General features: G+C 27.9%; 1 protein-coding gene across 1 annotated transcript; it reads left to right on the forward strand.

The window, feature by feature from the left end:
• The first annotated feature begins 759 nt into the window (after positions 1-759).
• Positions 760-60,168, forward strand: LOC107452634 (uncharacterized). The gene is made up of 7 exons (XM_016069176.4): positions 760-1,870; positions 17,445-18,105; positions 42,831-42,953; positions 44,692-44,902; positions 52,405-52,612; positions 57,396-57,569; positions 59,685-60,168. Exons 1-7 carry the CDS (start codon positions 1,316-1,318, stop codon positions 59,967-59,969), a joined length of 2,217 nt encoding a protein of 738 aa, XP_015924662.1. The 5' UTR covers positions 760-1,315; the 3' UTR covers positions 59,970-60,168.
• The last annotated feature ends 11,921 nt before the right edge of the window (positions 60,169-72,089 follow it).

The raw sequence follows: 72,089 nt of genomic DNA on the forward strand, positions 1-72,089 counted from the left end.
CAATACTATAAACCAAAGATTAACACCCAATAAGCAGTTTTCCATTTCATATTTCTAAAAACATCATATAACTTTTTTAAATATTTCTGAAAATGTGTCTTGTCTTTTTAATCAACATGATCATGTCTTTTTAATCAATCATGTCTTTTTAATCAACATGAAAATAAAACCCAAGAAGCAAAAAAAGATATAAAAATCTAACAATGAATATCAAATTTCTTCGAAGCTAAAAATAAGTATCTTTTTTCATATTTCTGAAAATAGCATAAAAAATACGCCTTTTTACTATTTATGACATTAGAAAATCGAAGTCCTTGGCATAATTGCCTTTGCTGTAATTGGGTACTGCATTTTGTACTTACAACAGTGAGAAATAGTATCGTAAATATTAACAGAAACAACAGAGATTGCTATCCCTTATTAGCAGACATGGAAACACCAGAAGTCACCGTGATACAAAAAACAATCTAACAATCAATTTTGAGTCAAAGATAATTAAAAAACAGATTTCAAAGTATAGAACAAAAAGAATATAGTAAATATGTACAAAATCTACAAATATTTACTCTTAAAATATATTCTACAAAGTTTATTATAGTGAGACTGGACCGACCGGTTTAACTGAGGAATTCTGTATCAACCAACCCCTTTACGTTATTGATGAGTTAATACTCTCATCTTGAATCATACTTAAAACAGCATCTTCACTATCTTGTTTTCGAAAAACGCGATTTGGCTGAAACCACTGACATACTGTCCGATAATATTACTCGGGCCACATTCTTTTGAAACCAGAATTTGCCGGGCTGAACATTAAGATGTAATTAGAGTTAAGGAGAAGAGTGGGGACTGGTGATCAGGGAATTTCACGCTCGTCAAGTGCATACGACTTCTTATTGGCCAATTTTTCTAGGTTGGCTTCACATCCTTTTCGACACAGGTGGTGTAAAACGTGTTTTACACTCTCAAGATGATCCCAGAAGATGATGTTTTGAAAGAACTTTGATGCTTTAGAGTTATCATGTGTGCTTAAATAAAGATAATTGTTTCATCTCATGAAATAGTCCGCGTTTCAGCTGTTTTTGTTCAGTTGTTTTCTAATTTTATAAGAAAATGATTTTAGAAGTGTTGCGTGCATTGTGATCGAGCGATTTCAAAAATCACCGAAAATATTGGCCATGATTTTCGTGATGCTGTACATGCTTTTCTCATCAAATTACCGCTCTAGTAATTACGTGATTGCACAAATTTGTTGACACTTAAATGGAATGAAAAACAAATATTCGACAACTACGTGACAAGACATAACCAGGAAATGTTTCAACTTCCTCCTCCTTTAATAAACAGTGGCCCTCCATATTTTTTACCATGGACATCCAGTCAATCTATAGGCTGTGGTTCAGGAGTTGTTGGAGGAGGCTGTATAAGACCAGAACGTTCAACAAGAACAAATGTTCAAAAGTTAACATGGAGAAATTCTCCATGGGTTAAAGGATACAAGATCAACAGTATGACTATATCAGATATAAGTCCAACTGTTGCTGTAAGGCGCGTGGTACTGCTATACGAAAATCAACAATACCGTGAAGCCGCAAACTTCATCAACAGGTTACATACTTCTATATTTAAATCAATTGTTGATGATTTACCAATGGATGAGTTTGTTGAAGGTCTGCCTCAAAGTTTACCAATATTGGAGGCTTTATATGCTAAAGTATTTCTATCTGATGGTTTGAATTTCCCAATGAGACTCTTAAGACCTGAAAGAGTCATCATGCAAATGGCTAAATTACTCTCGCATAGGGATTTGATAGATTTTACTGTTGATGCTCCAAATCCTATAATTCTGTCTTGCAAGAAGTTAATAAAGGTAAGTTAATTTTTTTATTTGAAAACCATGGTAGTAAGGAGCGTGTTAAGTGGCACTTTTAATTAGTAGGTATTATAACATGTTATGACCGACTGTTGACATGGGAAAATTATTAGGTCTTAAAAAAGGGTTTATTTGATAAAAAATAATAGTGAAATTAGGATACATATGAATTTGAAGGTCTAAGAGAATGTTATGATGAGCTGTTAACATAAAACATTTCTTAGGGCTTTTAAAAAAGTGTTTCTTTGATTTAAAAAAAAACACGTCAATTGTCATTTTGAAAACATTTAAATTTGTAGGTATAAAAACATGTTGTAATCGATTGTTAAAACAAGACATTTATTAAGGTTTTGAATAAATTATCTTTGACAGAAATAATATATACTTTGAAAAACTTCCTAATGTTTTAATGCATTCTAAAGCTTATTCATTGTTAAAACTGGTTTTACAAAATGCCAATTAACACGTTACAATTAAGCCGTTACATTATATTTTCAGAGAATCGTAAAATGCTTCAGAGATATTCTTTTTAATTGAATTATTTTTTTACATGTTAATAGTTTTCCAAAAAAAATTTTTTTATGGCTTTAAATGGCATTTTGTTTTAATGCAACGTTGAAAAAAGTAAACTTTCTTTTAAAAAATGTTATCACCTTCCTATTATCATCTTTAATTTCATTATAGTATAAATTCCTTTCTATCAATTCTAATCCAAAAAAATTAAAGATAAATTTATTTCAACCAAAGCAAATATTTATATTCATTTCTTTAAAACAATTTTGTCTGTAACTCAAAATTAAAAATGATTAAATATTACTCAGCATCATCAATTCATGTTTAAAATTATATATTTTTATTTATCTTGATTTATTAAGTAGTCAACGAAACAATCAATCAACGAAAAACCGAAGTACGATGTACAAATAATTTCTAGTTATACTTTATTCCTTTATTTGTGTTTGTATTTTGCCCAAAGGATACGTGCTCTTTGTTCGCCAATGTTTGTACGAATTGTTATTTATAGCTTTTTGAAATAGCTCTGCGTACATCCATTTTCAACAACACTTTTTTCAGATTATATGAAAAAATGTTTTTTTACTTTTTACAACAAACACCTTTGTATAAAAACTATAAAAAAACAAGAAAATTTATCATTGCAATTCAAATTATCATTTTGAAGTACAATATAAAATCAATAAACCCCTAATTATCTTTACGCTTTTTTAACGGTATATTTCAATGTATAAAAATGAACAGTTTTTGGAAAACAAAATAATATTTTTTTTAGCTTATTCTGTTAGAACCAAAGTAATTTAGTTAAGGAACTCTTTATGGATATGTAATTTAAAAATATTTTGAATTTGTTACAAATGCAAATGCATAGTTTAACTTACCACTGTACACTGTAAAAATTCATGTTCAATTACGACAAAAATTAAGGGCAGCCTAAGTGCAGTATCTGTAAAATCCATTTTATCGTAAATTCAACTTTTACTGTAAAATTTTATATTGTAATTTTTACAGTAATATTTATTTAATTAGAGTGATTTAGCAGTAAATATTGTTGTTTACACCTTGAGTGACAGAACTTTTTTAAAGTAATTTGATTCGGAAGTTTTCACAGTGTATCAATTATATATTTTATTTATTGGATAGAAAGCGTCAATAAGAAATTTAATTTAAGTAATTTCAAATTTAATTAAATTAAATTTCGTTAATTTATATTTTATTAATTTGCATATAATTAATCCCAAATTTAATTAATCTTATTTAATGGGGGAAACTCCATGGATAGGAAACAGAGGAAATTGTCTGTAGTTGAGGTAGCCAGGGCCTGTGAAGGGCTGTCGTACTCATAAAGAAGAAGGAGATGCTTAAAGTTTTAAAACCACTGAAATGAAATTTTTTTAAATATTTCGGAAAATTTACATAATAAATATTTCTAATGATGCGCATAATCTAAAAATTGTATACATAAAACTTATGTAGTGCGCAAAAAAAAATTATAAATGGAACATCCAGAATACGTTTTAATCTAATGATCCTCACGTTCTAGGACTAATTCGTAATGGTTCGAGAGGATGACCTCAAATATGCTAATTAATTAGAGCAGACGAAATTTTAAGTTACGAAATTAGACACAAAAGCATACTTTCTCTGAATAAACATTCCTTTTCATTTGGCGGATTCGAATTTCTGATCCCCAAAATATAGGGGTAGCCGCAATGTGGGAAGTATGGTTCCAATAGTTTGGTCAGATGAGCGGTCCAAAGTTTGAAGCCCTTAATGTTAATTTTCATTTTGTGTATTGCACAATATCTCGAGATTTTTTTTCTTTTCTTTTACGAAATGAGAAAGTTTTGCACACAATTTTAAAATTTATTCAACGAAAGATAATTCTAAAAAAAATATAGCTTTTTGTAAAAGTTTATTATTTTTCATTATTTTATTTAATGATAAACAAAAACTTTTGAAATGTAAGTTATAAATTTTTTTTAAGTCATTTAAAAAAATGCGATTTTGAATAGTGAAATACAAAATTTGAGTGAAATCGCTGGTATAGTTTCCGAGAAATCGAATTTTTTTTTTCAATTTTTTATAACCGTCGTTGAACAGCTGACCCAATTTAGGGTTTGAGATTACCAATGTTCGTATCCGTAGTCTTGCAATTTTGAACCCGATCAAAAGACAAGGGATCTCCTGGATCAAGTATTGGGAGAAATTTGTCTTCGTGGAGGACTTTTTGAGGGAACCAACCCGCATTTGCGTTACATGGAGAGGAAAACCACGAGAACCTCCCACGGTTAGCCCGACGACAAGGAGACTCTAGCCTATGATTCGTCTACCACTGAGGATATTTACGGCAGCACTGTGGTCAGTGCGAGCCGGGTGCGGAATTCGAATCGACCAGCCATCGCTGGTATCGAACCTTGTTACCTCATTGGGAGGCTAGCGCTCTATCACCTGAGCCACCACGGCTCGAGAAATCGAATTTTAAAAAAGTCATATTTTTAAAATTCAATTTCTCAGGCACTCTCCGGCCGATTTTGCTCAAATTTTGTATTTTGCCATTTAAAATCGCATTCTTTAAAATGATGTTATAAAATCTTTATCATTAAATAAAATAGCAAAAGATAATAAATATTTACAAAAAGTTTTATTTTGTATATTATTATCATTGGTCAAACAAATTTTATAATTGTGTGCAAAACTTTTTTAATTCACTAAATAAATTCTCGTGGTGAGGTGTAATACACAAAAATTAAGATTAACATTAAGTTGTTCAAACTTTGGACAGCTCTCCTAACCAAGCTATTGGAACCTAATTCAATAAGCTAGATATTTCTTAAAATTTGATTGCGAAAATACTTCTCAAACTTTATTATCAAAATCAATAAAAAAAACTTTTATTTGTAGAGAAATATTTCTTCTATTTACTATAAATGCTTATTTGTGAATAAAATTATTGCCTTGAGTATTTACTCGTAATAAAGCAACCCTTGAGATAATTCACCGAAGAAAAATTCTATTCCTTATAACTCCCATATTTAAGAATTGATCATAAAAAATTATACTCAGTTCCGCCTTTGGGTGTTGTATTACGAGAAAACAAACTGTATGTCAACAACTATGACGATAATGATACATTTTGGTCAGTTCGTACAAAAATAGCCTTAGTTGCGAAATTATATTGAAAAGAATTATTTTACAGATCAGGGGTTTCCAACTGGCGGCCCGCAGGCCGCATCCGACCCTCGCAGCCTCTTTTTGCGGCTCACGAACTAAAATATATTAATTTTCATTTTTTTGCGCAGAATTTTCGTAAAAAATCTTACTTTTCTCGTTAAAAATAAGAAAAAAAAACTATTTTTTTCGTTTCTGTGAAATTTAACATACCAACGGTGTAAAAAAAATTATTTCTCAGACTTTGCATCCAAGAAAATCATGGAATGATTAATATTTATTCGAATACAAAAATAATCGTGCATGTTGCCTTTTTTCTTTTTTTTAAATTTTTTTTTCTTTTTCATTTTTTTGTATTTCGTGAATATAACTTAGCATGTGCGCATCAGAAATTTTCTCGAAGAAATTCTCCGATTTAACTTTTTGAATCCACTAATTTTGGACGAAATTATTTACATTTGTAAATTTTAAAGGGCATGAAAGAGTGAATGAATATCATGTCTTATCTAAATTCCTTGCATTGAATAGCTCATGAGCGGAAAAAAAAAATTTTTCAGATGCTCGAGAATTTTTTTGTTGTTGCTATAATTCCTAATAAGTCGAAAAAATGTTAATTTATCACAGAATTAAATTTTAAAAAAAATATTTTCAGTAAGTTTCTGATTAAGAGAAGATTCAAAATGATAAGCAACAAGCATTATTTGTAATGCTTGTTATTTTGTTTTTTAATATTAAGAAACCTTGATAAAAATCTGACAGCAATATTTAATGTTCCTTCAAACATAAAGGAGTCCTATATAAAATTTTGATAAAGTTGTGGCCTGCCATTTGACTGGTGTTTTTAATTGCGGCTCCCAGCCTCATGTAAGTTGGAAACCCCTGTTATAGATGAACTTTATTAGAAGGATTGCTTCCCATCTAAATACTTAAATAAAAAAGTACGCCTCATACTGATTAAATCCTCATCAAAGAGTTTTTCATAATTATCCTGAAAAGCGGTTAACTCAATCTTTTCGCAAATTTTTTTTTCGCAATTTATACGTTTATAACTAATGATAAAAGCTGCAGGTCTTTGGTTTTAGTAATTTTTTTTTTTTTAAGGAATGCATTGCATGATCAAATTTGGTTTAATAACAACACGCACTTTTAGTTGACGAACCGATGGTTATAAATGGTGGAGCTGGGAGATATCAAGACATATCGGGAAATAACGATATTTTTTAAAATATCGTGATGACAAAATTTTAAAAATAAGATGCATCGTAAACACCATGTCTAACGATAAATATCGGTGTTTTTTCTTGATAATTACTAATAACTATAAAAATATCATTTATAATAAAAAGAGCGAGTATTTTTTATAGCAATTGAGGTTACATACGAATGCAGTGAAATGAGAAAACAACTTTTTTTCGAAACATACAATAAACGCGTATCAAATATTCTCGATTTACTCTTTTATTTTTAATTTTTATGTTTAATAAAATCATAAAACTTGTAAAACAAAAACAATTAAGAGTAAGTAGAACGAAAAAGCGATAGCGAAAAGCGATTTTTAGCGATATCAAAGTAAACATTTCATTATTAGCTTTTATTCATATTATTTACCGAGAATAATCATTATAATTATTCATTAAAAGCCACTGCTAAAGTTAGAACCTATTTTATAATTATGAAAAATTTTGTTAGGAAAATCTTAACCAATGTAAAGATATAAAAATTAGTTGAATTGGAAAAAAGTCCCCTTATTTAAATTCCATTATCGATGGTGAAAACCGTAGAAAAAAAAGGTGTGTGTTTATAAGTCAAAAATATAGATAAAACATAGAAGAAAATATAATAAAGATATATGAAAAAAGAAGAAAAGTTTTTTAAAAAAAATTTTAACTTAATTTTATTTTAATATTTTTCTTCTTATTTTTCAGAAATCTTGAGTTCTATACACTTCAGCTTATGCATAGTAAATAAAACTTATTATTATAAATAAAAATACAGAAATTATCATTTAATTAGTCAGTATGAAATTTTTATTATTTTATGCTGAACTCTTTTATTCACGTTGATTTTACCTTAATTATTAGAACTTAAGAGTATATCAACATTCCTTCAGATTATACTGTTTTAAATAAAGATTGATAAAAAGGAGTGTAACAGCTGCTTTCAATTTTAAACAGTTTTCCAATTTTAACAGAAGTTTAGGTTAATTATTTCTAAAACTTGTCATTTAATGATTAATGAGTCTGTGAAGTATAAAAAATGAAGGTAGTATCACCAATAGATAAGTTTACATACAAGCTTTGGAATCATTTTTAAAAAATACCCTTTAGCATAAAATTATTTACACTTTTGTACAGTTATTAAAAATATATTTGATTTTTTTTTTAATTATTGTTTTCTGCAACCACGATCCTTTCCATAAAAGGCCTGATATCATTTTTTTAAATAAATTTAGAACTTTCTCCACTACACAATATCAAATGATATCGTTTTGAGAATCTCCTCATTACCCTTGATTATATAAATGTTAATGAACAATAAATCATTTCCATTTAGTTTAGTTTTAGCCAACTATTTTCATTAAATTTTTTTAAACATCAATACACGTGATTGTTCACATTCATTGCACACGTTGAAAAAAAATCTGTTAAAATTACCGTTCTGTATGGTCATAACATTTCCGGTAAAAATGTCATAATTCTGGTTACTATAACCAAAATATATGGTATTTAAAACATTCATTAGGTAATTTTTCCGTTCTCATGGTAACGTTTTACTGGAAATTCAGACTTTCGAAATAATAATTCTCAGTTACCGGACACATTTAGTAAAAAAATGAAAAGTTGAAAAGTAAATTTAGCCGAATACATGTTTTTTTATGCTGTACTCAAAGGTATCATTATAAAATTACCTAATTTTACCACTTTTATCAAATTTTATCACACATTATAAAATCATATTTTGTTGTAATTTGTAAGTTTGGCAAAGGTGTAAAATAAAAATAATTTTAATCTACTATACCTTGCAAATTCACGTCAAAATACTTTGCTTTAAAATTAGAAGGAAGAACGCTGAAAAAAAAGTATGGTCAAAACTACCAGAATATGGTGGAATCTGGTTCTGGGGAAACACCAAAAGCTTAGTAGTTTTTACTAAAGCGTTTTGGTCATGATTTTAGTAAGATTAATTATAAAATACGGTTTTATTAAATATGATTTTGGTAGATGGCGTGAAATTTGGTAATTTTATAATGATACCTTAGAGCATGGTATAAAAACCGTTTATTCAGTTTAATTTATTCTTCAGTTTTGTATTTTTTTACTAAATGTTAAGTAATAAAAACTATTTGAAAATCAGAATTTCCGATGAACAGTTACGATATATGCCTTTACCATATAAACGGGAAAATAGAGTTATCAAATGAATAGTTTAACTACAGTATATTTTAGTTTTTATTAGCAGAATTCTGTTTGTTTTTTACCAAAAATATCATTACCTTTACTTACTTGTCCTACTTTAGGTCCGGGGGAACATAAGGCCCTTATCTTCTTACCCCAGCTCAATCATTTTTTTTTTTTTGCTCAAGAGCTCGCCTCAGACTTGCTCGATCATTCAGCCTGTCTTCTTCCTTCTTCAGGTTAGCATGGGGCTGCCTCTCTTTCGTTTACCTTCTGGTGCCCATGTTAAACTGATGGTATTCTTGTAGGAAGCATTCTCAATACTATTTACATCTTTTTCGTTTTATACTGACGGTGATTGGTTGTTGCCTGGTTTCACTGTATCCTTATTATACAGTACGATAATTTTACCAGAATTCTTTTTTCCGTGTAGCCTCGTATAAAAATAATTTATAAGTAACATACTTTACTGTGAAAAGTAATCGGAACATTTTTTATCCCTTTTTTTAAGTAACGAAATAAGACACAAAAGCATGCTTTTTCTGAATAAACATAAGTTTTTTTTTTTTTTTGGTCGGATTCCTGACCCCTAATATATGGTCCCCAATAATTAAGTCAGGGGAACGGTTCAAAGTTTACCCCTAAAATATATGTTAATTTTAATTTTTGCGTATTTCTCCATATCTCGAGCACTTTTAAGGGAATTTTGCACACTTAAAAAATTTGTTTATTAAAAGATAATTCCAAGCAAAAAATAATTTTTAATAGTCATTTATTAGATTTTTTTTGTAATAGTGACGGAAATTTGAACTCTAAGGTAAACAAATTTTTGCATTATTTTAAAAAATGTAATTCATGACAAAATAGAAAATTTGAAATAAATTGGTCGAATAGTTCCTGAGAAATCTAGTTTTAATATAAGACTTCTTTTAAATTCGAGTTTTCAGAACTATATTTTGAGAATGTAATGTTTACTTGAAAATTAATATTTAAATATTTACAACCGAAATAAACATAGATCATCAGCGTAGATAAAACTTACTATATCTTCACTTTTATTCTTCTGATTTTCACTTTTCCATGAATTTACTAAAGCAACAACTATGAAACATAATAACGTACTTCATTACAGCTTATATACAGAAACATCTTATTGCTTACATGGAAATCGTTGTATAATTCTTAAAAAAATGCTTCTAAAAATTTCTAAAGTATCAGTACTTAGGGTGCCTGTACCTTTTACCTCAAAATTCACTTTAACCAGAAAAAAAATTTAATACCGTAATTTTTACAGCAATAATTATTATAAAATCACTAAATCACTCTAATTAAATCGATACTACTGTAAAAAGTACGGTATAATACTTTACGGTTCAGTGAATTTTACGGATGATTCACCAAAAGTGCCGGTACTTTATAAATTTATGTGATCCGTAATTTTTTTACAGTGTACTAGCATTAAAACTTTATTATTTATTAAAATTACTAATCGACAATCAGAGAGTTCATGTATTAGTTGATAAAACATAAATTTATAAAAAACAATAAAAAGTCTAATAAAGTATAACTCAGGAAGCTTATCTGACTTACAACTATTTTGTTTGTTTGTTTTTCAACTGTTCTGACAAACATAGCATTATAAGAAATGTTAATTTTGCACATGATACGCTTTAAAAGATTCATTCTTATTTCATTATGATAATATATATACCAGACTTATAAAGTGCACATATACTATGCTTCCGAAATAAGGAAGAATAATACACCATTTCATTAAAAATCTTGTTAGTAATAAAACGCAGAAAATGGTTGATGCGCTGTTGGAATTCTTTTATTAGTTCTTATGTACAAGAAGGCCAACTTGGAATGAAATAAATATAAGCACAGTAAAAATATTGCTTTATGTAATCAAAGCCTTTGTTAGAGATTAATTATTTTCTCCCATTTTGAGTCAACAATACCTATCGATATCATACTTAAAAGTACCTCCTAATTTCTTTCGGTTTGAATAAATCAAACAAATATCCCAAACAAATATTCTAAAAATACTAATTTCTAAGAAATTGTCCCATTAAAGTTAGTTATATATATACGGATATATATATATATATATATATATATATATATATATATATATATATATATATATATATATATATATATATATATATATATATATATATATATATATATATATATATATATATATATATATATATATATATAGAAGTGCTCCGAAATAAAAATTAGGGAAAATCGTGCAAATAAATTCCTAAAATGTTTCGTTTTAGAGAATAAGGGAAATATGAGTAATTACAATTGGTCTTTAAAAATTTTTAAAAATTTACAGAATAATTCTTTTAACATGTCTTTGCATGTTAAAGCATGTCTTTGCATGTTAAAGCATGTCTTTGCATGTCTTTGCATAACAAAGTTTTTTGCATGTTATACTGCAAATGAACTTTTCAGACGGAGAAAAGAAAATCTGTTGAAATTAGCGAACTGCATGATAATTACAATTCTGGTAAAAATAAATAAACCATAATTCTGGTTAATAGAACCAAAATATATAGTATTTAAACCATACATTTGGTAATTTTTCCATTTATATGGTATAGGTTTACCGGAAATTCTGGTCTTGAAACTTAAATTTTTACCACATATTTAGCAAAAAATACATAACTGAAAAGTAAATGTATTCAAATAAATAGTTTTTATGCCTCTCAGGTATCATGATAATATTGCCAAATATTACCACATTTGTAAATTTTTATCATATGTTAAGCAATCATTTTTTATTGTTAATTTTATCAAAATCATTACCATAGCGCTTCGAGAAAAATTACTGAGCTTTTTGATATTCCCATAGAGCCAGAAAAACTGTAATTTTGTCATATTTTCTGGTAGTTCTGACCATGCTTTTTTTCTCTGTGCAGAAATCACTTCTTAAATTTTTTCTAAAAAGATATGTTGAATAAATTTAAGTCGTAAAGAGACAACGATATTAAAACTGTCACTGAAACCCATTCACTTAAAAAAGGAAGTGGATACAAAATGTAAGTCATCAGGATGACGTTATGAAAAAAAAATATGAGACAATATTACAAACAGTTTTGTCCAAAATCATGACACAGTCAAATGTTACCTCCTCTACTGATACTTTTTTGACCGAACTTAAATTTTCTTCGAGAGTTTCGAATTAATAACTCATAAAGTATGTGGGCAACCACAATTTGAAAAATATGAACCTAAAAGTATAGAAAAATGAGCGTTCGAAATGTTTCGGGCCTTTAATGTTATCATTTATAACTATTTTGCATTTTACGTTAAAAATTTTAGAGAACGCTAAGAATCAAAAATATTTTTTTTTCAGTTACAAAATTTGTTTTTGCAAAGATAATTGCGCAAAAACAAGTTTTAAGAATTACTTATTTTATCTATGATTAAATTTGTGTTTTTAAAAAATATTAGGCCTATAAATGGGTACACCATGTTAACACAAATACTTCCGCACTTGATAATTTTAATTGAGAAAAACCAAAGGTTAAAATAAAATCAGTTAAACAGATTTTTAAAAAAGCCATTTTGAATTGTGATTTCTCTGAAACTTCTCGACTTATTAATTTTACCTTTTGATTATGACACATAAAATCACATTATTTAAGAGAATGTAATACCTTTTCATACTTTATAACAGAACAATTTTTGTCCAGATTCAATGGGTATTATTTTTAAAATTCAATTTTTGTCCTTAATAATCTGTTATGTATGTAATTAAACTTTTTTTTTTACTGTTTAAGGAAAAATGAAGTTTAATAAGATAAGTTAAAATATAAAACTAACAAACAACTAGAACAACCTAGTATATTAGAAGAAACACATAGCAATGATTAATAACGACTTAATATCGAGTGATATTTATTATTCAAAAAAAATATTTTAGTCAAGAATTTTGAAATTTCAATAAACTCGTTTTTGATATCTCTGATATGAAGTTATTGTTACTGTTATTACAATAACAATAATTACCTTGTAATAAATTTGAGCTAATATAAGTACCTTTATTTTTTCATGTTTTTTTTATCTTAAAAATAAAACAATAATTAAAAAATACATTGAACATACTAAATATACTGCTTTAAGTATTTTTTTTTTACTTTTTATTGAAAAATTGACACAAATAAAAAATTAATGGAAATATATTTTACATTTTACTGATAAACTTTTCCTAAGATATAAATAACTCTTACTTAAACTAAACTTTAAACATTAATCATAACTTAGTTATAATTTCAAATTTTGCTTTTTAAAGTTTTCATTTTTGATAATCGGAATTAAACTCTGTCAAGACCCTGATTTTCCCTCACAGTGAGTTAACGAGGTTGTTGACACTGGCCTGAGGGTCAGTGGGGGCAGGCAGTGAGAATTGTCGCCCCCTGATTTTGAGGGTGAGGGCGTAGAGACATCCTCAAGGTAAGAGAGAAACACTTTTTTTTAACAGTTTTAAATTTAACTCTTGACTGGAAAAGATGTTAGCTTCTGGAGCAAGTAGGAAATTATCATATAAAAATACTATTTTTATCTATGTCGTACATAAAATCAAGAAATAATCAATATAATATCATTATAGCCTCAGATCGCCCTTACTTGACGAAGATCCATCAATAAAGTTTTAATACTCTACCGAGAAAACTAACGGTGAAACATGCTGATTTGACCACCTGTCTAAGTTGACCTCAATTAGCAAGAACCTAATTTATTCAATATAATAAAATAATAATAAGCAGTGAAACCCCATGCTATCTGACCACCTATCTAAATTGACCTCTATTAGCAAGAACCTAATTTATTCAATGTAACAAAAGGGAGTATAACCCTTGTAATCTGGTCACCTCTCTATTTTACATATGGGCTGGTAAAACAAACAAATTTGTCAAATAGCATAATTGAATGAAATTCTAAACCCTTTATAGGGTAAACTAGCCAGTGAAGGAACACTTAAGCTTCGCTTGCCTTTTAAAAAATCATATTAATTTCAAAATTCGTAATTTCAGTTAAATGGCAGTGTCAACATATTTGTTACTAATTGCAAACTATGCAAAAAAATTGTAGAGAACTTACATAATATTGTTTTAAAGTTTTGGAGGTTCAAATAACAAGTAGTAAGAAGACCCAGTGAAGGAACAGCTCTACCCAGTGAAGGAACACAAAATTGCCCAGTGAAGGAACACTTAATTTTGGTTATTTTTTAATGCTCTTTATGAATTTTTTAGCCATACAAATATATAAAAACAAGACTATTTGCGAAATTATAACATACAGTACTTGTAAAATGCTAACTTTTTTCTGTAATCATGAACTAGAAATTAAAGTGATGTTAAATAGAAAATACATAAAAAAAATCAATCTTTCTTATAATTTGACAGTCAAATCTAAATCATTGTGTCATCCGATGCTGTTTATTATCATTATTATTTTATCACCTTTTTGTTTACTCTTTTTCCTCTTATTTCTTGAAGCTTTTTTTTTCTTTTTAAGCATTTTTTTTTCTTTTTCTTTTCCATGTTCTTTTGTTTTAACTTTTTTTAGATCTTTCAGCCTCCTGAAATTTTTGCTATTTCTCTGAAATTAGTGCAAAAGGTAATTTATTCGTTTTTCTTCTTATTTGACCTTTCTTTTCATCATCAATATTTGGCCAATGTAAATGGTTCTTCCAAACTTCTTCTGATTTTTCAGCAACATTTCTACAGTGCCTTTCTCGAAAATAGACGGGGGAAAGGTGTCTTAAAGTTTGAGGCAAATCCATCTCTTGTTGACTTATATCTAGAGGATCTTTAGAAGTACTGATTTTACTTCTAGAATCATTTCTTTCTTCAACTAAGAGAGGATCAGCATGAGGACTCATTTCAAATTCGATATCTAAGATGCATTCATTATCAATACTAGCTTCAGTTCCTAAGTTTGACTTAACCAAGTGGTCTTCTTTTAATACGTACTTCTTCCATATTGAAAAAAGTACAAGCTATTGGATATTTTCGATATTAAACTCTTCAGTCAATGCTGCGTTAAAAATTTGCAACATATTTTGAGGGATTTTCCTCTCAAGCTTCTGAAGAAATTGAGTATCGTTTCTGTTTAACTCTGTTTTTTGTTGAGGAGCTTACTTCTAAATTTTAACATTGTAAAGTCGTTTTTATAAATTATATAATCACGTTGCTATCCTATAATGATAGCTTGTTAGGAGTTCTTGGTGGAAAAGCCAGCGAAAAGATTTTCTATTCAAATTTTTATGATTATATTTAATTAGTTTTCGATTTGTAAACATAGTTTATTAAGTTGCCTAACATTTGATGTAACTACACACCCCATTAATAAATATAAATTGTAATTTTTTCATAAATTAAGCTATTAAATTAACATTTTGAACTGAAATTATTTCAGGAATTATTCATGCAATTTTTAACAAAATTTCGGTTGTCCTCTATATAGCAGAATTACTTATCCTAGAGTCATGTAAAATCATATTTCACACATTACTGTTCATTCACTGGAAGTATTCCCAGTGAAGGAACATGCCTGTTTCTTCACTGGTTAGAAGTTGTTTTTTGTCTTTTAAACAGAATTTTGATGTATAATATGACTAAAAGTACAAGAAAATTAAAACATTTCTTTTATTTTCATTAACTGAGAAATGAACCCAATAAAGAAACACTTGTTCCTTCATTGGTTTTTCATCGTTTGGTGATCCAGTGAAGGAACATGCCTGTTCCTTCACTGGTTAGAAGTTGTTTTTTGTCTTTTAAACAGAATTTTGATGTATAATATGACTAAAAGTACAAGAAAATTAAAAAATTTCTTTTATTTTCATTAACTGGGAGAAAAACCCAGTAAAGGAACACTTGTTCCTTCACTGGTTTTTCATCGTTTGGTGATCCAGTGAATAAACACCCCCTTATCTTAGTACTTGATTATGCTATGGTGCTTTAAAAAAAATAAAACGTAACTTCAATAACTATATTTTGAATTCTCTTTTTCACAGTGAGAAAAATAAGACTACTACATACAATTAATTCCACTTCAAACATATAAATACAAACACTCACCTTATAATTTTTTCAATGAAACAAGGTGTTGCAGAGATATTAACAGATTCAAAAAATTTTCCAGAGAAGTCTATTTGACCAGGTAATCCAAAATATTGCTAGATGACTTCCTATTGTTTGGCAGTAAGCTATTGTTACCAATCAATCTAAAAAAAAACTTTCAAATTCTTATTTTTAATCAATATATATGAAGTGTTCCTTTACTGGGAAATGTTCCTTCACTGGTTGGTTTACCCTAATTTGACCAGAAAACAATTATTAATGTTTTATGCAGTTAGCTTATGTATTAGGATTTCATTAAATTGGTGAAATTATATTAAAAAAATATCTGAAACCAAATGCCTACGCCTCTTTGTGAGTTGATAGTACTCGGAAAATTTTTTTTCATTTTGTGATGGGCAAATAATTGTTGTTTGTATGCATAACAAAATTAATTATATTAAAATATCTAAATAAATATAATACTAAATTTTCTAGCCGCATGGGATTGGATTGAATGCAGGATTTAGTGGCACAAATCCAAAAGAGAGCATGCTGTGCCTAACAATACGGTAAAACAGCTCGAAAGGCAAAATGCATACAACACTTTAATTGTCTTGCAATCATAACTGATAAAATGGCACATGGGGGGGGGGGAAATAAAATCAGATAAAAGGTATGAATACAATCCAAAATATACAAAGTAAGTAAAATGGTACGAAGATGATAAGTTGTTTACAAAAGTGAATAAAATTGAAAATGTATTAAAATTGTAAATGTATTAAAACACGCAACTACACAAAAATATTAGGATGATGACTGTTATCCAAAAATTCTTGCTTGCATAAAATAGAACTCCCAAGAAACGTTAAACGATATTGGTTAAAAAATGGATACGTTATTAAAATGTGATGAATTGTGAGCGAAAAAATTACAAGTACTGCATTGAGGAGGGGTTCGCCAAATAACTGCATACGTTATTATGTACTGATACATTAAGAAATTCTTTATATTAAATTACTAGTATGCTAAAATACCAAATATGCATATTTGTTCGTTTTAACAAATCAATTTAATAAAAAGTTCGTCGAACAAATTTTAATTCTATTTTGCAATTAATCTCATTTTAAAACTAAATAAAACTTAAAAAACATTTTAATGATTATTTATCTGCATTGATCTATATTTTGGTGACGAATTTATATAAATACCAGTCAGTTATTTATGCCAGTCTAAGTTAACCACAAAAGCAATGACAAGTTGTTGAACAAGTAGTCAACTTGAGAAACTTTCACTGCAGCTTAATTTATTTTAATTTACACATTGTCTTTATTGGTATTTGTACAATTTGTAACTCCACAATTTTTACAATTCATTTTTCAAACAACATTTTTGTTTGTCCATTTTCAGATGATTGTTTTATCGGAGCCAAGATTGAAAAAGCAAATGATTGGCAGAAAAAGAGCACTGGAAAAGGCTGTCGAGGGGATTGGTCAACATGGACTTGTAGGAACATCAGACAAAATTCTAATGAACCTACATGAAGCATTAAAAGTTGAACTGGAGAGAGCAATTCACCAATATAAAATAGCTGTTCAAAAGTTGGATTGTCTTACGTCAAAGCACACTAAATCTCTTTCTTATGGTCCAGCACCAACAAAAGCAAGTCACCAAAGGCAGTTAAGTCTCCGACAAGATGAAATTCAAGAGCGACTCATTAAAAACAAATCTCTGCTGAATGTCATTGAACCAACTTTAACAGATCATTCTTTGGGTCTTCTATTGAAAATTTTAAGAAAAAGAGTTGAAATTGATAAAGATATCATATTTCAATTCACACAGCTTAAAAAAGAGGTAAAAGATGTCAACCCAAATGCAGTTGTTGCTCCAATTTTAATGAAATTTTCAAAAGGTTGTTCTCGAGTACTGGAATTGATGAAAGAACTTGGAGACGATGGAGACGAGGACACAAGTAGCAGTGATATATCTGGATATCATAGTGACTCAGATTCAGCAATAGCTAGTTTGCAGAGTCCAGGTTGTAGAAGATATAATCTGATGTATCGTTCAGGTAAAATATTTTTAATTTGATTGCAATGAAATAATTACTTTAAATTAGGGATTCAAGTCATTATTTTGAATTAATTACACTGGAAAACAATTTAGTTGCATTTATACTATACAGATACTTGATCTCGCCTAATTCGGGAGTGGAGATTTCAAATATGAAATTAGCTTTGCTCCTCAAGCTAAGGATTTTTTTAAATGGCATCTTTGGTTTTTTGTTGAAACGTACAAGTTTAAAAATATTATATATAACTGGGGTCGTATAAATTTTGCGACAAACTTCTAAGAGAGTTAGGACACATCATCAGTATTAAAATTACGTAGAGACCCGTTCCCGAAAATTTCATCTTACGCCTCTAATAGCGTTTTTTTATTATCAACTGCTTCTGAACAAGTCATAACTGAGAAGCATCCCTAACAGCGTACTTTGAAATCAGCTGAGTTAAAGTGTTCAAGATCCGTTAAAAAATCTCTTACAAAAAGAGATTTTTTACCAGTGAAAACTCTTGCATCTCGCATACATGACCCGGGAGACAGTTCTGTTTAGCTAGTGGTCTCATGTACACGTCCTAGCCAAAATATTGATATCATGAAGTATACCCATCTCCATAAATTTTTAAACGGCAACGGCCATATGAACGGCAAAATTACCGATGAATGGTGTAAATTCCTCATGTTTTGGTTTCATTTAGCTGAATTATGTTTTTTTTATATCAGATTCGTTATTAACATACAGTGCATTAATTTCACCAGGCTTTTCATTTCCTTGTAAGAACGGCTCATCCGTTATGTGGTTCTTCACTGAGAATAACATTATAAAATATTTATGAATAAAAGTATTTTAAGAATACAAGTGTTTTATGAATAAAAAAGTATTATAAGTAAATTCGTTAATAACAGTTTTTATGAATAAAAGAATTTCATAAATTATAATAGTAAGTTTTAAATGCCCAAAATTGAAGAAATGAATATTGTAAGAAAAATGCATTCTTTATGCGCATCGACTGTTAATAACTGAGGATGAGGTTTAAAAAAATATGTAGTTTAAAAAGCATCTATAATTTTATGTCTGTTAAATGTATCAGCACCATCAAAATAAATAAATGAAAAATATACCATAAATACTGAATCAAAGTAGCAAAAGAAAAAATTAAAGTAAATAGTTAATAGTATTTCTAAATAAGCGCATAATTATAATTATACTTTATAAATCTACAAGTTTTTGGAAATAAATATTGCAAGTATTGCTAAGTCCCTAACGCTGACAGGGGATAAAATAAAAATAAAAAAAAGTTTTTCTAAAACATCAGCAGCTTTATGTCTGCTAGTGCATCAGCAGCATTAATAAAAATAAATAAAAAACAAACCATAAAATTATTGAAGAAAAACATAAAATCTAAATGAAATAAAAAAATTAAAAAAAACATGAGCTAATTTCTTTCGTGAGTTGCATTAAACTACCTTTGTTGATTTATAACTCATAACGAAACCTCTTGTTGATCCTAAAATGAAGAAGAAAAACTTCTAAAGAGCATCTAAAATAGTGAGTCATAAGGTCACATTTTTCTTTTCATCCCTCCAGTTCTAAAATGACCAAGTCATGATGTTACTTGATACTTAACCTTTCAAACATACTACCTAAAGTAGGTTGCATTCAATTAATTTTTCAAGGAGGTAGTTTTTTCGTGATTAGGAAGGCGCTTTTCATTTAAAACCTTTGTTAAATTGATTTTTAAGCTATGATGACCAACTAATTTAGCGGAGCTACTGTTTTCTTTACTTTTATTCTAACTTAGATGAATTAAAAAAAGTACAAAGTAAAGAAAACAATGAAAAATTAATTATTGTTGCTATTTTTAGGGTTCACTTATATTATAGCTATAATGAGTTAAATGTTTCTTAGAAACTTTTTATTTCAAATTTAATAACATATGCCCACATTATTCATTATTGTTTAATTAATTATTTTTTTATATTTGCCAAATATGAAGCTTTAAAACCTTATTTAACTTAATTAAGCGCAGCTAGTTTTTATATTAAACGAATTTCACTAAATTCACCAGTTTTATAAAATCGTTCTTTGTGCTTTTTGCTGTAATAATCATCTATTATTATTAAATGAAACTAATTTTATTTAAAGAAATTAGTTAATTGTTTTTTTTTCAAACTTAGATAAATTTAAAAAAATACAAAGAAGAAAAACAATGAAAAATTAATTTCCAGTTGCTATTTTCAGAGTTAACTTAGAGTTGAGTTAATGTTTCATAGATGGAAACGTTCTTTTTTCAAATTTAATTTGTTATTATTTATTCTATTAACATTATTCATAACATATGCCTGCATAATTCTTTATTGTTTTATTTAATATTTTTTACATTTGTCAAACATGAATTTTTAAAAACTTATTTAATTTATTAAACGAAACTAATTTTATTAAATGGAGCTAGTTTTTATACTAAACGAATTTCAATAAATTAACCAATTTTAAGACATTGATCTGCATGTTTGCGGTTATTAAAATCATTTGCTTTTATTTAATGATATTTTACTAAACGGAATTAGTTTCCTTAAACTAATTGGACTTTTTATTAGACTTAACTTCTCTTAATAATAATTTTATAAAGCTAAATAACTTCATAATACTCAACTAATTTTACGAAATTACGTTAATTTTATAGAAAAAAAAACTTGTTTTAGGAAACCTTACAAAAATTAAAATAAGCAAAGAAACGACACAAGAAATAAATTTTATCATCAGTAAATTTTTATATCAGCTTAAATGAATAATTCAGTTATCATTTAGTTAAAGCATTTGGCAAACAAAATGTGTTAGTTCTATTTGGCTCAATTGCTATTTAACAACTTCAGAATAATTTTGATAACTTTTCATTTTTAAAATTGCAATAAAATTATAAAGAGCTAGTCGTTAATTAGATTTGAAACACAATGGTTTTTGTAACTTAATCCGGATAACATTTAATAATTCGTCTACCACAAAGAATCTATCCTTAAATTTTTAATTTATTTATAAAAAATAATTCATTACAAGTAAATAATTGTGTTCTCGAGCACTGGATTCCGTACTGATTCCTTAATTCAATTTAACTCTATTTTACGTAATAGGCTTTTTAACAAAATGTTCCATATATATATGTATATATATATATATATATATATATATATATATATATATATATATATATATATATATATATATATATATATATATATATATATATATATATATATATATATATATATATCTTGGCGAATACCAAGATATATACACATATATATATAACGTGTGAATTTAGGACACGATCATAACATAACTGATCATAATAGAATATATTTTTCCTATTTTTTTTCAATGTGTATTAGTTTGAATATTTTTCATTACCTTAAAAGAATTTTTGCGTGAAGGCACGTTTTTCCTTAATTTCATTTTGCGTCTTAGAATAACCAATAAACAACTTCGAAAGACTTACGACCGCTTCACTTTTATGTACAAGTATATAATTGAAATTTGTATCACTTTACTGATTATGTATGATTGATTGTAGTACCGAAACTACTGTCTGTATTTCAAACTTTTCAACTCAATTCAAACGTTTTTCATAGCATTCAGTTGATTACCATTTTGCATTGAAAATGATATACACAAAGTATACGTGATAATGTTTTGGTGATTATTTTTATCTCTATAATCAGGTTTCAGGAACATAAATTTTCTTTTGACCTAACGATAATAGTTTATCTTGTCACTCTATCTTAATGTCTTTCGAAATTTCTTATTTCAGATTATCCGGAAATGCACTTTACCTACAATTCTGTAGGCTATTCCCATAGACAATATTCAATGAATACTTATAGCAGTCATTTACAACACTTGAAAAAATATTTTCTCGTCATTTATAAATGCGTGACGAGCAAATATTCTGCAACAATTGTGAACAACGTAAACAACAATATTTTAACAAACTATAAAAGTGTTAAAAAATGAAGAATGAAAAAAAACACAAGGAAATGGGTTAAAAATAATATAATGCCTTTTTCGATCAACAAGGTAATTTTGCATACAGTTTTCAGAAATTAAGGTTAAAAATATTTTGTTACATATCAGTTAATTATTTTTAACATCTTTATTATTTTGCCTAAAAGATATATCTTATGAATTCGGGTACATTCTTTAACAAAAAATGAATGAATTAATTAATTAAAATAAACAAATAATAGTCCAACTTTTTTCGCTAAAATATTAACTAATTTTTACTTAACTTATAATAAAACACGTTATTGTGAAACGTTGGATACAGAGCGCTAAATATGAATAATTTTTGATCTAATGATTTGATCTTTTCAATCTAGAATTCCATCTTAATGGTTCAAGAGGTGACTTCAAATATGCTAAATAATTAGTGCTGACGATGTTTTAAGTTACGAAATCAGACACAAAGACGTACTTTCTCTGAATAAACATACCTTTTTCGATGGATTTGGATTTCTGACCCCCAAAATATAAAGGGGAGCCACAATCTGGAAAATATGATCCCCATAGTTGGTCAGTAGAGTGGTCCAAAGTTTGGACCCCTTAATGTTAATTTTACTTTTTGATTATTAGTTCTGGCACGTGAAGATCCAATCATAAGATCAAAATTTATTTAGGGGGTCCATTTATTTACTTATTTTATTTTTATTTATTTATTTATTTATTTGTACGTTGTACCCCATTCTGTAGTGTTACTTTTCCTGCAAATTACATTAAACAGCAATTGAAGGGAACCAATTAATTCAACATCTCTCCGAAAAAATTTAAAAAATTTTAATGATTTTTTATTGCCTACCATGCAGTTGCTTCGATTAATGTAAGAACCGTACGAAAATCTAACATCAGAACACACTAGAAAAATTATTTCAAAATTTCAGAAATCACTAACTATAACTATATTTTCATTCAAAGTGTCTTTCTTTGAAGCACATATTTACAATTTATTATTTAAAATTTTCCATTTGCATGAAACATTACTAAAAATGCTCAAAAATTCTATAAAATCATATAAAATAGTCTGTATTATATACTATAACTATTTAGAATGTAAATTGTGTTTTTCGTATTGTTTAACTTGTGTTTTCTCTGTTTAAAATAGTGATCGCGCATTAAGATGCAAAAAAATCAATTAAACTTTTTGTTTAAAACTCCTACACTATTTCAAAAAGTTTTTAAAAAATATCTTAATTAACATAATGAATCAAAATCTTTGAAAAAAAAATCAAACTTTTATACTTACTTATACACGTATTCTCTTATAGTATATTCTTAAACACATAATTCTGAAAACACTATTAACATCAATAAATGTATTTTGAATCAAAAATAAGAAATTAATGGTAATTTTAAATAGGAGGAGGTCAGTGCAAGAACAATGCTAGACAACCTTTCTTATATTTTTAAAGTATTCTTGACTATGTGCAAAAGAATCGAAGAAGAAAAAAAGAAAAAAGAACACCCTAAAAACACTAAACACTGAATAACTTTTATTCCAATGATCAGATTTTCTTGTAACTACAACTCAATCTTCAGATAATTGATGCAGACGATATTTTAAGTTACAAAATAAATTTGGATGAATTCGATGAATGAATTGGATTTCTAACATTCGAAATATGGTAAAGGATTTCCACAGTCTGGAATTAAATTTAATCTACTTAATTTTAAATTACAAAATCCAAAGTTGTAAAACAATCAGTCAAATAGTTCTTGGGAATTAAAAACTTAAAAATACGACTTTCTTGAGATGGCGAAACACGCAGAATGTGAAATTAACATTAAGTGGCCCCAACTCACAATCGCTTTTCAGATTGCTGCTACATTCATTATTTTAAAGTATTAAAAATCCTAATGCGTAGAAAAAACGCATGCTTATTCAGAGAAAGTACGTTTTTGTGTCTGATTTCGTAACTTGATAATCGTATACACTAATCAATTAGCATATTTTAGAGTATTTAAGGGTAGGCCTTATTAAGGGTCGAATCATTAAGGGTCGTATTAAGGGTCGTATTAAGGGTCGAATCATTAAGCGGAAGCCATACCACGGAAGAAAATTTTCTTCGCAAATTCTCTTTTTCCTTCATTACTAATTTAAAATTTAGGTTATTATAAAAAGTAAGTTCAGACAAACCTAGAGTAAGCCATAAAGTTTCAAACACTGCAAAAAGTTTTTAAATTTGCAAATGAAAATAAATTGTGAAGAGATAACTTAGGATTACGCAACGGTGAAGTTCTCTTCTAATAATTTGTTTGCATTTTAATATTTTGAAGTATATTTTTCAGCTACTGAAACTTTGTGACTTACTCTAGGTTTGCCTGAATTTATTTTTTCTTTCTTTTAAGTTTTAAATTAATAATGAAGGAGTGAGAGAATTTGTGACGAAAATTTTCTTCCGCCGTATGGCGTCCTCTTAAGATTGAGCTCAGTACTTTAAAATTTGACCATTAAATCGAAAGTTTTTTTTTCTTTTTTAAACTGTATAACACAACTATTTCAATTAGTGTAAAAACCAGGCAGAAATGTAACATCATTCCTCATTTGTGTGAAGTAAAAAACCATGTAATCTATCATCTTTTTTAAATTCATTTGGTTTTCATCAACAATTGTAAATCTGGACACACCGAACCTCTCAAACATCTTCAGGTGTTGTTTATTAATTTCAAAAATTGAAAATTTCTAGAGCCCTTTATTTTACTATCCTCAAAGTTTTACGTTTTGCTGATGTGCTATTAAATTACTACTTGCTGATGTATTAATTAGCAAGATAAATCTAAATTAATTTTTAAAATATTTGAATAACATTGCATTTCCATCACTTTGAGTAAAATAATAATTATATTTATTGAAATTTATTTTATCAAACAACAGAATATTAGTTTAATTAACTCTAATTATGTATAGCAATCAAAGCAGTGTATAGCAATGTCTTAATTACCGATAGAATAGCTTTTATAGAATAATCATTGTCCTAATAGCTGTTTTTTACAAAGAAAAATTATAAGAGTGGAAAGAACATTAATAGTTTCCGATTTAGATTTTAAAATTTAGTTAAAATATCAAGCAATCATTTTACCTTTTATCAAACTAATTTTGTAGACATTTCGTAAATCAAGCTTGTGCAATTTCAATAGCTTTTAGACACGCAGTCAAATCATTAACTTTCCTAGATAACCGTAATTATACTCCAGATTAAAGATTTCTGTAAACTTTTAAAATTGTAAAAGATTTTATCACTTTTAAATAAAATGAAACGTTCATAATTTAATAGACTCATTCTTAAATTTATCTTATACAAGTCGGAATTCATTTCTTGAGTAGAATATAGTTACGCGAATTGCTTTTTGTTTTTTTATAAATCATATTTCGTATCTTGATATTATAGTAACTTTATCATTACAAAAATTACTTTAAGACTCTGGCTTGAAAATAAATAAAAAATGCTAGAAACTGCTTTTGATTCTAGCAAAAAATAAAAATAAAAAAATACTTATGACTCTGATTGAAAAATGGAAAAAGATTACGAATTATTTTGACTCTGGCTTAAAAATTAAATAAATAAATAAATACATTTTACTCTTTCTTTGGCTTATTGATACTGACTTGAAAAAAACTCCACTGGGTCTACTATATTATCTACCGATACTCGCTTTCATTTATTCCATTTATTAAAGAAAGGAAAATTTTAAAATAACTTTTGTAAAATTCATGTGGAAAAAAAATAGTTCCTACATTGAGAAAAAAGTATGGTCAAAACCATCAGAATATGGTACAACTTACCATGTTTCTAGCTCTATCGGAACATCAAGAAGCTCGGTTATTTTCACCCCAGCTCTTTCATTATGATTTTAGTAAAATTAAAAATAAAATATGGCTCTATATTATAAGATAAAATTTGGTAAAAGTGGTAAAATTTGGTAATTTTATCATTATAAATTAGAGCACGGCATAAAAACCACTTATTCGGTTAAATATACTTTTCAGATTCATTTTATACTAAATGTCTAGTAATAAGAACTATAATTTTGAAAACCAGAATTTCCGGTAAATAGTTACAATAAAAGCGGAAAAATTACAAATGAGTGGTTTAAATACCATATATTTTGTCTTTATTTAACCGAAATTATGTTGTTGTTTTTTACTAGAAATTTAATTACCATACAGTACAGTTATTATACAAGAATTTTTTTCTCCGTGTATGACATTATGTTGCCTTTTTAAAGCCTTATTTAAAAAACACTAAGTCTGCATAATTTGTACGACAAAAATTAAAAAAAAAGAATTTCATTATATACTGTATACCTCTTCCGAAAAAAAAGAATTTCATTATATACTGCATACCTCTTTAGTACAACTCCCATTACAGTGACAATTCCATTATAGCAACCGATTCATCAAGTCTCATTTAAATTGCATAGATGCTATTTCATTCTAACGCTCACTAGAGCGTCGTACAGAATCGTCTTTATATCGCGACTAAAATTTAGTTCCGTTTTTAAATCCTATGAGTTAGTTATAAAGCTGGTTAGTAACTATTCCATTAGTTTATTCTTATTAAAGTATAGCATTTTGTTCAAATACGCCTAGTACTTTTTATTGTGAGTTAAAATTTATGATATATTTGTGCACCCCGATATATTGACAACACTTTATATCGCTCATTTTCCTTTGAATGACCGTGGTTGCTATATCGAGAGTAATAATTTTCTTTTAAAATACTATTATAACCTTCATACTGCTTAAATATTGAAGATTAACCAACAAATTGCTCTAAAATTAATTTTCCTACACATTTCCGAAACTGAAAACAGCGCTCATTTTTCTAAGTTTAATAGTCAAATACCCTATTATTTGTGTGAGCGCATAAAACTCCATGGGAATTGTAGAAAAATTTCTGCTTTCAAGACAGACATGAAACAGAAGAAGGCGGGAAACATATGAGACATGTGTTTTTTTTTCCTAAACCACTAGGAGGCGAGATTAATGAAATTTACACCACTACACCCAACAACACCTTCTTCGAATTTTGATCCCAAGAGGGGTGAAATACTAATTTTCGCTCAGATAAATGTAGATTCAGACTGCTTACAATTTAACGTGATTAGCTCCCTTGAGACTGGCGTTGAATGAAACTTGGAGTTAGCTGAGATAATTTTCTAAATTGATTCGAAAGAATGCGCTGATATTATATAATTTATCAAATGAAAGTTTCTTGTTGTCGAAATGAAAACGTCCATTTTGTGTAAGACTTAGGTAAATTGCTAATCAGATATTTGTCAGATGGGTTGCCTTCTTTTTGAGTGACCGGAGAGAAATTCAATTTACTGCAATATGATTTCATACTTAAAGAGGACAGGCAGCATTTTAATTTTTAAATTGTCTAAAAACTAACATTGGACTGCGAAGTGTACATTGAATAATATTTAGCAAGTTTCAAATGGTGTATTCTAACGAATAATAACCTAATGGTAATCTAAGAAAATCGATAATCGATTAATTTAAAAATTTAATAGTACATAGTAAAAAATCCAAGATCAAATTACGATAAAAAGTACCGGTACTCAGGGTGGCAGATAATTATACCGTAAAATCTATTTTTACCGGAACATGTTACAGAACAAAAATAATCTGTAATACCGTAGTTTTCACAGTAATAATTATAGTGAAATCACTGAAGTACTCTAATTAAATAGGTGTTACCGTAAAAATTACGATGTAATATTTTACGGAGAAAATGGATTTCACAGATAAGAAAGATTGAGGTAAAATGTTCCTCAGGGTGCCGGTACATTTTACCGCAAAATCCCTTTTTATCGAAACATTTTACGAAACAAGAAAAAAATCTTATATACAGTAATTTTTACAGTAATAATTACCGTAAAATCACTGAATTACTCTAATTAAAAAAATACTGCTGTAAAAATTATGGTATAATATTTTACGGTGAAAATTGATTTTACGGATGATGCACCCAAATTGCTAGTACTTTATACAGTAATTTTTTACAGTGTATGTATGCTACTGATGTAGATGTGTAACATGTTTTTGGTCACGTTAATAGTTTTTGACCATTTGAATGATTCCTATGTAATTCTTCATTTAATATGTTACCTTTTTGTTAAAAGAAATAAACAAAAACTTATATGAAATAAAAACTGTAATAACAGTAGACATCCTGTTGATCATTTAGTTAAATTAGATTTAGGTAAATCAGGTAATTTTTATGTAGTCTTTGTGTAACATAACTCGACTACATGCCGCAAGCTCTTAACGTGACAAAACTATGAATCATTTTTGTCCTAATTCCCATTTACAGCCTATCATGTTTCGCAAAATATATATCCATTAAATATAATTTTAAAATAAAATGTGTTATAACTAAGCTATTTCAAAATAAAAGGTCTATATAAAATCCATTAAAATAGAAGGAATTGGGTAAACATGAGATATTATCATTATTCTGATATTTATCGTAAGACATCGTAATCACAATATACGGTGGGAAATAAATTTAAAAATATATCGTCATTCTGATACTTCGATATTTCAAAATATATTGACATATTGGGAAATATATATTTCTAACACTAGATTGCCCAAGGAAGTCATTTTGACTGCTTTTTAATTTCAATTAGAAAAACAATGATGTATATGTTACCGTTAAAGTATATAATGCAGTTATTTCATAGAATGCCTAGTTATTCCATGAAATAACTGATCATGTCCGTTAAAGTGTGTAATATGTTATTAATTTGACACTTTAACTAGTTATTCTATAAAATAACTAGGTATTCGACAAATTAACTAATGAGAGACAGTTAAAGTGTAAAATAAACAATTTATCTAAAATGAAATAACTAGATAATCTATAAATAAACTAATGATAGACAATTAAAATGAAAAATAAACAATTTATCTAATTTATGCAGCGCATAAATGGTATTTATGGAAACGTACCATAAAATCATTTGTTACAACAAGGATTACTAAAATGACACTTGGAATTACAAAGAACTTTATTTCTAAAACAAAAACATTTTTTGTTGACACACTGGGTTTTACACGAACATTTTTTAAATCCCTGCCCAGTACCTAAACTTTGAGCTGTAGCATATAGATTATTTTACACTTTAACGGGCTGCAGATCGTTATTCTATGAAATAACTAGTTAAACCATGAAATACAAAAGAGTTTTACACTTTAACGGGCATGATCAGTTATTTCATGGAATAACTAGGTATTCTATGAAATAACGGATTTCATACTTTAACGGTAACATATATAATGACACAATTTCTTAGAATTTTGTGACTTTTTGTACAACGAATATTTTTTTTATTTCTAACATTTATTAATAACTTGTTATTGTAAATAATATAAAAAACATTAAAAATTAATTTTAAGCAATTTTCATTACACATTAGTTATTATTTCACAATCCAGTCATTTTTACTGTTTTTGAGCAATATATACTAAGTTTCAGTCTTTCTAGTGTTAATCACCAGTTAATGATGATTATAGAATACAATAGAATCGTGAGTGTGATTAAATTTTATTTCGATAAGAAAAATATTGATCAATGTAAAAATAATACAAATTAAATTAATAATTGATAATATAAATTAAATTATGCAAATTAATTAATGCAAATAAATACAAATTAAAATAAATAATTCAAATTATTTCATAACAATTTGTTGCTACATTAAAATTCTGATATCACCCAGCAATAGTTGAGTGGTTTTTTCTATTGTATACTTTACTTTGCTTTATTTTTTTAAAATACGTCGGTTTCCATCAAAGTAATTCTAATAACACACCATACTTTTAAGACGATAGATACCTCTTTGCAAGTTTCATTCTTTTTTTCTGTATCATTTCATTGAACCCCTTCGAACCTTAAATATACGAAAGAAATTCGCTTAAATTGAAGATGGGTAAAGGAAATAATTAAACTTCTTCCAACAATATATTTACCGAAAATTGAAAAACGATTTCCGCCTTATCTTTCGGCTGAATTCGATCTGCATCAACTGGGCGTAGTTTTAATTCTACCTTATTCTTTTATTTGATTTATATATAAAATATTATTTTACTAAGAAAACATCCTCAGCACCTGAAATTAAAGTTTTGCCGACGGCTATCTTTTTTTTTTAATTTCACTTCAAAAAATCACCGACCAAACATTGCAGTTCTTGAACTTGTTCGTAAAGAATTTTTTTTTTCAATTTTAGTTCACCCCTTACACATTATACGTTTCAGTTTCATTTGCCAGGGCGAGCTCGGTGTTGACGTTTCCGCTTTACTTTCCAAAAGTTCCATTTTTAGTTCGATAGATGGAGGACGCAGCTATTACTTTTAAAGAATGCATCAAAGAACTGGGTAACTATTCATCTACCCTGCTTTATGAATATTTAATTTTAATTTATCACCTTATGATGAAAATTATTTATTTTTGTATTTTTATCCTCTTTTTTAAGGGAATTACTTTATTTTCTTGGACCGAAAATCACACATCACGATTTTTACTTCATAACCAAATTCATATTCTAACAATTCTAAAACAATTTTTACTTTTATTCTAAATAAATTTTAAATATTTTAATAATTGTTTAACTTCTTATACCACTATTAAAAATGATTTTCTTTCTTTCTGGTGGTTTATCCTATGAACTTTTCAAATAAAGGGGATATTTTTTTTAAAGCAGCTTCAAAAAACGTGAATTATAGTATTCATAATGTTTATATTATTAAGACTGATCTAATAAGTGTTTGTATATAAATACCTATTTCAAAAATGTTTTGTCACAATATTTGTCACCTTTTTATGTGTTTCATTTCTCACCTTTTTATGTGTTTCATGTGTTTCATTTTTTATGTGAAAAAAACTCTGGTGAAATTACAGTATTGTATGATAATTTGTTACTGGTTAAAAAAAATCATAACGCTGGTAATGTAAGCCAAGATATGTGATATTTAAACCATTTATTTGGTAATTTTTCCGATTATATGGTAGCGGTTTATCGGAAATTCTTGTTTTCAAAATTATAGCTCTTTCTGCCTCACATTTAGTAAAAAATACAAAACTGAAAGGTAAGCTTAACCAAATAAATTGTTTTTGTGTTATGCTCTAAGATATTGTGATAAATTTACCAAATTGCACCACATTTACCCAAATTTTATCGAATGTAATAAATCAATATTTTATTGTTAACTTTACCAAAATCATTACCTTCGGTAAAAATTATCGAGATTTTTGGTATTCCCATGAAATCAGCAACACGGTAAATTTTACCATATTCTGGTAGCTTTGACCATGCTTTTTTCCTCAGCTTAGAAATACTTGTTGAATACCCATTAAGTACATTTTAGAAAATTAATTATTTTTTGAAAATTGCAATAAATTAATTAAAACTGAACACTTTTTGCTAGAAATATAACAAGCTTCTGAGCATTGCCATTTTTTCGAAAACTTCCTTTAAAATGATGTTTTTTTAACATTACGGGTATCAGCTAAGTGAATTGACCCCCTTAAAGTAGGTAACTACTAGGTAAATATAGCAATTCAGGTTTATTGAAACTTCCATTGTCCGAAGTAATTGACTAATTAATGAGCCAATTTTCATTGTTTTCTGCATTGTATTGTATTGCAAATTAACTATAAAAAGACATTGTAACAAAACTCTAACTACTCAAAATAGCAGGAACCCATTTTATTTTATAAAAAAGCTGAAATTTATTGATACTCGTCATAAGATAATATATATTTTAATAAATAATTGTATTTATTAAAGTTATTTTTATTATAAAAATAAATGAGTTTAATTAATTTTCACATTATATTTAAAAAAATCAAATAAGAAACTTTAAGCTTTTACGATTGCTTTAAAGGAAAATGCTCGTTGTTTAACCTGTTTAACGTATATTTTTTCACAAACAAATTTTAACCATGTCTGTTTAATAATATGATTTTCTTATATTTCTATCCAATGAAGAAAAAAAAATTTAAAATATTTGAGAAATTTTCTTAAATTTACTTCAGCAATTAAAACATGTAAAATAAATTCCAATAATTATAGTGTACTATTCTTTGTCTTGTATAAATGATGTTCTACTTATTAAATTTGTTTCAACAATCAAAACATATGAAATAAATTCCAATAATTATGGTGTTTTATACCTACAATTATCTACAATAGGAACTAATTATAGTAAATAACATATTATAATATGTTGTTTTAAAGTATCGTAATATGAAATACGAAATTCTTTTCTTCCTATTATGCAATTTTTAGTTATAAATATTTGTTTTTAGCTGAATTAATTATAAAAGTACAAGAAAGTGCACTAAATACTTATTATTTATCATTAATTAATTTATAATTAATTTATTCTCTATTACTAATAATAATATTTTTAATTAATTTGTTGAATTATTTATTTCATAAAATTACAATGTTTTCTTAAAAAATTAGATAAATATGAAATATAACTAATTTTATTAGCGTATTTTATATTATTTAATTGTTAACGCCATGATTGTGCTTTATAATTTCGCTTTTATTTTCAAGAAATAGCAATAACTATTTCAAGCACATAAAATGATGGTATTAAAATGTCAGGATTTATTAATCAAACTTTAAAAACTCAATAAAGCAATATAGTTTTAAATATTTTTTTCGTGCATTAAATCCAAAATGCTTCTTTTTTTTTAAAAAAAAAAACCTTTAAAGATTTCTTTTCTTTAAAAAAAAAAATTTCACAAAAAACGCATTTACTTAATGAAATTAAACTATACTATTAGAAATCTTAATGAATTATTTTAAATTCAGATTTTAAGAAATTAATAACACCTAAAAAAATTTTCTTCCGTGAAAAACTTCACTTTTAAATCAATTGAAATTACTTATTTATAAAGTGTGTAATAAGCTGTTTTTGAATATACATAATGTATATTTAGGTATAATATATTTATTTACTTTAATAATTCATGAAAAATATTTTAGTCATGCTTATTACGTCATGCTAATTACGCACCTTTATTGTACACTTTTTCGATATTTTTATTATGCTCTACAACGTTCGAATGCAACCCAGTAGAATTTTTAGATATTATAAATGAAATTTCAGCACGTAAAATAAATGAATAAATAAAAGACTAGTATTTTAAATTATTATTCTAATAAATTAATTACAGCTTAAAACAAATTTTGTTTAAAAAAAATTATATTAAAGCAACTGAAATTACTTGTTTAAAGAATGTGTAACGTGCTATAGTGGTAACTATATTTCTTCCAATGTAGCACGTTAACTTATTAACTTGATACCTATAGTGCTATAATTACTATTTTAATTAAATATTTTATAAGATTAATAACAATTTGAAGGACATCCTGTTCTAAAAAGGTGCAAATTTAAATCAACTGTAATTAATTGTATAAAGAATGTATAACATTCCATATTGCACTAACTTAGTTACAACTATGTATGATGTATTTTTAGGATTTAGGTGTCTATTTGATGTTTAATTAAATTATTATGAATAATATTTTATTTATACTAACTTAACATGCATGCATATTTTAGCCCGCTTATTCAATATTTTTATTGGAACTCTAATTTTCCAATGTTTCCAATTACTTGTTTAAAGAATGTGTAACGTTCTATATTGCAATAACTTAGTTACAACTATGTATAATGTATTTTTTGGTTTTAGGTGTCTATTTGATGTTCAATTAAACTATTATGAATAATATTTTATTTATACTAATTTTGCATGTATACATATTTTAGCCCGCTTATTCAATATTTTCATTGGAACTCTAATTTTCCAATGAAACTTCTATAGATCTAAAGATATTGCAAATCAAAATTTTAGCGTTTAAAATAATAGCTTGCTATTTTAAATTTACATGTTAAAGAATTAATAACAGTTTGAAGAATATTTTGTTCAATAGAAATTTTACATTTAAATCAATTAAAATTATTTTGCTTAAGGAGTATGCAAGGGAGATTACATATTTAATTAACTTACTTACAACCAAGTATCATTTACTTCCTGGTTTCAGATATTTATTTACATTTATTTTAAATATTATAGATAATATTATAATTACGCTTATTCTACATTTATAAATATTATAATCTGTTTATTCAATATTTTTAATGCAAACTCTGAAGTTTCCATGAAAACTAGAAGATTTAAAGATATTATAAATCAAAATTTTGGCATGTTATATAAATAATAAACTATTTTAATGTTTCAATGACTATAAACAATTTTAATTTTAAATATCTTCATAGCTTGCAATCTTTAGTTAAAAAAATAACATTAAAACATTATCAAAATTAGTTTATACAGTATCTTACGCAAATAATAAACACAGAGTTTTAGACTTTATTTCTAAAAATTTTTGTTATGTTTTACTTTCTCTTAAGATGAAATCAATACTAAAAATCTTATTAAAGTTTCTTGATTCAAATTAATTTACAACTAAAAGTAATTTATTTGGAAATGCCAGGATTTCATCTATAGTTGTGTTTGATTTCATTTGAGTTCTTTTAATAATTAAAAGCTTTGTCGCAATATATTAACTCCATTTCAAGTTTTTTAAAAGAGCTGTTTTTGGTGAAAATACCACTTTATTATGTTTATACAATAAAGTGTTTTAATGTGTTTTGAAACATGTAATGTAAACTTTCAAAATACCTGTATGTAAATAAAACAATAAGGAACAGTTTTATGAAAAACAGTCACTTTAAAAAAAATGTAGCTGGTCAAGTATTGCCTACACTGAAAAAAAAAGTATGGTCAAAACTATCAGAATATGGTCAAATTAACCATGTTTCTGGCTCTATGGGAACACCAAAAAAACCGGGTAATTGTTTTGCTGGGTAAGTGTTTTGGTAATGACTTTTTGGTACAATTAAGAAAACAATATGGTTTTTATTACCATGCTGTTTGGTAGTAAATGCGACAATAATATGTAATTTTAAGTCAGTAATTTTAACAGTGCAGTAAACACTTGTTAACTTTGTTTTTCTTCGTTGGTTTTTTTCCTATGTAAATTGTAAGCTAACATCTACCAACATTTCAAATTATAAAAAATATGCATTTGTAAATTTACAAATACCTGAACAAGGTTAAAATAAATCAGCAGCTTAACTGTTACTAAATAAATACTACATTAGAGTAAATAAAATTACTATTTGAACACCTTAAAATGGAAGCGAAGAGGTAGCAGGTTCAAATCCCACCTTACCCTGGATGCATCTATTTGTTTATTGTTACGCACACATATGCAGGATTGTGTGCTCATTACAAAGTTCGGCTAATGTGCTTTTGTCAAATTGATGTACAGATATCAGAAGATAGAGAATGGCAAGACACACATGCATCTTGGGACGCTGTGGTATTCATACTAGCTACCTACACGTTGCAATAGATGCATTTTTGTAATGTTTTTCTCTAATTTGAGAAATCTTTTCTTAAACTTGAATAGAGCTTATAAAGGGTGTTTTGTAATGAGCACACAAGTCTTCATATACAAAGAGAACAATAAAAAACCATTTGTTTTACATGCATAATGAGGATCGTGTATTCAATATAAAAATTGTCTTCTAAACACTTGCAAAATTGACGAAAGTAAAAGAAAACTAGAAATGAAATAAGTCTGTTTTTATTTGATTTACTGTAAGGCCAGGAGTAGAAATTATGCTCGCACATAAATATTATCGCTAAGAAAAGTGAGAACTGTTTGGTGATCCAAAATTTTTACAATAATTAATTATAGTAAATAAAGTTAATAGTAGAGTCGAAGTTTATATCTTAGTTATAAGCAGATTCTCTAGTAAGGATACTTAGGAAAAATTGTATTTTTATATGCTCTATTTTAAGCCAGCGAACATCAGAGCAACATACAAAATTTCAACGAGTCTATTTTTTAATGGTCACGCAGTGCACTGATCGTAAAGACACGGTTCCCAGTAGAACACCAAAGTCAAGCATCACTGGCTGCTGTCAGTGAGCAGGTGGGTGACCACTTTTATCAGCCTGCGTAGGGACCGAGGGCGTGCGATATCGGTCCTCATTCAACTGTTCTACTGTAAAGTGCTCGACTTTGCACGCAGGTCGTCGAACTACCAAAGCAGGGGATCCATTCCCTCTGCAGAGAATCAAAATTGCGATGGCATGTCTTCGGATCATCCTCCGGGATGTTTCCCAGACCGTCGCCAATAGCCTATTGTGCAGCTCTAGTGCGACGTAAATTAACAACAACAACAACAGCGATGGCATGTCTTTGGATTATTCTCATGGATGTTTCTCAGACTGTCGCCAATAGCCCATTGTGCAGCTCTAGTGTGACGTAAACAAAGTACCAACCTATTTTTTAATGCTAATAAATGTATTATATTATACAACGTTAGTAGTTTAAATTCAATAAAAAATCGATATTTTTGAAGTTATTTGATTTTTTTTTTAATTATAAATGTAACAGGGACAGTTTTAGCCATTAAAAAATACACAGGCACATAATTTAAATAAAATTTTCATTTAAATTTCAAATTTTCATTAAAGTTTTCTTTTAATGAAGAATATGTTAAATTTATGCAACAACTAGTGGAATTGAAATAGATTTCCCAATGTGAAGTTCTGCTTCATTTTAACACGTTAGGATAGGTCTAATAATGGCTTTTTTCTTTAACCCAAACAATAAGTCTTCGATATTTTCATATCGGTCAGCGTTGACTGATATCTTCCGAGAGTAATAAAATGACTATGTCCAGCAGTTATTCGTGGAATTTTCCTGACCGAGCGATCTCGCCCATGTAGAATATCTCTAATTAAACTGATTAAGTCCTGACATCTAGTACAGTGCTTTATGAATTATATGAAAATATTTGGCATATTCAAAATAAATAAATGTAGTTTACGTACAAATATTTGATTGTCTTATATTCCTGAACACTGAATAAAATATATTGTTTAACGTAGTCTTGTAACAAATAATTGGGTAATACTAATCGTGTAATAATAATGTTTCATTGTCTTGAATGCTCCATTTGTAAGCAAAGAGGGTTGCTTACAAATAGAGCATTCATTGTTTATAGATTACATAATTGAGTGGTTTCTTGCTTATTAAATGTAAGTACTTATTATTCACAAAACGCAAATTATGCTATTATTATCCCTTATTCATTGTCAAGATAATGTTAATTCTTTTATTAGTCGAAATAATATTTTGCTTTGAAATCTTAATCTTTGTTTCAGAGTATAGGTATAAGCATATGCATTAATATTTATTTTGGTTACTAAACCTAATTAGGTTTTATTTTATATCTTTAAATTACCCTACTTCAAAGATGCAAATAATAATTGCAATATGTATGTTTATTCGCTAAAAAAGGGAAAACTTTTTTTTCTCATTAAAAATCAATTCCATTTTCTATTAAAACATGCACCTCTCATAACAATGGGATACAATTTTTTCTGTCGTATGAGATTTTTGAGTAGATCTTAGATACTTTCGTATTGCTGATTTCAAATCTGCAATCTGTTTCACTCTCCAAGATAGTTTTTTTAATGGCATTTTAGTCATTTTTTTAAAAGAACATGTTTAAAAGTATTATATAATAGAGGGGGTCACTTAAATGTTGTGAAAAACTTCAAAATGCCCGAAATAACCCATTCCCAAAAATATCATCATACTCCGCTAGGGATGCTTTCCTATTAAGATCTGTTTCACCGTGCACTTCTGAACAGTCCATTACAGTGAAGCACAACTAACGACGGCATTTCTGGCCCCCTGTTATACATAACGTTTTTAAACTTGTACATTTAGACCTAAAATAGACTAAAAATGTCATTTCAAAAAAAAATCTGTAGCTTTATGAGCAAAACAAATTTTAAATTTGAAATCTCCACACTCGAATTAGGAAATATCAAGTACTGGTATAAATAGAATAAAATATTTGTTCCCATACTCATCACTCCTAGGCGGAAACTCCATTAGGCTTACGAAACGCTTTTATAATTTATTAAAAATGTTTTATAAAATTTTTTAGAGAGTGCTCATGCCACTCAATCAGCCATTTCTGAATTAATAAAAATTATGATTTGTTATACACTCCTCCCCTTCAACATTTTTTTTAGATTCGTTTCATACTTTTCATGGTGCAATGTAATTCATATGAAAATAAGATACCTGGTTCTATTATAAATAGGTTATATACCTTATTACCTATTTATAATTTATTTTATTATTTATTAAAAATCCTTTATAATTTATTAAAAATCTTTCATAATTTATTAAAAATCTTTTATAAAATTTTTAGAGGGGGCTGATGCTACTCAATCAGCCGATTTTTGAATTAATAATTTATTAAAATTCTTTTATAAAATTTTTTTGAGGGGGCTCATGCCACTAAATCAGCCAATTCTGAATTAATAAAAATAATGATTTGTTGTACACTCCTCACCTTCAACATTTTTTTAGATTCGTTTCATACTTTTCCTAGTGCAGTGCAATTCATAAGAAAATAAGATACCTGATTCTATTATAAATAGGTTATATACCATTTAACCTATTTATAATTTATTTTATAATTTATTAAAAATCATTTACAATTTATTAAAAATCTTTCATAATTTATTAAAAATCTTTTATAAACTTTTTAGAGGGGACTCATACCACTCAATCAGTCTATTCTGAATTAACAATTTATCAAAAATCTTTTATAAAATTTTTTAGAGGCGACTCATGCCACTCAATCAGTCGATTCTGAATTATTAAAAATTATGGTTTGTTATACACTCCTCACCTTTAACATTTTTTTAGATTAGTTTCATACTTTTCCTAGTGCAATACAGTTCATATGAGAATAAGACACCTGGTTCTGTTATAAATAGGTTTTATATCATATTTAGTTAATTTGTTTTTAAATAACTATTTATAAATTTTTTTCCAAAAAGTTTTTATTACAAATTATGATAAGTATTATTATTTGGTAATTTGAAAAATTGTTAAATTTTTTCAACTAAAATCGATAAACAACGCTACCTTTGTAGGCTTAATCACATTTTGAAAAAATATCTTTGTTGACGAGTTAAAGACATTATTTTTGTAAAAAAAAAGTTTATAAATTAAACACTAATGCCAGTGAGGTATTTCATATGCATTTTATATTAGAAAACATATGCTAGATTTTACTCTTTACAGTTTATTTCATAATTTAATAATAAATTTCGACAAATGTAAAATTTTAAATGTTGTAACTGTAAAATATACAGCAAGCTTTTATAACATTTTGAAATGCTTATGTAAAATTTCAAAGCGATATTTTCAATGATTATGAAACTTCTCAACAAAAATAAATATTACTTCATATTGACAAAAGGCAATTTACATAAACAAGCAATTAAACAGAATTGTATTTAATTTGATAAAAAAATAATTAGAATTCAAATTATTTTTTTTTCTAGAAAGGAGTTTTTACGAAACATGGAATCTCAAAAGTTTTTAACATAATTCTCATGATCTCTCAAAATCACACTCTCAAAAGCAAAATTCTCAATTTTGACGATTCAGCGATCCTTGAGTCTATAATTTGAATCCATAATTTTGAGAATCATTTCGTCATGAAATCTATAATATATGACGAAAATGTTTCTTTTTTGAACCTCACCGCAGTGCATTGGGGGAGATTGTCAACAAGAATGACGAAATTAGATATAAAAAAGACTATAGAAAGTAGAATAGCGAAATATTTCTTTACTTTTGAAGAAATTTGTTTCCTTAAAGAAGATAGTTATTTCGTCCTTGGACAAAATTTTTGCTCGGAGCATATACCAGGAAACCAATCGTCAATAGCATATACCTTCGTTAAAAACGAAGAAAGTTTCGTGAAATTTAAGTATCTATTTTTTACTGTGTTTAACGTTGAAACAGAGTATCGACAACTTAATCTTTTATAGTACATACAGGGTTTTCCATAAAAACCTCTTTTTATATGTATTTTAAGAATCAATATCAATAATTAAAACGAAATTGTGTACACATTGGTGGTCGCTAATTAATTTTTAAGCCAGGAAAAAACAAAAACGCTATCCAAAACTGACAAATTACAACAGAGGAAGGCGTAGGGGAGAGTGGGGTCAGTTGTAACATTTTTTATTTAACTATTTTTAACTAACGAAAAATCCAATAGATTATTAGTATTAATTCACAGACGACTAAAGTAGCTATCCTCTACTAGAAAAAAAATACCTTATTTTAAATGTTATTATATTAGTTATTAACAATTTTTGACAGTCGTGCACTTGTTACAATTATCCCCACTTACGAGGTCAATTGTAACAGTTCATAAATTCAACTAAAACATAGTTAATTATACATATTATCATAGTTGTGATATATTTTTTTATTGATCAAAATAGTAGTGATATTTCAGGAGTAAAAATAATAATGAGCAGAGACTTAAAGGGTTAAACTTTTAACTTTAAGGGGTTAAAAATTTTAATTTATGCTGTGAAAGGTGACAAATAAAATAATGCACGCGCAACATAATATAAATGATATAGGAAACTATTGGTGGTTCTTAAAGAGTTAAGTAATGGTTTGTAAACATAAGATTATTTATTTTCAACTGTTACGATCGTCCCTTTACTTATTGTTAGAATCCTCCCCAAGGCACCATTTCAGCTTCATTTGTTAAATACAATGCTAGTTAATAAACAAAACTAATCTTTTTTTTGAAATGTTAATTAAGGTGTCCACTTACATATTCGGTTAATAATTTATATTTGTTTAAGCAAAACTACTTTGTTACAATATAATATTCTAATACCAAAAAAAGTACTTACGTAGCGTGAAAATATCTTTTGTGATGTAACTCTTTCAAAAGTTCATAAAAATGGTTGCCAACAGAGGTGTACATGTAGATTTATTAAATACACCTTGTGCGCCACCTAGGAACCAAATCTAGAACCCGACACTCGAAATTTTTGCTCTGTTACAATCGTACCCTGTTACAATTGACCCCTCTCTCCCCTATCTAATAAGCATCAAAACAGGTTTAATTAAAGGTTCGATTAATCTTTCAATTCCTCTCTTTTTTCTCTTGCAACAAACCAGTCTTGTTGTTTATTATGTTCACCCTTCTGTACTGTTATTTGTCAGATTTTGAAAGCGTTTATATTTTTTCTACTAAGTACTAAGTACTTTTAAATACTAAGTTGCAATCCCCTCTGTATATTCTTTGTTTTCACTTATTTATGATAAGAATTCTAAAAATACATATTAAGGTTAGTATTAGCGCTTTACATCTTAAACTTAGAAAATAACCAATATTAATGTTTCACGAATCTTACAATGAGCTCAGATATGAAGATATTTTCGCAATGGCTTGTACAGATATATTGCATGAGTTATAAATAGAAATTATGCCCTGTGACTTTTCCACATTCACAAAAAACGGTTTAAAGCTAAACCGTGCAGATATCGTTTTACTGGTTTCATTTTAAGTTATATTTCCTAATAAATTGTGCTGATCGCTAAATGTGAAAACCATTAAACCTATTGCTTTTGACAAAATTTGCATCCTCAAACAAAAGAAGATAGTAGTTTCTTAAATTTGACTAGATGTTCACGCAAGACATTTCCCAGGAAATGGTTTTGTCAAAAATGAAAAAATTATCATGAATTAGTATATTTAATAACCCATTTTTTACAAAGTGCAGAGAAATCGTAGTGTTTTTATCCCAAAATGATATCTTGGACATTTTGAAAATGTGATTTATCATTATATTGCCCCAAATTCTTCACTGTTTAAATTTTCATTTTAAAATTACGATAAAATAACAGACAGCAGTTCTGTCAGATTATCGATAAAGTTTATAGTTATGAACAATTCTTCATCTTTAAGGCTTTTAAACCGTTTTCAAACTGGTATGGATACGAAGCAGTGATTACAAAATTATACATTTTTTTGCCATTTACAACATGGTTTCGAAACCGTAAAAATTAAATTTTACTGAACATTGGAATTACGTTGCGATTGGGTTGTGTTTTGTCAAATGAACTGTGGAATGTGGCTTACTTAGTTTATTTGGTGGTGTCATCTATCGTGAGAGATGGGAAATATTATACGTTTTTGTGCTAAGCAGGTCTCTGGTGCTGCCATTACATGAATGAGAGTTTCGTATTCCAATACTCCAGAGTCACTAATTAGGGTGTGCAGGACGTTGGAAACTCTTCATAAGTTGAAGGAAGGAAAGAAATTATTTGGTGTCAAAGCTGGGGTTCGAAATCCTGTTTAGCCGGTCATGAGAATTACAGATTAACCATCTAGGCTACAGTATACACCGAAAAGCAAGAAAATAAAAGGCTTCATAAGGTGGAGCTAGTTGACGAATATGATTAACCATATTAGATAAAGGATTTTTCTCACAGTCAATAGTTTAAATACTATATTTTTATGGTTATTTGATGATTGAATATGGCAAAATAGCAATTAAATAATTGTTATTTAACTATTTTTTCTGAGAAATTTTTAGCACTGTTTATTTTAAATATTCATTTTTAAAATACATTGTTCCGAACATTAGCTTACTTTTAACAAATAAGTATCTCTAATTTAATAAGTACCTCTAATAAGTAAGTATAAGTACCTCTTCCTGTTTTAGTGCGACTCCACAGCCGGAATAGTGCTGGAAGCAGCAATCCTGATAATCGATCCTGTGAAAGTGGAAGATCATCTCGTATTAAACAACAGCCGCAGCCAAAAACTATGAATCGGAATCCGAATAGTAAGTTTATTATTCATACTTAAAGAGTAACTCTAACATTTCAAACACGTTTCATATTTTTGAGTTACGTTTCTAAAATAAAGATTAATTTCTAATTACTAGTATTGTGGAATTCTTTTTAACAAACTTTTTCAACACAAGGAAATGCTTTGAATAAGAAAATGGTCAACGCAAATACGTTCATACGCGTTTCCTACCCTCTACAACACTGTACAATGCATGAACATGAAATGAGTGCATGAACATATAATGTATGAACGTGAACACCATTTGTGAATTTTCATCTTTCTATCTACAGAACTGGTTTATGGTATCATAAGAATTAAGAAAGATTGTTTTTCGAGATGGGCATTGATTCGATCGCCTATACTGTCAGGAAAAGGTCTTGGTGTTTTTATTTATTTATTTAATTATTTATTTACTTAATTATTTAATTATTTAATTATTTAATCATTTAATTATTTAATTATTTAATTATTTAATTATTTAATTATTTAATTATTTAATTATTTAATTATTTAATTATTTAATTATTTAATTATTTAATTATTTAATTATTTAATTATTTAATTATTTAATTATTTAATTATTTAATTATTTATTTACTTGTTTATTATCATTGATTCTTCCAATTTTTCCGTTCTGATGATGAGCAATGATGAGGGAAGTTTCCGTCATCCTAATGAATCCATGACTATTAAACTCTTAGTTTGAAAACAGGCATTTCTACAAATATATGATATTTGAATTTAGGCAGCTAAATTCTAATTTTGTTGTAAAATTAATTTGCACACATTCCTGATTTTCTAATGATTGCGACAATGTATATTGCTTATTAATAATTTGGGTGAGTTTTTCTCTTTCTTTTTATCTTTATTTTTCTCTCTCATTTTTTTCTCTTTATTTTCTCTAGAGTCCAGTTACTCCATTTTCTTATTTTGCTTTTTTAATTAATTGATTTTGAATACTTTATTTTTCTCTGGAAGTGGAGATTTCACTAATTAATAAGTATTACTTCAATTTTCAAAATTTAACTTCAAGTACTGTTTAATTATTCAAGTAACATAGTAATAAAATTATTCAATAAGAGTTAAGGTAAATATTTCCCTTGCGCTTAAATTTTTTATGTATACTTTTTTTACAGTTGCCACGCTGAAGAAGTCTTTAACAAAGATAAATTGTCTTGAAAACTTGGACCAATTATTATTTAATTTAAAAGTGCTTAGGATTGTATGATGAGTGTAAAAATACTTAATATAGAAATTAGTAGTTTAATTGATATTTATTCTAAACGACTAGGTTTGAAATATTATTAGGATTACAAATTTACTACTACTCGTTAATGCTGGTTAGTGCCACACTGGTAATTTTTCATTTAATAAATCAGTTAATACTGATAAAACAGGAAAGTGTTTCAAACAATAACCTTTCTATTTCTTTGTATTTCCACTGACAATTTTATATTTTATTTTTATATTTTAAGTCCTACTTTTCTTAGTAGTGATTTGTTATTTTGACTGCATTTTGTTTGTTTTTTTTCCTAGTTAAAGTAATTTTTATACCCTTTAGTATATTTTTTTATTTCATAATATCCGTTTTTTACAAAAAAGATTCTAAGGGTGATTATTACAGATATCCTTATATATTTATTTAAAGTAAAGGCTATGTGTGTAGCTTGTTACGAGAGCTTGTTTCTTCACATAAGAACACATCATCAAACATATTTTATCTATTGCAGATCCTTTTAATTCATCTGCTACCTGCAAGCCGGATTGCTCAATCTCTATATATGTTCCTGACGCACATTCATCCATTCCATCAGAACATGCCGTCAACTATTGGCAAGTTTCAACATTGCAAAAAGAAATTGAAACTCTCAGAAGTGAACTAGATTATGCAAAAGTGACAATCACCAATTTACAAGAACGTGAACAAAAACTTAAGTGCAGGTAAGTATTCATCTCTCTCTAAACTTTGACAGCAAAAACGTTTTCTATTACCCAGAAATAGAACTAAATTTAAGCAATGGCTGTCTATACTACCACCTTTCATCTCTTTCAATACGCTCTAGTTTTTTGTTTCAATTTTCATTAAAAGCTGTAAACTACTGCACTTTACTGTAAAATTCTCATATTTCTATTTATTTATGTATCTAACATTCGACGTAAAAATAGTTTAAAATATCTTTCTACTCTGAGAAAAAAAAATCTTGTAAAATTACCGTACTTTGTGATAATGATTTTTTTTTGGTGAAAAAAAAAACAAATTTCTGGTAATAAAATCAAAATATATGATATTTAAACCATTCATTTGATAATTTTTCCGTACATTTTTCCATGGTAAAGCTTTACAGGAAATTCTGGAGACTAGAAAGTAAATTTATCCAACTAAAATTTTTATTCCGTGCTCTAAGGCATCATATTAAGACTACCAAGTTTTACCACATTTTTTGACAAATTATAAAACCAAATTGTTAATTTTACCAAAATCAATACTAAAGCGCTTCGGTAAAAATTAACGTGCTTTTTGGTGTTCCCATATAGCCGTAAATACTGTAAATTTTACCATATTCTGGTAATTTTGACCATACTTTTTTTCTCAGTGTAGAACGTTATCCAAGAAGAAAAATTTAAAGTAGGCTTTGATTATTACGTCATTCTATTCAAAATACAAATTATGCGAAACATTTGTACAAGCCCACCAGAGATATAATTATTGCAAGCCGAAGTCATCTGTTATAGGTAATTCAATACTCTTTTAATAGCATTGGAGCCGAAATTTTAGACTAATTAACCAATGAAATGCCTGGAGTGTGTAGCGCGATTACTTTAAATAAGGAAAGATTTAAAACAAAAAATGTTAAATTATGCTAAATGCTAAATTATGAATGCTAAATTACGTATGAAAGAAATGTATTTCTTTACTTTTATAAAGATTAAATCTCTGTAAAAGTTAAAAACTTTGTGCATTTAAAACAAAACCTGAAAAAAACAGTTAAAACTAAACTCAGCGGCGCAACAGCCCATAGAGGGCCAAGGCCTACTGTGCCCATCTCAGTTTTCTTAACCTTGGGTTCTGGGGTGCAGGAGCAGATGTTCCGGTCAGGTGGTCAGCCAAACGCGGAATCCCCAGTATTTAGTTCCCAAGCATGCTTGGTACTGAGCCTTCGGAGATAGAAACCACTGAACAGATGGAAATAGGAGCCACCGCTGAAGCCCCGGCTACAGTTGAGACACCTACTACAAATCCTGATCAGACGGAAAACCCGCGGCCCACCGGCGGGAAAATTAAAGTTCTCTTCCGGGGACTTGATACAGATACCGAGATTTCCAATCTCGAGAAAGAACTTTCTACTATTGGATACCAGCCAATAAAAATTGAACAACTGAAGAAGAGGCGTGACCTTGAATACAAGCTCCTCCCCCTCTTCCTGACCATCCTCCCAGATGATCCCAAGCATAGGGAAATATTCCACACGGACAGACTGCTAGGCACACCCGTGCGAGCTGAAAGATTTCGCGGCGGACGTCGCGAGATTCAGTGCTACAAATGTCAAGGCTTCGGCCACACACAGAAAGACTGCACCGGACAAGTAGCGTGCATGAAATGTGCAGGAGCACATTGGACATATCTCTGCAGTAAACCAATCAGCGAGCCTCCAACCTGCTTCAACTGCTACGGCGATCACCCGGCCTGTTTCTCAGGCTGCGGTGCCAGAAAAAGGAGGAAAACACCACCCAAGACCAGGCAACACAGGAGTGCTGCCGACTCTGCCTCTAGATTTCTTCGAATCGTCAAGGAGTTACAAGAACTACTGAAGGACTCTGAATTAGTCAACCTGATACAATCCCTTCTCCCATCAACCAAGGTCTAGAGTGGAGAAATTACAAGATGAAATCACAGATTTTTTCTGTGATACATATCATCACGCCATTTAGTCACAGTCGCCCTAGGGCAAATTCTAATCCGATGAAGGAGTGAGATGCCCGCTTGCGCGGGCAGGTACTCCGCATCACTTCATATCAAGTCAATCAAGGTACTGAGCATGCCGGTGGCTGAGCGGTAGCGCTTCGCGCTGCCGTGCCGCAGGTCCCTGGTTCGATTCTCGGGCCGGAAAAGGTTGACTCAGCCCTTCATCCCTACAGTGGGTAGATAAATGAAGAAACAGTTGGTGTATTGAAAATTATGGGATAAAGTGTATATCGAATTTTTGAAAAGATGGGATGAAGTACCCATTTATACTCCAGGGATATTTCTGTATCGTGATCTGTCTTGCCAGCTAAAATTGCCAAGGTGCCAAATAGATTTTTAACTTGCAATTTAAAAAAAATTTCAAAATTTCAAAAAAAAAAAATTTTAAAATTTAAAAAAGAAATTTTAAAAAAAACATGTAGAGGTGTAGCCGGTGGTGGTTACGAGTTATATCCTTCGAGTTAGTTGCATTCTGTGATTTTTTTATTTACTTTTTTTTGTAATTTCTGGTGGGCCGCTGCCCAGAAGTTGGCAAGACTTAGCTAGTAATCTACCGCAATTAATAAATCTTTCCAAAATTCCGTTCAAAAAGGTGATAGTTCCTAACAAGTGCATACCGTAAACCGGGGCGAGTCTACCCATCCAGGGCGAGTCTACCCATTTTAGTTTTATTTAATTTTCACTATTTTAAATTGCAAATAAAAAAATTTTTACCAACGGAGGATTTAGTTCAGACTCTAAGGAAGATGGCGCTGTAGTAGTTTGATCCGTTTTTATTTATTTGGTGTCTTATTAACCGACCTGTTCAAACGTCTTTTGAGAGATTTGTATTGAAAATCAGCAAACTTTTAGTTGGTGCTCCGTAAGTATATTATTATTATTACTATTTTCACTTTGGTTAAGTGATAAACTTATCTAAGACTAAGATTACATTAATTTTATATGAAAAAAAAACAAAAAGAATGTAAGTTTTGCTGATGTAAACAAAAAGCCAGAATTCGCGGGGCGAGTCTACCCATTCGTATTTAGTTTTAGTAAAGCATAATAATATAATTTAGAACTTTGTTTATATTAAAATTAAGTCATTTCAAATGAATTTGAGTATATTATTTTAATTTTGCATTGATAAATTTATCATTAATAAGAACATTTTTAGGTTAAATATAAATGTAAATATAAAATATGTTTATTTTACCTATTTTTTAAATTTTTATATTACAAAATTAACTTTTTTTATTTAATGCAAGTTAAATAAATTATTATTTATTATTACAGATGGTTCGAAATTATATTCGCAAAACAAATGGATTTAAATGTTACAAAAAAAATGCCATGGTTTTGTTAATAATCTTTAATTATTATTATTTATTAATTATTTAAGTGTAAATTTATATTAATTTAAATTTATTTTTATCAATAATACTCAGAAAAAAAATTTATTTTATAATGTTAATGGTTATAAAAGCAAAACTGTGATCAAAATGTGATAATCGATCAAATACTCAATTTGTGTTATTTTATGAATAAAAAAATGGAATATATAATAAAGTTATGAATTTTACTTCGTAAATATCCTATATAGTAACTAAAATAACAATTTAATAGTAAAATTTGATTATTTACAATGTTAACATTCATTTTAGTAGAATGGGTAGACTCGCCCCATACGAGAGATTTGTCAGCAGTTCTATAAAAATATACAGTAACAGCGTAACTGTTAATATTTTCTAAAATCGATTTCACAGCTTTAAAGAGGGATAAATAGCGATTCCGAAACACCTATTAAAAGCCTTTTTTCATTAATATTTACAAAAGTTTGACCACTTGAAAGTTGACAAACTGAAAAAATGGGTAGACTCGCCCCGGTTTACGGTATTTCCTTTTGTGACTGATCACACCACCTTTAAAAAGCCATGCGCAATGACTTCTTATCCAAACATAAATATTCATTTCGTAAATATTTTTTGGTAGATAGAACTACCTTGTTTCTGAAAAAATAAATCCCAATAATGAAACCCATGCAATACCAGTTTTTTTCCTTCTTGTGAAAAAGAAGCCGTTAGAGGAAAGAAAAAAAGACGCTAAACACAGATGAGTTGATGTAGAAACAAAACAAAAAATCGAATCTTGAACTTTAAATCGGAACAAAACTTGACTCTTAAATATCACCCCAAACTTCTGCTTAAATATGGTTATTTATGGGCAAGTGAACGTTAAGCATTTTTTTCTCAAAAAATTAGATAACGTTGCAATTATTTAGAATTATAAATTTTATGCAAACTATTTTTGATTACAATTGATAAACATATTACTATTGATAAACATATTAAGTCATCAGAATTATAAATCGTAAAATATGTTGAATATCCTTATGAATTAAATAGCTATGAACTATTATTGCTCATGATTTTTTCAAAGGATATGTTTTTCAAAGTAACTCCACTATTTTCCTTAATCGAAGAATTCTTATTGGAATAGTTAAAGGAAGTGGCTGTAATTCTAGCAGTTATTGGAGTTTTTTATTTCTTTTATTTTTGTAAATATATCTTAGGCTTCGCTCATCTTGCATTAGTTTTGATTATCTAGAGCTACAACGCACCCTAGAGGCCTATTTATATGGTCTAAGTTCTTAAATCTGAGAACTTGGAGGAATTTCCCTTTCTAAGAAATTAGATGATTCGTCGACTCTATCCTAGTTCTTGAATGTCACTGATTGGTCGGATGTAAAACCTGCGCATACACATTGTTCATATTCAGAATTATAAAATCATTCTTATATGAATTCAAAATTACAATATAAATTCAAATATAAACATAATAGCACAAATAGACCCTAACAGATTAATTCATTTGGATTAAACTATATGAAAACGTTCATCAAAATGACATTATCAGATGCCGGCATTTCTTCTGCGTCAAAAGTTAATTCATAAACGGCAGTTTCTAACTCCCGACATTAAATAAAACAGATCAATTTTATAAATACTTTTTGTCTAATTACTCCTACCAGTTAAAATAATTTTGATCTCGAATTGAATTTGAAACTCGAGCACTATCTTCGTGTTGAACTGTTAGTGTTCGCTTTTATTTTTATTTTTTCAAAACGGCTATATTTATGTTAATTTTTAAAACGTCAATATGATAGTTTAAATTCATATTCTAGGATTGCTAAACTGTAATAAAATTTGATCAATGAAAAAACGATTTTCTTTTCCGTTTCTATTTATTTTTTGCTTAGCATTTTTTTTCCTTTAAACTCATCACCTTCTTTAACAATCACTAGAAAAAGAACTTAACTGATTTAAATATACAATTTATATGATAACAAAAGAAGAAAGTTAAAAGTGCGAAAATAAGTTTTAAAATAGTTAGGGGAGGGGGCATATTTTGTTTTTGTAGGAAGGTATACTTATAAATGACAAATTAAAATGCTCATATATGAGCGAATTCTCTAGCCTTAAGAAAGAAAAAAAAAACAATTTAGAGCCTGCTCCATTTAATTTTTTAACGGAGGCTAAATACGTGATATATTCCCCTTAAAATTATAAGTCAGAATCATGTATGCATGTATTTTTAAAGAATATTATTTTATTATTTTTGTTTGTTTTTTTATTATTTTTATTGAATAACATTTTTAAAGAATATTTTATTGAAATTTTTGAAGATTGCTATCAGTCCTGAAAATTGCCATTCTGTAATGACGCTAAATGCTGACACTTTTAATATTTGTGGTTCGAGTTTGCAAATTAATTTTAATTTTGAATTATTAACTAAAAATGGAGATCTTAAACTATAACGGGGGAGAAATGTTTTTTAAAAGTACTCCTTTAAAAAATTAACATGTAAAAAGAAATGAGCAAGATATGATTCAAATTAAATTTAGAGATTTGTTGCTGATCAATTGAAAATAGAATTTCTTTTAAGTGAAAGGGGAATTAAATTAAAAAATATTTTTATTTTGTAACCGTCGTTGAACAGTCAACCCAAATTTTGGATTTACGACTACTAATGTTCAGTTACGTAGCCTTGTAATGTGAACCCAATCCAGAAGACAAAGGAAATCCTGGATCAAGTATTGGGGGAAATTTGCCTTCGTGGAAGACTTATTGATGGAACTAACCCGCATTTGCGTTACATGGCGAGGAAGACCACGAGAACCTCCCACGGTTAGCCAGATGGAAAGGGTACTCTAAGCCATGATCCGTCTTCCATTGAGAATATTTCACGTCAGCACTGTGGTCGGGGCAAGCCAGATGTGGAATTCGTATCGCTGGGATTCGAACCCGGTTCACCTCATTGGAAGGCGAATGCTCTATACCCTGAGCTATCGCGGCTCAAATTAAAAAAAATATATCATACTATTAGTTCAATGAGACAATTACTAAGAAATTTCTTTATTATTGAATTTTTTTCCTCATTTTAACATTTATTTATTTCGCCTAATCTGTTTGATTTTCTCTTGATTTCTTTGGAAATTCTGAAACTATATCTTAGGTTAGTGTTTACAGGTTTTCTACATGCAACTAAGAATAAATAAAAAATCATTAAATAACTTTTACCTAATTAACCATGAAAATTGTTCAGCAAATTTTAAGATTTCGGTTATTTGGTTATACATAGGTGCCACTCTTCAGTCTTGAGTATTGAAATCAGTTTTAAGAAAAGATGAGAGAACTGATTTTCTGTCTTCAAATAAATATTTATTTTCAATTTGTTTCTCCAATTAAGTTTTTATTTATAAATTAACTTTTGCTTTTTCTTTAGAAAAAAAAGTAACAATTATTTCTTGTTGAAATAAACAAAAAAATTATTACTTTTTATGAAAGAATTGTTGTTTTCATTAATTATTGATAAATGATTAAATAATGATGTCAGCTCACATAAAAAAAAAAAGAATAGAATTGACTTAATCTCAGCATCTACTTGTCTAAACAAAATTAATCTTGTTATACCTGAATCCGCTTGAGTTTGTATTATTTTTCCCAACATTTTGAGATACTTTGAGATACAAGTTAGTTTTAAAAAAAAAATTAAAATATCAAATTCATAGATCTAAGACAAAGCATTGATGATTATGAAGTGTGAAATAAGTAGAAAATATGAATAGCTATAAGAAAAAGTTAGCGGTGTAATTCAGCAATTAGTGTAAAAAAATATATAAGATCAGCTTTTTTTTCTTCTTTTTTTTTTGCTGTCAAAAGTTTACCAATAAAATAAAGAAAAATACAAATTTTGTCTTTAGAAGAAATAATTGCTCATTGATATAATTTGTGTGCCATTCTCATGGAAAGCAAGCTATTAATTTCACAAAAATTCTAAACAGTTATAGATTGTGCTAATCCACCAAAAAAATAAGTTCAGTCTTGTAATTTTTCTAGAGAGGCACTGGTAATAAGTTATTTAGAACAATTCAAACTGATATTTTTTTATTGTTCAGAATTCATGCCCACATTCACTTCGTTTCTTGATGCTATTTTAGGTTAGCAGAGCAAGCTCAAAAAATGCTTGAACGAGGTTCCAAATTTGAAAACGTTTCTCTTGGAGAAAGACGACCATCTGCCCTGGTTCGACAATATGGTAGTTTGTATGCTCAGGCCAGAGTAGATACATTGGATGCATTGGATGCCTTAGAGCCATTAAAGAATGCTGATGAGTTGAAAACAAAAATTTTGTTTTCAGTTATAGTAGTATGACTCGTTTATTTGCTCAATTTTATAATAGTTTTTGTATTCTGAATTTAATATCGAATATCAGTTGGAATTTCTTATACTTGTTTTATAACCGTCATTTAACAGCCGGCCCAGTTTTGGGCTTATGACCATTAATGTTCAACTCCGTAGCCTTGCAATTTAGAACAAAATAAAGAAGGCAAGGGAGCTCCTAGATTCAATCTTGGGAGAAATTTACCTTTGTGGAGGACTTTTTGATGGAACTAACCAGCATTTGCGCTGCATGGAAGGGACTCTAACTCATAATCCGTTTACCACTGAGGATGTTTCACATCAGCACTGTGGTCAGTGCTAGCCGTGTGCGGAATTCGCATCGACCAGCCATCGATTCGGACCCGGTTCACCTCAATGGAAAGCGAACGCTCTATCCCCTGAGCCACCACGGCTCTTATACTTATTAATATATCATAATTGAAAAGCTTGATGAAAATTGAGTGGCATTCTGAAAAAACTTTAATTTTTGAGTTTAAAAATATGAAATGGTCAGTTGTAAATATAGAGCAGGTATCACCAAACTTTTAATCCTATTTTTAATTCCAAGCACCAAGACCTAGCCAAACAGAGAAAAATTACTTTGGTAAAATTACAGTATGTAATGAGTGGAGAAAAAAAAAACTATAATTTGGTTCTTGAAACCAAACTATACAGTATTTAAACAATCATTTGGTAATTTTTCCATACACATGGTAACGGTTAACCGGAAATTCTGGTTTTTAAAATTACAGTTCTTATTAACACAGATTTAGTAAAAAATGTAAAACTGAAAAGTAACTTTAATCCATTAAATGGTTTTTATGCCTTGCTCTAAGGTATCATGATAAAATTATCAAATTTTATCGCATTTACTAATTTTTGTCATTTATTATGAATTCTAATTTTATTGTTAATTTTACCAAAATTATTACCAAAGCGATTAGGTAAAAACTACCGTACCTTTTGGTGTTCCCGTACACGGTGAATTTTACAAATATTCTGGTAGTTTTGACCCTACTTTTTTTTTCAGAGCAGCAAAGACATTATTTAGTGAGGTAGGAGTTCATCTCTCCCGTCATTATAAATATAAGAAAAACTGATTGTATTTGAGGATTTAGAGACTATTTTAAACGTTTTCGAAAGCATTTTAATCCTCATGCATCTATTTTAGGTAACTATCCAAATTTTTAAAATTCGATTTCACAGAAACTTTTCGACAATTTTCGGCTTTTTATATTTTGTCATATAAAACTAAACTCTTGAAAATGATTAAAAAAACTTGTATACCTTTCAGTTCAAAATTTTTTGAGCATTATTAATAAAAAAAAATTTCTTTTTAAATATAGATGAATATTTTTTTTTCGCCCAATGAGCTGCACAATCGGTCTTGCCGATGAGCAGACCTAGTGCGTTCTCCAGAGGTGGTATCCACACTTTCAGGACCACCACAATGGGTGAGATACCGTTGGTCATGCTAATTTGGACGTCTAGTTTCTGCCACACTAGATGGCAGCACCGAGACTCTATTTAGATGCTAAAGTGTACAAGGAATTTAATTTTGCTGGAAATGCCAAGAGATATAGATGAATATTAAAAATTACTTTTTGCTTTGAATTATCTTCGGATAAACAAATTGAATAATTGTGTGTCAAAATTTTACAATTCTCTTGAGAATTATCGGGTAATGGCTAAATACACAAAAAGTAAAATAACCATTAAAGGGTCCAAATTTTGTACTGCTCACCTATATTTTGGGGGTCAAAAATTCGAATCCGACTGAAAAAAGGTAAGTTTATTAAGCGAAAGTCCGTTTTTATGCCTGATTAAAGTGTCATCTTAAAATACCGCCTGGTCTTATTAATTGGCATATTTAAGGGCACCCCTTCGAACCATCAAGATTGAGTCCTAGGACATGAAGATTCGATCGTTAGATCAAAAGTTATACAGTGTAATAAGTTTAATTTAATTTAATTTAATTTAATTTAATTTAATTTAATTTAATTTAATTTAATTTAATTTAATTTAATTTAATTTAATTTAATTTAATTTAATTTAATTTAATTTAATTTAATTTAATTTAATTTAATTTAATTTAATTTATTTATTTAGTTATTTTTTGTGTTTCTTCGGATGATTATTTTCTTTTAAATTTATTCACGCTATAAATCTTAAAAAAGAAACAAAAATAATTTAAAATCTACTTTGAATATTTTAATAGTACTCGAATTTATGTTGTATTATAAATCATAGAATAAATATTAGTCAAGCTTTGAATTTTGATGCTAATATCAAATTTGTTGATAGAATGTTGAGCAGCGTGAAACTCACATTTTACAAAAATTTAAAAGAATTTAAAAATTATTCGAATTATAAAATGCACTTTTTAAGTTACATAAATATTTCAACAAAAATGTAAAGTCGACATATTTTTTTCTGCCTTAAAAAAATTAAAAACTGCATTAAAAATTATATGAGGTACTTAAAGTAGAATAATGAATATTAAACTTCCACACTTCTGATTATTCGCTAAATTGCAAGGTATTACCTTCAAGGTTATTGTATTAACTCGCCGACATTGATTTTCTCCATCCAAGATTTCACATATATTTTTTCCATATACATCTACATATCCATGCTATAAGAGGAATAAATTCATAAAAGGAAATATAAATTTATCTATATCTTCCATTTACTGTAACTAAAAAAACACTTATCGTTATGTATATGAAAAATAAATGCGTTGAACATGTACGATGAACATACGTTGATATCATTAAAATACGTTCGACATAATATAATACGGTGAACACACAGAACTATAATACGGTGTAAATTAAGCTACAAGCTTAATAAAAAGTTACATTAGCCAAATGCTTCAGATCAAGTTAAAAGTTACCATTGTGTAATCAAGTTCAAGACGTATGATAATTTGATTCAACTTAGCATCATATTGAGGTTGAAGCTAATCAAAACGATATTATGGTGCCAAAACTTCTAATAGTGTCAATTTTAAATGCAACATACTATATAAAGTTTCAATTAATAAATTGAGCATTGATTACTGTTATGCTCAACTTACTCTTATGCTTTTAATATTAATAAATCGCAACACCCATTTTAAACTTGTATCCTTTTTAATTTTATTCCATTTCATTTTTAAAAATTTCTAGAATGTTTCAATTAAAAAAGTCTATTTTTAAATTAACTTATATAATTTAATTAATTTCTACATTTTGTTTATTACGTACATTCAATCAAAATCATGGGGTTTTAATTAACTTTTATGAAAATTATCAAAGCATATTCATCTCTCAAAATTGCCTAATTAAGTAGAATTTAGAAAGTATTACGAATTGGTGAAGCAAACATTTGTATATATTCTATGTCTCCTAAAATTTTAATTAATGAAATGTAATTCTCTTTAGATTTCATTGAAAATTTGAACTAATTTTAAGTATGTAGTTGCCAAGTTTAATTCCTTTATAATAAATTTAGTTTCCTAATGTAATTTTCTATTTGTGTATTATACTCGATCATGGGATTGCTCTCTTTAAGCATTGCTAAACTATCACAGTGAGAAAAATCTAAGGAATGTTATGATATTTTGCTAACTGCCTACGCAAAATTTCTTTTATTATTTCGAATATTTTCTAATTAAGGAAAGTGTCAAAACAAAGAGAAATTTTTAGATATTGTATGAAAATGTTTTTGACGAATCCAAAACTTGGAATAATAATACATAACGAATAAACATTATCCATCATGTAATTTTTAAGGAAATTCAGTAGTTTATATATAATATTCTTAATTTAAACAGCTAATGTATATTGAGAAAAACAATATGATCAAAACTACCAGAGTATACTGACTTTTACCGGCTTCTGGTTCTATGGTAACACAAAAAAGCTCGGTAGTTTTTTCTTAAGCTCTTTAGTAATGATTTTGGAAATATTAAAAATAAAGTATCATTTTATAATAAGTTATAGAATTAGGTTATTGGGGACAAAATTATTAATTAGCGTGATACCTTTGAGCATGGCATAAAAACCATTTATGAGGATAAATTTACTTTTAAGTTTTGTGTTTTCTGCTGAATGTGTATAAATAAGAACTATAATTTTGAAAACTAGAATTTCCGGTAAACTGCTTTCTATATAAATAGAAAAACTGCCAAAGGAATAGTTTAAATGCCATAAATTTTAGCTTTTATGGCCGGACTCATCTTTGTTTGATTTTACCAGAATTGTGTTATTAATATACAGTGCGATAATTTTACCAGATTTTTTTTCTCTGTGTTTGTATTAATTAGGATTGGGGTTTCTTCTGGAAAAAAAACGCTTTTTTTTTCTCCAAGATAATGGAACAAAGTAGAAATAATAGAAAGAAACTGGGAAAAGAGGAAGAACCTAGACGAAAAAGTTGAAACTAAAAATAACCAATACAATTGCTGGGCAATAAGTATTGTAAGAATAATTTAAATTCAAACAAATAAAATTTTATAAGCTTGTAGAAAAGAGAGCTTTTTAATTTTTTTCTTATAATAAAAATCTTTTTCACATTTATTTAAAAAATTATTATTTTATTTACATTTGTTGTAATTTTAGAAGAAATTTCAATTTCCATTGAAAAAATTACTATTAGAATATATTTTAAAAGGACGGTAAACAAACCTGCAGAAGGCACCCATATTTTAATTAGGGGGATACAATGAACTGTTAAACTTTTTCTACATTTAGATAAGTGTATATCTGACTTTTTTTTTTTTCAGTTGTCATTTCGATCAATTCAATCATCCCTTTCAAGCTTGAGAGAAGAAATCTTTACACTTTTGCAAGTCAATGAATCAACTGAACAAGATCCTGCTTTGAAGGATATAGAAACCTGTGTGACTGTATACCTAAGGAAAACATCGGAAACTTTTGATTTAACGAAAAATGTGAACGTAAGTTCATTACTAGCATTCAGTTACTTTTTTTAACTAATAAAAGGTTTTAAGGATTGCGAGTTAATAACTTAAATAGCTACTGTTGCACTTTTTTTTTTAATTTCGAAACAAAATAAAACAAATGATTCGGTCGATAGAAAAACAAAATAAATGAGGAAAATAGCAATGTATTCGTCGGAACAAAAGAAACATTTATCATAGTTAACCCACAAACGCATGAATTTTTTCATCTGCCGTGAAACAAAAAAAACTCCGATTAATAAAGTGATTGTTCTTCTTAACTAAATGAATATTTTCTTCTCTTAGCTACTACTTGAGTTTTGAAAAGAATAAGAAACATTTGCTAGATGTGAAAACAGCTCTTCATCAAAACAGAAGAATTCTCACATTTCCCGTGACGTATATGTCACGCTAGATCAAAATGGGTTAATTTAGTAATGAGTTTCAAACTTCCGTATGTTGACGTGACATACTCATTCAAAAAGGATCTATTTGTCTCTGTTGTTTTTTTATAAATATACTTCAAATTATATTTAAACATAAAAATACTTTTTATAATTCACGTCATATCGTTCGCACTCTTGTTATTATAATTTTTTACCGAAAGGCTGTTTTTCTAAGGTTACTTGCCGAGTGTTAGTTAAAAAAAAAAAAAATTTGCCTTGTAGCACTCCAAAATCCCTCAAAGATTGTCACTTGATACCTTCATCTACTAAGTTCTGTAAAATTTAGCGACTTCACACTGAGAAAAAAAAGCACCGTCTAAACAACCAGAATATAGTAAAATTTTCCGTGTTTCTGGCTTTAGTAAAATTAAAAAGATAATATGGTTTCTTTTAAAATATGGATTATTTTCTTTTACCATATGTTTGGTAGTAAATGAGGTAAAATTTACTAACAACTGATAATTTTATCATGCTAACTTAAAGTATCGGGGATAGCGTTACATAAAAACCATTTATTTGGGTAAATTAATTTTTCAGTTCGTAATCATTACTGAATGGGTGGTCATGTGTCGTGGTAGTGCCACATGTTGGAAGAGTAACAAAAGCTACTGAATTTGAATTAAATTGAATGATACTGATTTTTTTTACATTCTTTCAAAAAATTAAAGAAAAACACCGGGTTGAAAGTAAATAAATTGAAATTTGCGATTATTACTTTCCCGTTTTAATGTATATTTTCTGTGGTAAATTGTTGGCAGTTAGGACCATCCAAAACTATAATTTTGAAAATCAGAATTTTGGTAAACTGTTGCCTCAAGGGAAAATTTGCTATATGAATGGTTTAAATACTGTATATTTTGGTATATTATTGACGATCGAAATGGGCTACAAGTGGCGCAGAGCAGAACTCTATGTATGACAACGCATCACGTGCTTCAAACAGCAGCGCGTGGACAGTCATAGGAGAAGTTAGTGTCTGTCTTGATTTTCAAATAGATTAAAAAACTTTTAAGTTGGGAAACTACATGAACTGAAAACTGCATTAAACTTAGTTCTTAAAGAATAGCATCGTGAGAATTTTAGAAAATATTTTTGAAAATTAAACAGGAAAAATGTTATGAACGAATAAAACATCGCAGTACATTCCCATACAAATCAAAAAAGGAAAGGAGAGACATTAGAATTACGATCGCAAATTAAACATCATTACCAAACAGTACATTAATTTCATCACAATTTTTTTGTCCCTGCATGAAATAAATTAATATTGATTAGTTAAATATGAATGAGAAAAGAACTATTCCTGAGAAATCTTAATTTTTTTTTACAAATTTTATTTAGCGCCTTCTTCCACTAAGTTCGTTATATATTTCATGGAAGGAAAACTAATATTCTGTAATAATAATTAATATTCTGTAATAATAATTTTATTCTGTATAATATTCTGTAATAATAATTATTATTCTGTTTAATGTTCTATAATAATAATTTTATTCTGTATAATGTTCTGTAATAATAATTATTATTCTGTTTAATATTCTATAATTAATAATCTGTAATAATAATTATTATTCTGTTTAATATTCTATAATTAATAATCTGTAATAATAGTTTTTATTCTATAATAATAATTAATGAACTATTATATCTTCTACTTTTTTTACAGGAAGTTTGCTCGCAGATTTATGCAACCCTTTACGACTATCCCTGCTTGAAAAAATGCTCTGGATTAGTCAAGTATGCAAAAGATTGTGTGAGATTGGCTTGGTGTTTATGCAATCAAAATCCTCCATATCTCATTGATTATGAAACCCGTACTTTTAGACGTGACTATCATATGCGTTTTCATACATCCAACCAGAAGTCAGATGCTATCAAGAGTTACCTATGGCCTACTCTTGTGGAAGGTGAAAATGGTCCTTGTGTCCATAGAGGGGTGGTTTTGACATAATATATTTACCGTTGATGATTGCATTCAAGATTGAGGTGGAAGGTTAAAAAAAGTTCATGTGGTGGTCAGAATTTCATCTAAACCATGCTTATTTATTTATTTTTTCATAAGATTTCTGTCTGGATAAGAGGAAATAAATGTATTTTTAAAAAATGCGTTTTTATTGTTGAAATAAAATTTGGGTAATTGACATTAAAAAGGAGTTAGACGGTAAAAAATCGTTATTAAATACTAATACAATGTAAAACTTCATTTTTATTATATTTCAAAAATCTATTTAAATGTCCGTATAATGTATCTTATTAAACCATTAATTTATTTATTTAACCAATTTTTACATTCTTAATAAATATTTCGATTTCAAAAACTTTAAATATTCCGATTGCAATTTATTGAATAAGATAACTTAAACCAAAAATGCATCACACATCACCTACGTGTTCAAAATTAGGATTGTTTATTGTAAGAAAAATTAGAATCTTTTAAAATTAAAAAATCGAAAAGCAGTATCATGAAAAACTGGTTATTTTACAATTTTTATTATACATTCTGCGTGTAATGTATAAGTAAAAATAAATTGCAGTATTTTTTTTCCTTGGCAAGGAATAAAGTACAACAATTTTTGTTATAATTTTCAAAAGAGGCTGACTCAGTGCAACGAACAGAAATCTATTCCTTATAAATAAATAAAATGTTGGTCTCTATTCCTTCCATGGAGTATTCAAAGTTTGTAAGTCGATTAAAATTATTAAAGCTTAATATTTAAAATACCATGATCTGACAGAAGGAGAAAGTTCGACGGCAAACTTCATTAATGAATTATAATTAATTTCTTTACACATGCCACTCATTAAAAAGCTTTGCTTTTTTTCAAGAGTGGCATGCGTGAAAAATATGAGTGGAAGTTTTTTTAAAACTTTGCTTTTTAATCAATGCATCATGACCAGAGTCACAAACCAACAGCAAATTTTTCACATACATAGGCTTTTCCATTTGCTCGCACAAAAAAAAACACATAATTCCTTTGAATATATCTATCAAAAGCAGAAAAACTTATTATAAACTAACACATAAATGTGTTAGTTTATAATAAGTTTTAATATATTTTAATTAAATATGTTTTTGTCGATCGAATCTACAACCGTTAATAAAATTACATTTAATACTATCAAATCAATAATACTATCTATCATTTAACATTTAATACTATCAAATCAAATGTTGTAAAAGTCTCAGTTAAAAATGATTACAGTAATCAAATTACTTTACTCTTAATGAAGCTACTAGGATATAAATAATTCAGTTTTTGACTAATGCATGACTGCAATCCTAAGTAAAGAAAACAAAACAGCTAATAGTAATAAATAATTCTGGAATGCCCTGGAATGTATGCTAGCATCTTCATACGGTAATTAAATACTAAACATAAAAAAAAACTAATTTTATTAGCAGTAAAATACACCCTAACAATTTGCTACTCTTTACTGCATTTTTATCTCAATTAATGTAACATAACCTTTGCCAAATTTTAATTTTCTCTATTTTATAATCCCAGCCATTTGTCTTACTGATGAAGGCTTCCTTTTTAACTTTTACTGACAGTTTATAATTGCTACTCTTTGCATATTGATCTCAATTAACATAACGCAGCCTCCTCCGGATTAAATCTCCCCCATTTTGCTATGCCTGCCATTTGTCTTACTGATGAAAGTGAATCCATGTGGTACCATAATTCGTATATATTTTCAATCAGTTTTACTAGTTGTGAGTAGGACTGGGCTATAAATCGATGTATCGAGACATATCGATTTAACGCATATATCGGCAAGACGATACAGCGACTTTCATTCAAGGCGATGCATCAGAAATCTGATTTAAGCCGTCGAGTAAAGACAACAAGCGCAAAACGATATAGCGATATAAGACCCGCAAGGTTATAAGATAACGATATAGCGATATAAATATACGATATAGCGAGCTGTGGAAGACGATGTTCGTTTCGTTATGTTGAAATGGCCTTGATTGGTGAGCTGTAAAATCAGAATCAGAGTTTTGAGAACACATATCGTTCTATCGCGTGTTCCTTTTCGCACCTCTTAGCTTTTTTTTTTCTTTGTCGCGACTTTTCTTGTAGATTATTTTCAGTGGGACTAACTTCGTGATCGCCGATGTTACCTTGTTCTGAAGGCAATCTATTATTGAAAAGAATATATGAAGAAGAGTTTCTTCATTAATTAGATAAGTTTTTTTTTAAAAAAAACTTCTTTTATTTTTAAATGTGAAAATTATCGGCAATCTAATTTAGGCGCCTATAAAGAATTGAATTTGTTAGGTTATTTTTTTACTTTCTTTTAATTTATTAAAAACTTTTTGGATGAAACTTCTAATAATTTAATGAGTTTTTATTACTGGTTTTAAATTTATAAATCTTGTTGTTTTAATTTTTAGAAATAAAGTTAAAACAAAATTTATTTTTGTCATTTTGATTTAGACATAAGTCAATCAACTTTATTTATACAAAAAAAATTTGAAAGGTTTGCGCATTTTATTCATTTTTTTAAATTATTTAGCACTTCGTTTTATTAGAGAGTATAATAATTTTTTTTAAAAATATTCTTTTCATGTTATTTGTTAATTAGCTAAATATATTATCGAATATCACAATTTTTTTATTTTTAAGAAATTGAATCGTACTTTGTTTTTCGTTCATAATTCGGTCATTATTTAATTTAATTTAATTATTTATCCGAAATGATAAGGTCCCGCAGTGGACTGATCGTTAAGACACGGTTCCCTGCAGATCACCGAAGTCAAGCATTACTGGCTGCGGTCAGTGTGCGGGTGACTGACCACTTGGATCAGCTTGCGTAGGGACCGAGGGTGTGCAGTATTGGTCCTAGTTAAACTGTTCTACCGTTAAGTGCTCGACTTCGCGTGCAGGTCGTCGAGCTACCGAAGCGGGGGTGCCATCCCATCTGCAGAGGGTCAAAATTGTGATGGCATGCCTTCGGATCATCCTCAGGGATGTTTCCCAGACCGTCGCCAATAGCCCATTGTGCAGCTCTAGTGTGACGTAATTGAACTATAATAGAACTATAATAACTGAAATGATAATAATAAAAAATAGTGTTTTAAAAGCGTTTTTTTTTCTAAAATTTATTTAGCACTTTGTTTTAAACATACAAATAATTTTTAACGTTTCAATTAGAAATTTAACATTACGATCGAACTTAATAAATATGTAATTATTTATGCATAATAGTACAAGAAAATATTAATTTGTAAAAAACGCTTTAAAAAAAGTTTTTAGCACTTTGTTTTACGCGCATTATGAATTTCTAAACAAACATTTCAATAAATATTTTAAGTAAGATTTGTACATTGTAGTCAATTTATTTAATATCTTTCTTAAGCTAAACATATCTATCTTCAAATTTATAAATTGATTTAAATCAATCTGAGTATGAAGTTTTGATAGAAATCTGCAGCCTTACAAGTAACTGAAATTTAAAAATACTATATCGCGATACAACGCTATATCGCGATTTAAAACTGACGATGCATCACGATATATAATTTCTAATATCGCCCAGTCCTAGTTGTGAGTTTAAACAGCCTTTTTAATCAATTTCATTTTTATCACAAGACATTACTTACATTAATTTATAAGGCTTCATGCTATTTTTGAATTAACGAAATTTATAAGGAAATACAGCATTAAATAAAAAAAGAATATGAATGAAACCCGATCATAGCTATGAATTGAACAAGGAAAACCTGCTTATCTAGAGAGTACACAAAACCCAAAACCATCCTGCCATGCGGTTGCAAACAGTTTTCAAATCAAATCAAATATGCTTGGAAACTCCTAAAGTGCTCTGAGATGACACATGAGAGAGGAAACAATTATGTCAAATATTTGAGATTTAATGTTTCGTCAAAACTCACTGTGCTCTGAGAGGACGCATGAGAGAGGAAAAAATTCCGTCAAATATTTAAGATTTCACGTTTCGTCAAAAATTCACGTGATAAATCCTGTTACAAAAATCGCGTCAATTAGTGACGAAACGATAACCAAAAATAAGGAAACACAGCAGCACAAAGACGGCAGAAATACCAAAAAAAGTTAGTTTTATTTCTAAGAGCGCCTTCTCATCTATCGTAACTTGTTTTCTGGATCAAAAAATTCATTAACAAAATTCCAAAACTCGCTGAACATATAACAAAAGATTCACTTGTAAGTAAGAACAAAGGTTTATTCATAATAAGTTATAAAATTATATTGTTGAAAGACAGTATAAAATAGCAAATAACTGCAAATGGTCCATTTTAGGTATTTGATATGCTCATTATTAAATAATATGCGAAATGTCACTTTCTATCAGTTTATTACACGGACATTAGTGTATTTAAATTTGTCCTTATTGCATCGAGCATGATCCTCACTTTCATTACAGAAACTTCGAAACTTAACTAGAACTGCAGCAAACTACTGATTTTTAAGCTCTAAAATCAAATTGAAGGCTTTGAGAAAAATAATGATAAGCCACGTTTTTAAATTGTTCAGGAAAGCATCATTTATGATTTCCATGTAGACAATAAAATATTTCTGTGTATTGTGCTGTAATGATTCCGAAAACCTATAAACTACACTACATGTCAGAAAATAATGCTAAGAAACAGTTTGGTGAAAAAATATCACTTTCGAAAAAGTAAAGCGTATCACTATGAGAACTCAAGCCCCTTCAAATATAAAATAATATAATATAAAATAAATACCTCTTATTTATAAATATGAATAGTATCACATTTGAAATAATATGAAACTTAAATTCCTAAAATCGTGAAATATTTAATGAATAATAAGTAAATGTTATATAAAGTTCAAGAATATATAAAGTAATTATTCTCTTTATTCTAATGTTTAGTGTACTATTCAATATTAATTGTAAAGAGACCATGATTTCTCTTATTTAGTTAAATATCCATATGAATTGACTAATGTGTGTTAGAAATTCTGCCTACAGCAATAAGTTACGAATGCTTCATTCGTAAAGCATATATAATCGCAGGCGCACGAATCCCGGATTAGCCATAACTTAAATTATGAGGCCATTAGCGAGCTCTTGACAGAGAATTATATTTATTCCAGTCATGCTTATAAATATTGTTTTCAAGCTCATCTTTTATTCATATACTGCATTTTAACTGAATTCAATTTTACTTGAGTTATAGTCCTCAATGTTAATCAAATATATTGTTTTACTTTTTATTCAAACTACATAATTATCAATAATCAAAATAGATCGCTTTATACCTGGTGAGTAATGATAAATAGTTTTAAGTTCACAAATATCTAACTCGTTTCATAAAAAAGAGCGTTAAAAATTGCCTAATAATATTTAAATTTTGAATAACATATAGTAAAAAACAGTCTCTAGCTATTTGATTTAAATATTAAATTAAAACTTTTGAAATTAGCAAAATTAAATAGTTTTAATTCCAAAAAAGGATTAAAAAGATAAATTTTTATACCTATTAAACAGCTAATAGAATTATTAATGAGTGAATTTTGAAGAAACTATATTCGAATAACTCCAGAAAATTTCAGTTTTTGCCTCTGATTAACAAACGAATCCATATTTATTAAAGAATATTTAGATAGTTTTACATATTTATTAAATTGCATATGCAATTATTATTAGTATTAATGAAAGAATATTATAATTCTTAAATTTCAAAGATAGAGCAACAAATAAAAAATTTTATATTTCTTTTCCTTCTACTTACTAATACGAGATTTATTTGATAGTTATAATCATTTATTTGTCAATTTTAAATTTCACTAAAATATTATATCCACGCAATAAAAAAAATTCTGGTAAAATTATCGTACTGCATAGTAATGACATATCTGGTTAAATAAAACTATAATTCTGGTAATAACTAAAATATACGGTATTTAAACCATTCATTTGGTAATTATTCCGTTCATATGGTAACAATTCACCAGAAATTCTGGTTTTCTAAATTATAGTTCTTATTATCGCACACTTATGAAAAAATAAAAGGGAATACGAATACAATCTGGAAAGTTAATTTAACCGAATAAATGATTTTTATTCCTTGCCTTGAGGAATCATCATAATAATTTTTAAAAAAATTTCACATTTACCAAATTTTATCACAGATTATAAAACCATATTTTATTGTTAATTTTAATAAAAGTAATTAACAAATCGCTTCATTAAAAATTACCGAGATTTTCAGTTTTCCATAGAGCGAGAAACATTTAAATTTTATTATGTTCCGGTAATTTAAACCAAACATTTTTTATATGAGCACAATGAATAAAAGACATATATAATATCGATAGACAGCAATTTAAAGCAAAGTTTATGTAAAAAATAAAGTTCATATGACATGAAAAATGTCATTGATGTGTTTATATATGATAAACCAATATTAACAATGAAAACTGTGATTAAATGCAGTAGCAAATTTATGTACAATAAAGTAAAATTTCACAGATTTTGATTAAAAGTGACAAGATATTGTTCCACTTCATCCGAAATATTAAATTTTTTATTCACTCTCTCCTTCCCCAAAGTGTTTATCTTCTTTAAATAAATATGGTCTCAACAAAGCTAAGAGGACCTATACTGTCATTCCCCCTTTTTCTTCTCTTATTTTCCTGGTTTTCTTTTCACTTTTGTTTTTACATCAGCCATAGTTTCGAGCCCCACTTTACTCTTTCTCCTTGAAGTTTTGGAAAAGCTTTTTTACTTCGAGTTTTTCACCACACAATCGCATCCTGTGTTTTTGCTATAAAACTGTACTATTTTAATTTATGATATTAAAGGACTAAGTAATCAAATTCAACCCAAAGTCTCTAAGTCTCTCTAAGTCTACGTGTTAGTCATCCCTTTCTACAAGAAATAAGCTGTTTACATAATTATTGCAAGAAACAAGCTGCGCACTTTCTATCATCAAAAAACAGGTTTATTCATGTTAATGCAGTGTGGCAAGGAAATTTCTGCACAAATTTTCCCAGGGGTTCAATGCTCGAAATATTAAATTACCAAATTATAATTAAATTAAACTTCTTTATATCATTTGTACCCTAAAGCCATGTCCTTTTGTACTTTTTCAAGAGAGAATTTAATGATATTTTGAGTAAACAAGATCTTTCCTTCAATCTTGAAGAATATTATTATTTCGTTAAACAAGCAACCAACCAACTCGCTTCTACACATAATGCATGTCTAATAATTTTTTCTTTGCTTTATACTCAACAATTTTTTTAACTGAAAAAATTTCGTAAGTTCACTTTAAAGTATTAAGCTCCTTGTGACTCTACATTCCGTCAAATGAAATAGGTGTCGTTCAAAAACTTAATTAAAATCTTTATACGAAAAAGATGCCATTTTTTTTCATGAGGTACGTAACAGTAGCATCTCCAACATATTTTAAACAAATATTATCTCTATTTGATTGCAAGAAAATTTAAATATTAACGATTATCAACAAATAATGGAGATGAGAATAAATTAGATATTTTGAAGTTTAAAGTACGGCAGCAGAATTTTTCATTCCTGAAAAATAATTCTAAAAAAATCATTTGGGTTTTATGTTACAGACAGCTATATTTTCAGTTTTCTTCTAATATTTTAAGTACTAGTTTTTCTTATAAAGCATTATATAAATTTATATTTATGTTGATATTCATTTTAATAAGAAACATCAGTATAGACTCTAGCATTTACAAAGAAAAATATCTTTCAGACAGACATCAAATGCTAGTGGCATTGAATTATAAAAAAGGATCCATATAACTACCATAGTTATAACTAAACATCAACAAAACAAACAAAAACATGGTGAATTTTTTATAAGTTCATCAAGTCTTTTCAAGACTTCACTGTCTGAAAGACATCAATTTTTTCCAGAAGATACTTGACAGTAACTTCCCATCAACTCCAAAACATTTTAAACAAATATTGTCTCTCGTTTATCAATAAATAGAAACGATAGGAATAAATTAGATATGTTTATATTTACTTATCAAGTTATACTATACTATTGAAATAGTTACTCACTATTATACGAAATGTTCTGCATTGGACACAAAACCATTTCCAGAAAAATACTCATAGTGAACATTTAATCAAATTGAAGAAATTACTATCATAAATTGTTTGAGGATATGAATTTCATCAAAAGATTTAGGAATAATGCTAAGTACCCATCAAATAATGATTGTTTTATACAATTGATGGATGTTAAATATTAAAAAACAAAATATATTGATATTCCGAATAAACTGTTGTTTTCTAAAATATGTGTTAGGTTCTATTAATAAACTCGCTACTATAAATTAAAAATTTCAGAGAATGTATAATAATAAAGTCAAGACAATCTTATCTTTTATAGAAATTGTACAATATAAAAGTTGGGCTTTTTCGTCGAGTATTTTTGCTATTGATAAGCAAAGCTATGTTTTTTTTTCTTTTAGAATAATTACAAAGTTGAGCATTTTGACAACTAGTAAACAAAATTTTTCTTCTTTTTTATTCTTTTTGGGAGAACGAGTTTAAATCAAAAATCGTATGTTCCAACCCATGATCCACACATTTTTTTCTTTTCTTAAGATTCCGTCCACAGTAACTTTATTAGCTGCTGCCACTTGCAACTGTTCACTTTAACTTTATCCTATGTATTTTCTTTTTCTTTTCTTTTTACATCTTTCAAGCATTTATTTTTTTTCTCATTTATGCATTCTCATTCACATGATCTTTTCGAAAACATTAGCTAAAATGTAGACCCTTTTTTAACTTTTCTCTTTTTCCTAAAATTTTTGATTTTTCTCGTGTACTTTTTTGTTCTCAGAGCATGGTCTTATTAATCAAATATTTTTTTAAAAATTACAAGTTTTTGTGTCAGTATGAATAAAGATATCTTATTTAACAGCATTTTTTAACATCATCAAAAGACTTTCGCCACCTTTATAGGGTCAGTTGTAAGCAATAACATATAAATAATAGGTCATCTGTGATGCCCTGTCATATTATGCATATTTTTAAACTCCTTGTCAAAAATGGAGTCAAAATATATCCAAATTAAAGGGTGGAAATTAATATTTGAGCCGAAAACAATAACACTATCGAAATCTAGCAAATCATTACTGAAGAAAACGAAGCGTAAAACACCAAAACCTATTTGATTATGGGAGAAAAAAAGGAGTTTAAATGCGATTATTAACTCCAAGTTTCATTGGGCAATGAAAACTGTTTTGATGCTTTTATCTTGCCTTCTTCATTAACAAATTAACAGATTTCAACAAAGCTTTTCATTTTTTTTTCTTTGCTTAATTAAAATTTGCTACACTTAATCTGTATGTCTTTTTAACCTCATTTTTGACAAAAATTCTAAGGATATATGTTTAGGGTAGTGATTGCGGAACACCTTTTTTCATTAAAATTTAGTGAAATCAATATTACAAATGTAATTTATAAAACTTTAATTGCACCCAGTTTTAATTCATATTTTAAATTATTATTAAGAAATTATTCATAATTTAAATCTTTCTTAAGAAATTATTCGTAATTTAAATCTTTCTTACGAAATTATTTATATTAAAATTATCTTAATTAGTTTTTTAACTGATGAGTTTAGATGAGAAATCAATGCAAAACAACGTAAATAATATAAAATTAATTTCATTACAAAATTCATTAAACTTATTTGATAGTAAGGCAAATTTTTTTAAATAAAAATACAAAATACAATATTTTAATGTCATATCCATGTAGCATACTTTTATTTATTATTGTATCTAATCTGTTTTAGAAATAAATAAATAATAATAAGGGCGTAAATAATTCCCCCACGCAAAGCGAGGGTTGTGAGGGAATTATTTACGCTGAGTGTGTCTGTATCATCCCCAAAATGATTCGATTAATGAACAGAGCGCCAAAAAAAAAAAAAGAAAGAACTCCCCTGAATAACTTTTGATCTAATTATCGGATTTTTACGTCTTAGGACTCAATCTTAATGGATGGAAGAGGCGATCTGAAATATGCTAATTACTTGGTACAGACGATATTTTATTAATCATTTTTCGATGGGATCTGATTTCTGTCCCCTAAAATATAGTGGTAGACGCAATCTGGAAAATATGGTCCCCATAGTTTGGTCAGGAGAGCGATCAAAAGTTTAGACTCCCTAATGTTAATTTTACTTTTTTCGTATTTCACCATATCTCGAGAACTTTTTAAGCAAATTAATTTTAAAAAATTTTCACACGATTACAGAATTCGCTTACCCAAAGATAATTCTATGCAAAAAAATAATTTTTTTGTAAATATTTATCATTTTTTATTATTTATTGAAAAACATTCGAAGAAATTTTGAATTGTAAGGTATACAATTCTATACGTCATTTTAAAATATGTAATTTTACGTGGCAAAATACAAAATTTAGGCAAAATCAGTTGAATAGTTTCTGAGAAATCGAATTTTAAAGAAATCGCTTATTTAAAATTTGATTTCCTGGGAACTGTTAAGATTATTTAACTCAAAATTTGTATTTTGCCATGTAAAGTTGCATACTTTAAAATGACTTAAAAAATTGTATATCTATTAAATGAAAAAATATTATGAAATCCAAAATTTTTTCTGTTACTATTAAATAAAATAATATTATGAAATTATTTTTGGATAAGCGAATTATATAATTGCATTCAAAAAATTTTCAATGTGCTCAATGAGTTCTCAAAATATGGCGAAATACGAAAAAAGTAAAATTAACATTAAGGAGTATAAACTTTAGATCGCTCTCCTGATCATACTAAGAAGACCATACTTTTCAGATTGCAGCTACCCCCCCCCCTCTCGCATACTTTGGAAATTAAAAATCCGAATTTGTTGAAAAAAAGAGTATGTTAATTAAGAGGAATTGCGATTTTGTGTCTGATTTCGTAACTTAAAATATCGTCTGCACTAATTAGGTAGCATATTTGAGGTCACCCCCTTGCACCGTTGAGAATGATTCCTAGAACGTGAAGATCCGAGTGATCAAAAGTTATTTAAGGTAGTCCGCTTTTCTTTTTTTTTTTTTTTTTTTTTCTTTTTTTTTTGTGGTACACTCAACCATTTTACACTATTGTTTATTTAAAGATCAAGAAATGAATTATAGATTCTTAAGCTCGAATACCAAAGCATGTAACGTATGAAACCCATAAGCATTTGAAACGTATAAACAAAATGTATAAGCGTTTTGCATTTGTTGAAAATTACGTGATGAATTTTGAAATAAAACATAATTTCAAAATATAACTTACAGAAACTTCGCTTTAAAAAAAATACAATTAGGAAATATATCATACTAATTTCTTTAATGTATAGTAAAGAAGAACGCTCACCATGCTGAAAAATTTGTTTCTTTCATTTCGAAAATTTACAATTTAATTTTATGACAGATAAAAATTAGACAAAAGGTATTTTTTATAAAGTTTATAAAAAAAATATTATTCATAATATAGCTGAATAGTCGTACTTCGTTTGGGGTAAAAATAGTAATAGGTAAAAATATCATAAATGATAAATAAATCTGCACTAAGCAATCATAATTAGTTAATCCATTTAATTAGGATTATTTAAAAATTTTACATTATTGCTCTCGGTATATTTACATTATATGATTTTAAAAAGTTAAACTTAACAAAAAAATTATTTTATATTTAGTATACTTTGGCATCAAAAATGAATTGATAATGTTGATCACTGCCAATACATGCTAGTCTAGATTAATCATCACGCATTTATCTCGATGAACCAACACATTGATACTATTACCTTTTAATTTACTTTATTTAGATTTATGGAGAAACGTTAAAAATCGTAACAATAAGCAAAATAGCACGTGGTTTCAGATAGTATTCAAATTGCCAATGCGGTATGTTGATTTTGTTTATGCTAACTTGACATAATCAAACAAATATGAAAAAAGTTTTAATGAGCGTGTAATAAACTCTCATTGTAACTAGTTTGGGATTCAATAGAGCTAGGTGCTATCTTTTAAATTATTAAAAAAAATCGTCTTTTGATTTACCCAGTACA

Source organism: Parasteatoda tepidariorum, chromosome 11 (genome assembly GCF_982258835.1).
Source record: "Parasteatoda tepidariorum strain Cologne lab strain chromosome 11, Ptep-v5.0, whole genome shotgun sequence".
NCBI lineage: Eukaryota > Metazoa > Arthropoda > Arachnida > Araneae > Theridiidae > Parasteatoda > Parasteatoda tepidariorum.

Excerpts from the sequence above, each read along its gene's own strand:
- LOC107452634 (XM_016069176.4), top strand. The coding sequence starts at position 1,316 with ATGTTTCAACTTCCTCCTCCTTTAATAAACAGTGGCCCTCCATATTTT. Across the intron at positions 18,106-42,830 it reads TAATCTGATGTATCGTTCAG|TGCGACTCCACAGCCGGAAT; the intron begins GTAAAATATTTT and ends TTCCTGTTTTAG. Across the intron at positions 57,570-59,684 it reads ATTTAACGAAAAATGTGAAC|GAAGTTTGCTCGCAGATTTA; the intron begins GTAAGTTCATTA and ends CTTTTTTTACAG.